We start from the raw sequence: 72,089 nt of genomic DNA on the forward strand, positions 1-72,089 counted from the left end.
TATATGTAATTCGACGGCAGTGAGTAACAGCCACCTGCATGATCTTTATTATATGTAAATCGACGGCAGTGAGCAAGAGCCACCTGCATGATCTTTATTATATGTAATTAGACGGCAGTGAGTAACAGCCACCTGCATGATCTTTATTATATGTAATTCGACGGCAGTGAGTAACAGCCACCTGCATGATCTTTATTATATGTTATTCGACGGCAGTGAGCAAGAGCCACCTGCATGATCTTTATTATATGTAATTCGACGGCAGTGAGTAACAGCCACCTGTATGATCTTTATTATATGTAATTCGACGGCAGTGAGCAAGAGCCACCTGCATGATCTTTATTATATGTAATTCGACGGCAGTGAGTAACAGCCACCTGCATGATCTTTATTATATGTAATTCGACAGCAGTGAGTAACAGCCACCTGCATGATCTTTATTATATGTTATTCGACGACAGTGAGCATGAGCCACCTGCATGATCTTTATTATATATAATTCGACGGCAGTGAGTAACAGCCACCTGCATGATCTTTATTATATGTAATTCGACGGCAGTGAGCATGAGCCACCTGCATGATCTTTATTATATGTTATTCGACGACAGTGAGCATGAGCCACCTGCATGATCTTTATTATATGTTATTCGACGGCAGTGAGCATGAGCCACCTGCATGATCTTTATTATATGTTATTCGACGACAGTGAGCATGAGCCACCTGCGTGATCTTTATTATATATAATTAGACGGCAGTGAGTAACAGCCACCTGCATGATCTTTATTATATGTAATTCGACGGCAGTGAGTAACAGCCACCTGCATGATCTTTATTATATGTAATTCGACGGCAGTGAGTAACAGCCACCTGCATGATCTTTATTATATGTAATTCGACGGCAGTGAGTAACAGCCACCTGCATGATCTTTATTATATGTAATTCGACGACAGCCAGCAAGAGCCACCGGCATGATCTTTATTATATGTAATTCGACGGCAGCGAGCACGAGCCACCTGTATGATCTTTATTATATGTTATTCGACGACAGTGAGCATGAGCCACCTGCATGATCTTTATTATATGTTATTCGACGGCAGTGAACATAAGCCACCTGCATGGTCTTTATTATATGTGATTCGACGGCAGTGAGCAAGAGCCACCTGCATGATCTTTATTATATGTTATTCGACGGCAGTGAGCAAGAGCCACCTGCATGATCTTTATTATATGTTATTCGACGGCAGTGAGCAAGAGCCACCTGCATGATCTTTATTATATGTAATTCGACAGCAGTGAGCATGAGCCACCTGCATGATCTTTATTATATGTAATTCGACGGCAGTGAGTAAGAGCCACCTGCATGATCTTTATTATATGTAATTCGACGGCAGTGAGCAAGAGCCACCGGCATGATCTTTATTATATGTAATTCGACGGCAGTGAGCATGAGCCACCAGCATGATCTTTATTATATGTAATTCGACGGCAGTGAGCAAGAGCCACCTGCATGATCTTTATTATATGTAATTCGACAGCAGTGAACCTGAGCCACCTGCATGATCTTTATTATATGTTATTCGACGGCAGTGAACATGAGCCACCTGCATGATCTTTATTATATATAATTCGACGGCAGTGAGGAAGAGCCACCTGCATGATCTTTATTATATGTAATTCGACGACAGTGAGCATGAGCCACATGATCTACATGTATACTATATGTAATTATAAGGGAGTGAGAATGAACTACATGCCACTATAGTATATGTTATAAGAAGTTACCACACACATATATTTTATATGTAATTGAAAGGCAGTAAGCATGAGTCGCTTGGTCTATATTATATGTTATAAGAAGAGAGTAACCATCAGCCACACGCTTGACCTATATATTATATGTAATAAGAAGACAGTAACCGTGAGCCACACGCAACACCTATATTTTATATGTTATAAGAAAGTAACCACGAGCCATACGCATGACCTTTATTTTATATGTAACTAAAAAGCAGTGAGCATGAGCCACATGCCCTATTTTATGTGTAATAAGAAGACAGTAACCGTGAGCCACACTCATGACCTATATATTATATGTAATAAGAAGACAGTAACCATGAGCCACACGCATGACCTATATATTATATGTAATAAGAAGACAGAAACCATGAGCCACACGCATGACCTATATATTATATGTAATAAGAAGACAGTAACCGTGAGCCACACGCATGACCTATATATTATATGTTATAAGAAGACAGTAACCACGAGCCACACGCATGACCTATATATTATATGTAATTAAAAAGCAGTGAGCACGAATCGAATGGCCTATATTATATGTAATTAGAAGGTAGTAACCGTGAGCCGCACGCATGACCTATATTTTACATGTATATGTAATTTGAAGTACATATTATCATGAGCCACATGACCTATAATATATGTACTTAAAAGGCATTAAAAATTAAAAAAGGAGAGAAAATAACAGCCGTATATATTTTATGCGCCAAATGATCTATTTCAAGCAATAAAACTGCCAAAAGGTTTACAATTAAAATTCTAATATATCACCACCGATATATAACATAAATCCAACCCTCGTAATTAGTGTGTCTTAACGGAAAAGCTCGCGGAGATATTGTTTTTGTTAAAGATATATTCATTTAATATAACGAATAGTAAGTTTCACCTACATACGTCAATAAGCATTTATGTTTGGAAATGTATCTAAGTTATATTTTCTCGGTTTTGTGCACTGGTGAACAGAAAAGAAAGCACACAAATTTGTCAGAAAATTGTGATAGCAAACTTATCTGGTATATTTTATGCCATCCCTTGATTGATACAAAACATCTACTTCATTTTGACTGTGGATGATAGTTGTCTCATTGACAATCATACCACATTTCTTTTTTTCTTTTTTAAACTATACAAGAAATGGAGGTATTCAACCATTAAATAGGTGTTGTTTCTTATATGGCCGATATGATTGGTTCTATAGTGTGGCAGAACAGTACTTAGTACAAATGTTATAGTATTTATTTATTAGTTGTAATTAGGTTTGAACTAACTGCGAGTTCTCTTAGATCGGTATGTTCTGTCTTTTATCTTTCAGTTTTTGTGTTTCCTGACGATCTGAACAAAGTGTCAGCCACGAACCAGCTTACAACGCCATTAGCTGAATCATAACAGGGATTAGGGTGTTATGAAACTAATTTCTTTCTACTCTATTGTGGTGTGAACATAGATAAATGACACTGTCGGCAAACATACTTTACAGATAACCGATAATGTAGGCAAACACATATAAAGACACCTGACACTCTGGGCAAGCCCCTTAAAACATACGATACTCTAGGCAAACACATATAGACACCTGACACTCTGGGCAAGCCCCTTAAAACATACGATACTCTAGGCAAACACATATAGACACCTGACACTCTTGGCAAGCCCCTTAAAACATACGATACTCTAGGCAAACACATATAGACACCTGACACTCTGGGCAAGCCCCTTAAAACATACGATACTCTAGGCAAACACATACACAGACAAATGACACTCTGGGCAAGCCCCTTAAAACATACGATACTCTAGGCAAACACATACACAGACAAATGACACTCTGGGCAAGCCCCTTAAAACATATGATACTCTAGGCAAACACATATAAAGACACCTGACACTCTGGGCAAGCCCCTTAAAACATACGATACTCTAGGCAAACACACATAAAGACACATGACACTCTGGGCAAGCCCCTTAAAACATACGATACTCTAGGCAAACACATATAGACACCTGACACTCTGGGCAAGCCCCTTAAAACATACGATACTCTAGGCAAACACACATAAAGACACATGACACTCTGGGCAAGCCCCTTAAAACATACGATACTCTAGGCAAACACACATAAAGACACATGACACTCTGGGCAAGCCCCTTAACACATAAAATACTCTAGGCAAACACATACAAAGACAAATGACACTCTGTGCAAGTACAAAAGATGACACTCTGCTCATACAAGCAACATGACAATGAGCATATACGTAACAAAGGCATATTACAAATACGTAACAAAGACAAATGACACTCTGGGCTAGCACCTTACACACACATTTGACACTCAGAAAACTTTACAAAGACAAACGACACAATGGCCAATCAACTAACACACACATTTGACACTCAGCAAACACGTTACAATAACAAACGACACTCTGGGCAAGCACCTTACTCACACATGTGACTCTCAGAAAACATGTTACAATAACAAACAACACTCTGGGCAAGCACCTTACACACATGTGACACTCAGAAAACACGTTACAATAACAAACGACACTAAGAGCAATAACCTTACAAAGACAAACGACACTATGGGCAAGAACCTTACACACACATGTGACACTCAGAAAACACGTTACAATAACAAACGACACTTTGGGCAAGCACCTTACACACACACATGTGACACTCAGAAAACACTTTACAATAACCAACGACACTATGGGCAATCACCTTTCAGAAACATGACAAATGAGCAAATACGTAACAAATTCATATTACAAGTACGTTACAAAGACAAATGAAACTCAAGGAAAATCAGCTACAAAGACAAATTATATAACTTATAAGCAAGCACCTTACAAAAACATAGGACACTCTGAACAAACACGCTATTAACACAAATGCCACTCTGAGCTAGCAATTTACAAATTATATGACACTATGAGCAAACACATGACAAAGACAAATGACTTTGAGCAAATAAGTTACAAAGACAAATGACAAACTATGCAAAAAGGCTACAAAAAAACAGATGAATATATGGGCAAGCGCCTTACAAAAACATATGACACTTTCAGTAAACACGTAACACAGACAAATGGAACTCTGGGCAAGCACCTTCCAAAAATATATGACACAACTCTAGCAAACACGCTACATAGACAAATGACACCATATAGGCAATCACCTTTCAAAATATATGACACTCTAAGCAAACACTTTACAAAAGCAAATGACAGTCTGAGTAAACACCTTCCAAAATATACAACACTATGAGCAAATATGTTACAAAAACGAAAGACACTCTGGGCAAGTTCCTAACAAAAACAAATGAAGCTCTGAGCAAACACATTACAAAGACGAATGACACTCTGGGCAAGTTCCTAACAAAAACAAATGAAACTTTGAGCAAAAACGTTACAAAGACAAATGACACTCTGGGAAGCATTCCTCAATAAAAGCACTGAACCTGTTGTAAGGAATATAAATACAGAGAATATTGCTGATAAAAAGATTAAACACAAGCGGATATAGGTATATATTTTATTGGGTATTGACAATCATGCAATATAACATAAGAATATAGATATCAAAACAGTATAACATGTATACTAATTATATAAACAACTTATACTCTATAGTGCTTCCTGATTCCGCTAAACTATTACAAAATGTATACTGTTAGAATAGACGTTTTGTTTAAGAATTACTGTAAGACATCAATATATGTGACCTGAGTTTACAGATATAAATTAACAATCCTACAGAAATGATACAGCATGAGTAAACACACAAAAATAATGTATCTCCTGCTTTACTAAATCTAAAATTTATGCTGACTATCTCAGTCTTACTTCAGTTATATAGGGTTATTGCATGAATATTGGGGAATATTGTCCCGAGTAGAATCTTATATTGCTAGAGCTTGTGAGTGCAATATATGTTCTACGAGGGACAATATTCCCCAATATTCATGCAATAACCCTTTTATTGTATACCGTAGCAATATAATATTTAAAAGTAAAAATTGGTTTAAACTAGATTCTGACGTTGATGACGTCATGAATTTTTGAAGATTTATTGCACTAGTGCAATATTGGAATTTATTGCATGCTAACTTTTGGTTACTTTTGTGGGAAATATTATATTGCTATACAATAATAGCATTTATTAAACTCTCTATATCATCAATGAACCATGAAACTAAGGTCAATATCTCAAAATTTCAGATGACCATATATATGTTGTGTATAAGATGTAAGTTTGTACAAATTATAATTTGTACAGGGTTTTTGTACAAGTTTTTTGACACCTACCTTCTTGTAACAGGTGGTACAGGTTTAACTTATAAAATGTACCAGTGTAATGTTTTAAATTCAAATAAATATACGTCAACCTAACATTTAGTGCTATTCTCCTTGCCTTCAAACTGGAAATGAGGATACCTGAATGGTTTAAATTCTAATTTTCTTGTTTTCCTTATACCATATTCATATCTATACAAAATCTTTGTGAGGTCTTATAATGTTTTTATATCAATGCTCAGTATTAAACTGTATCATGAAGTTATGAAAAATTGACAGAAATATGCGGAGCAAAAGACTGTGTGCTTGCATCATCCATTTTTGTTCAGCAGGTCATAAAAACTGATAACTTGTACAAAAATTCTGTACAAAATATAATTTGTACAACATTACAACTTGTACACAACATATACATCTTACAAATGAAAAATGGACTAGATTATGAAAAATTCAAATTAGTTAAAGAACCCTGATAATAATATAACTACTGTGGATTCATTATTATTCATTGGATACCAATTTTCGTGGATTTCGTGGGTACAGGTTAACCACGAAATTAAATGTTCAGTGAAAAACAATTTTTGTATAGGCGTTTATGCAGACCTTTGGCAAAACCACGAAATTAAATATCCACGAACATACAAGTTTTTCTTAATCCACGAAAATTTGTACCCACGAAAAAATAAATTAATCCACAGTATATAACAAGATCTTCTTACATAAATGAATCTTGTTTGTTCAGTCTACCTTTCAAAAAACAGTTGAATATGTATTTTTTTCTAAACAAACCAAGTAGTGAAGCTAGAAGATACAAAATAATAATAACCTAATAAAAAGATTGTTTTACTTAAATATGAATATAGTTATTAGATTAATCTAAATCCCAGGGGCGGATCCAGCCATTTTAAAAAGGGGGGTCCCTAACCCAGGACAAAGGGGGGGGGGGGTTCCAATTACATGTCCCCATTCAATTGCATTGATTGTCCAAAAAAAAGGGGGGGGTTCCAACCCCCGGAACACCCCCTCTGCATCCGCGCCTGAATCCTGTGAACCTACACCTGGTTAATTATTGAATGTCAGGCTCCATTGAGAAAGATACCTATAGATAATAATGAAACAAATTAACACAATAAACATATGGCCCTTACTTTCATTAAGGTATTTATTTATAATAATGAACCCTAAGAGGTCTTTCATAGACAGTTTTCTGTTCAACAAGAAATTAATTAAGGAATGACTGTAATATTTTTTCTGTCTATGAAGAAATAACATAAAAAATGTGGTGCACACTGAATAACGCGCGTAGTGGGTTATTTTACAGTCGGCACCACATTTTTTATATTATTTCGAATAGACAGAAAAAATATTACAGTCATTTCTTATAATTTAATTCTAAATTCCATTTAAAACCGTAGAAAACCATGAAAAACGTTGATGACGTGACCTGACTAAATTGTGTCTATGGGATGATAATAAAATAACGTCAGCTAATCAGAAGACGCGTTACATTCTAAATTAAATTATAAACAAATGATCTAGGATGAAAATAAACTTTACACAACTTTACTTAGTATCATTCTGTCATTCTATTCAAAATTAAGTCAATTGTTAGATTAGGAGATAACTGTATTGTATTTTAAGCTCCGACGGCATCAATTGGGGATTTGATGGTCACAAATTAAGTTTACTGGCGACGCGTTAGCGGAGACAGTAAACAGGTATTTGCGACCATCAAATCCCAAATTGATGCCGTCGGAGCTTAAAATACAATATTGTTATCTCCATTCTAATGAAACTGACAGAAAACAACGTTAAAACATGTATTTAAAATCTGTCATATGCTGTCTGCGCTTATGCGTACGTCCCATAGCATCAAATGTCAATTGATGCCATGTAAGAAAGTGACGTTATCCAATCAAAATGAACATTACAAATGTTGTTGCATTAGAATTAACTTTATTGGTGTACTGACAGATGGTCAGAATGCAAGCTATGTTTCTCCAATACTATGTTAATAAATAAAGCCAAATCCATGTCCTTGTAGTAGTGATATTGCTTTTTTTTTATTACATGTACTTGATATAAAATGATTGCCTTATTTCTGCCGACCTACATTAATTATATCAGCTGGAGAAAGCTAATCTCATTTAGAGTTATTTATTGTTAATAGTGTTTTATTTGTGTCACATTTCCTCCCAGGACAAAAATCAGGTGCTGACATTGTAATCAATAAGATAGTTTAATCTAATTGCCTGCAATATGTATGTTTTATACCAAATGTATTACTCTCTGACGTTTTCCAAAACAGATCGACTGTATTTTAAATAAAATGGAAAGCAAAAATGAATATAAACTGATTAATAGGTTTAATATAACATGCAAGACATAAAACAATTATTATTATTCAGTATTTTCACTTAAAAAAAATTACTTCCATATTAATGCTAAGATAAACTTTGTTATTGGAAAGAAAGAAAAATTGCCCCTAACTTGGTTATATTGATACAATAATATTAGGGATGTCAACAGGTATCTAATACTTGAGTATGGCTTGGTAGCTCAGTAGTACAGAGTATCAACAATATCAAACACTCAATTAATCGGTTTTTGTTATGGATGTAATCGTCTTCTTTTCATTTTTTAAATTTTTCTTCACCAAGTTGACATACATTGATAAAATAAAATAATTAAAATTGGGGTCTTTTTTAGCAATTTTCTGTGAGGTACTACTTATAAATTTAACTTATAATTTATTTTGTTTGATATATCATTCATATAAAATAGAACTTGAAAAATAGGTAAAAAAAATTATCTGAATACATAATAGGTATGCATATACTAAACAATATTGTTTCTTATTCAATTTTTTTTATTTATAGAAATGCTGTATTAAACAAGGCCTTTATTTCGAAGATTTCCCAGACTGTATTTATTCTAAATATATTCACACATCCAACTATCAAAGTTGATGAATGATCCTGACTAGATACTGTGTGACACTTCCTCTATCTGAAAAACAAAGTCAAATAGTTTAATTCACTACGTAATAATAAAACAAGAGGCTCCAATGAGCCTTCCTGACTGTTCAAAAGGCACTGTTACTTAAAAATTAACAAGGTGCTCCGCAGGGCGCAGCTTTATACGACCGCAGAGGTCGAACCCTGAACAGTTGGGGCAAGTATGGACAAAACATTCAAGCGTGTTACAGCTCTGAATTTGGATTGTGATCAAATTTTTGACATTACATGGTTTTTTTTTTACACAAAACAAATGTCAAGAATTTACAAATCAATTAAAGATTTCTTCTTCAAACTTTTTAAATCTAAAATTAAATAGTTGACACAGCATAGGTTTCTGACACAGAATGAATGTGGTCTAATGAACTTAAAAGTTTTTTTTTTGCCTTTGAGCAATTCACTATGCTGTTGAATATTAATCCTCTCAAAAAAATGTTTGAAGAAATTTTCTTTTTATTTATGAAATCTGAAATGAGAAAAATTTAACCCCCCCTTTTTTTTTTCACATCCCCGTTTCCCTTTTTCCAAAACTGATATCAATTCAAATTTCTAATGGAGTTTGCAACAATAACTACTCTTTTAAATACATCATAAAATATTGAAATGTAAAATAAAGTGCTTGTTATCACTGAATGGTAAAGATTGGTTGGTAGTAAAAGTGAATATACATTGTTTATTGTATAAAACAATAAAAAAAACTTCATAAGCAACATTTTATATTGGCAAATTTCCAATGAAGTTATTTACATAAAGTTATTGGCAAATAAAAATAGAAAATGACATCATAGTCATGTCTGGCAAATGTCCAACATACATTATCTAAAAAAATTTTAGTAAGATAAGGAAAAAAAGCTTCATCAGCAATATTTTATATTGGCAAATTTCCAATGAATTTATTTACATAAAGTTATTGGCAAATAAAAATAGAAAATGACATCATAGTCATGTCTTGCAAATTTCCAACTATATTATCAACTACTATTCTATACAAAGAAAGATAACTCCAATTGAAAATTAATTGCTATTGCACAATATTGTGCAATTAGATAATTTCTTGCTATTGTGCAATACTGTGCAATTGAAAATTTCTTGCTATTGCACAATACTTGATATGGAATCCTGATTTGGACCAACTTGAAAACTGGGCCCATAATCAAAAATCAAAGTACATATTTAGATAAAGCATATCAAATAAGCCCAAGAATTCAATTTTTGTTAAAATCAAACTTAGTTTAATTTTGGACCCTTTGGACCTTAATGTAGACCAATTTGAAAACTGGACCAAAAATTAAGAATCTACATACACAGTTAAATTTGGCATATCGAAGAACCCATTTATTCAATTTTTTATGAAATCAAACAAAGTTTAATTTTGGACCGCCATTTGGACCAACTTGAAAACTAGGCCAATAATTAAAAATCTAAGTACATTTTTAAATTCAGCATATCAAAGAACCCCAAGGATTCAATTTTTGTTAAAATCAAACTAAGTTTAATTTTGGACCCTTTGGACCTTAATGTAGACCAATTTGAAAACGGGACCAAAAATTAAGAATCTACATACATAGTTAGATTCGGCATATCAAAGAACCCCAATTATTCAATTTTTGATGAAATCACACAAAGTTCAATTTTGGACCCTTTGGGCCCCTTATTCCTAAACTGTTGGGACCAAAACTCCCAAAATCCAACCCAACCTTCCTTTTATGGTCATAAACCTTGTGTTTAAATTTCATAGATTTCTAATTACTTATACTAAAGTTATGGTGCAAAAACCAAAAATAATGCTTATTTGGGCCCCTTTTTGGCCCCTAATTCATAAACTGATATGACCTCAACTCCAAAAATCAATCCCAACCTTCCTTTTGTGGTCATAAAACTTGTGTTAAAATTTCATTGATTTCTATTAACTTATACTCAAGTTATTGTGCGAAAACCAAAAATAATGCTTATTTGGGCCCTTTTTTGGCCCTTAATTCCTAAACTGTTGGAACCAAAACTCCCTACATCAATCCCAACCTTCCTTTTGTGGTCATAAACCTTGTGTTAAAATTTCATTGATTTCTATTCACTTTTACTAAAGTTAGAGTGCGAAAACTAAAAGTATTCGGACGACGACGACGCAGGACGACGACGCCAACGTGATAGCAATATACGTATAAAAAGATTCCAACAAAATTAAAAAAAACATTTTGTGTAAACATTTTTGTTATGAAAAATATTTTGGAACATATTTATCACTAGTGGGTTCTTTATACTGACTGATGTACCCTTATTTTTGACATTTTTACCTATCATATCTGTTAGTATTGTTCACACATTGTTGTCAATATAATGGAATCTAATATGACTCTCATATGCAAGTGAGAGGTTTAGCTAGCTATAAAAGCAGGTTAAGTCAACCATTTTCTACATAAGAAAATTCCTGTACTAAGTCAGGAATATGACAGTTGTTATCCATTCGTTTGATGTGTTTGTGCTTTTGATTTTGCCATTTGATTACGGACTTAAACTTGCGGTTATGAATTTCAATTGGAGTTCAGTATTTTTGTGATTTTACTTTTTTTTCAAACGTTCAATTATTTTCTTGGTCTAGATAAGAAAATCTTATTTGAAAATTTAAACAAGAGTGCACACACTGAAATGTCTCGCCTTCTTTACTAATCATTGATATTATGTTGATAGTCCTAAGTATAAAGCTTTATTACAACTGTCACATAAACGTTACATTAACCAAGATAACTAAACAAAGACCAATGAACCCTGAAAATGAGGTCAAGGTCAGATGAACCATGCCAGGCTGACATGTACAGCTAACAATGCTTCCATAAAACAAATATAGTTGACCTAATACTTATAGTTTAAGAAAAATAGACCAAAACACAAAAACTTAACACTGAGCAATGAACCGTGAAAATGAGGTCAAGGTCAAATAAAACCTGCGCGACTAATATATAAATCATAAAATATTTCCATACACTAAACATAGTTGACCTAAGGCGTATAGTATCAGATAAAAAGACCAAAACTGAAAAACTTAACTTTGACCACTGAACCATGAAAATGAGGTCAAGGTCAGATGACATCTGTCCGCTAGACATGATCACCTTACAATCATTCCATACAACAAATATAGTAGACCTATTGCATAAAGTATGAGAAAAACAGACCAAAACACAAAAACTTAACTATAACCACTGGACCATGAAAACGAGGTCAAGGTCAGATGACACCTGCCAGTTGGACATGTACACCTTACAGTCCTTCCATACACCGAATATACTAGCCCTATTGCTTATAGTATCTGAGATATGGACTTGACCACCAAAACTTAACCTTGTTCACTGAGCCATGAAATGAGGTCGAGGTCAAGTGAAAACTGTCTGACGGGCATGAAGACCTTGCAAGGTATGCACATACCAAATATAGTTATCCTATTACTTATAATAAGAGAGAATTCAACATTACAAAAAATCTGAACTTTTTTTTCAAATGGTCACTGAACCATGAAAATGAGGTCAAGGACATTGGACATGTGACTGCAGAAACTTCGTAACATGAGGCATCTATATACAAAGTATGAAGCATCCAGGTCTTCCACCTTCTAAAATATAAAGCTTTTAAGAAGTGAGCTAACACCGCCGCCGCCGCCGCCGCTGCCGTAGTCGTCGCCACCGCCGCCGGATCACTATCCCTATGTCGAGCTTTCTGCAACAAAAGTTGCAGGCTCGACAAAAAGCATGATTCTTTGCTCTGATCTTCATTGGCTAGTACATCCAGTTTCCATGTTCAGGTCTGTGGTTCTCTCTCTCTGGGTACCTAAGCTCACTCATTAATCTGAGTGCTTGTAGGCAACAGAGGGTAAAGATTGCTATTTTTTATAGTGTGAATTTAAACTTTTTAAGCAATGGAAGTCAATACCAACTTGTTTTATGGACAAAAGAAAGATAACTCCAATCTTAAAATTACTTTTCATGATTTTGTTGTTGTTGATTAGATAGATTTACTAATCACAACTTTAGTATGGTCAGTCATGCCTATCATTTAGTAATTTGAATATCTGAGTATACATTATCCATAATTTCTGTTATGTACATGGTTAGCTTTTAAATAATGGTCACCTTCCTACCTTCTGTGTTCTCATTTGTACGGATGAGGTATGTGTACATATCAAGTCAGTGACATAAGGGTTTTAATTATGTTCATAGGATCTTTACTCTTAAACTGACCACCATAAAATATCCATGTGTGCTGAAACAAGTGTTATTAACCAACTATCGATCAATCTTTCCTATGACTTTGAACACATTAACATCAAGTGTTTTTTATACATACCAAGTTATTTCTCTCTGATTATATCAGGTTTAAAGTCAGGTTTGACAGCCTCATTAATTTCTGCTGCATACATATCCAGTCTTTGTGTCATCTGTTAAAAAAACATTTTAAAGTAACTTAATTGAAACTTTAAAATTTTGAGAATCACACCTTCCACGTTAAAAAGGAACTGAAATGACAAGATTATTTCGTTGTTAAGTTTCAGTATCTGTAAAATCTGAAGTTTTACCTCAATCAATCACTATAAATGGTTGTATCCAAATTGCACATACCCAGTATTTTGACAGTTTTATCACTCACGTTGAATTAGATTCAAACAAGAATGTGTCCAAAGTACACAGATGCCCCACTTGCATTATCATTTTCCATGTTCAAATGGACCGTAAAAAAGGGAAAAAATATAATTTGGCATTAAAAGAAGAAAGATCATACAATAGGGAACATGTGTACTAAGTTTCAAGTTGATTTGACTTTAACTTCATCAAAAACTACCTTGACCAAAACATTTCACCTGAAACTCGCACTTTCATTTTCTATATTCAATGGACCTTGGAATTGGGGACAAAAGTCTAATTTGGCTTTAAAATTAGAAAGATCATATCATAAGGAACATGTGTACTAAGTTTTAAATTGATTGGACTTCAGCTTCATCAAAAACTACCTTGACCAAAAACTTTAACCTGAAACTAGAACTTTAATTTTGTATGTTCAGTGGACCGTGAAATTTGGGTCAAAAGTCTAATTTGTAATTAAAATTATAAAGATCATATCATAAGGAACATGTGTACTAAGTTTCAAGTTGATTGGACCTCAGCTTCATCAAAAACTACCTTGACCAAAAACTTTAACCTGAAGCGGGACGAATGGACAGACAGGCGAACAGACAGACAGACAGAAGTTTGAACCTCTAGACGACCAAAGATTCCAAAATTAGTAGTACCTAAATTGCCTCCAGGCTTGAATCACATAGATCTGTTTTTTGCCACATTTTTAGAACAATTTGTCTTTTTTCCATGCTTAATATTCATTCTCTAAGCTACTCACCCTAAATCCCCATTTATCTTTGATCTGTCTAGATAAGTTAAGATCTACTTCAGCTACCAGTAATCCATCCTTTGTTCTAGACAAACCCTGAAAGGAAAAAAAACCCAGATATTTTGTTAAGGAGGACCTTGCAAGGAAACATTATAAATTATTTCCCTTCTACGAGGGGGCATGTTTAATTACTGCCTGCTGTATGAACACACACTTAATTACTCTATGTTGCCTAGGAACATACATACTTAATCACTGTTGTATGGTTAAATCCTGTTACATTGAAACTACTCCTCACCGTAAGAGAACACACTTAATTCTTTGATATCTGAAATAAACTTAGTCATAAGTGTTTCTCCCTTCTTGTTTCCTATACAGATTATGGTATCATTAGACAATAGGTTTACCTTTTCATTTGTCTTTTGTAGGCCCTTTATAGCTTGCTATTCTGACGTTACCCACAGCTCTAGTAGAAGGCTGTACTTTGACCTATAATTGTTTACTATTTATACGTTGTGAGTTAGATGGACAGTTGCAGCTGTCTCATTGGCCCTCATACCTCATCTTCTAATTTCTACCTAATATTGGTTAAATTGACATGACTGACGGTAAAAGGCCCTACTATTAGTTCAATTGAAATGATTGACAGAAATAGACCTTAATATTGGTTCAACTGACATGATTGACAGTAAAAGGCCTTTATAGTGGTTTCAGCCACTTTCTATTGTATCACAATGAGTATTTATTAGACAAGTTAATTTACTAATTAAGAAAATGATAATCTAATGAATACAAACTAATATAATTAACTATTAAAAAATGATATTACTACAAGTACTTACTAAGTGTATAATAATCTAATGAATATATAATTTTTAATATAACTAACTATTGAAAAATGATTACACACTAAAACCAATTCTAACAACAGTATTAGGTATTTGTAAAGACAACAGATTTAATGACAGACAGACATCAATAACGTCACTGGATAATTTATATAATACAAATATATTATGTATGTCATTATTTTAAAGAGATAAGTTTTATCTCATATCTATAGTACAACAGCATCAGGTCAATAATTATTTTCCAGCATGCCTTGCAGATGACATGTCATATTTTCCCTCTGGCCATCATATTACTCTTGTACTGTCAAAATACTGACCTTGATACACAAAGTACAAATTATTAAAATTCTTATAAACAGGTCAATTGTTGTACAGTATTTCCTGTAATAATACCACTACTTATTTTCTCTCTTTCTGTTCTGAAGAAGATTTTTGTACAGCTTGCTGTATCAATGATAATAATCCAACACCCTTCCTTAATGTATGTATCAATAGTCTGACTGTATGTTAAGCACAGACAAATGTCAAACTGTATAGGTTTCATTCTAACCAAGCAAGGAATATTCTAGTTACAATCTGCAAACCATTGTTTTTTTACTTCTATTTTTAGAAGGGATGACCTTGACTTTTAAAACTAAAATCTTCTATAGACTTATTCCCCACAACTGTATCTCCTTTTGTATAAGTTTTATTATAATCAAGCAAAGGAAAAATGTGGCAATCATCCGAAAACCATTGTTCATTTTCACCCCCATCTTTAGTAATGATGACATTTGTTTGCTTGAATCATGGAGTAATCAAGTAAACTTTGACATTTTTATTCTAGATGTATATAAGCTTTATATGAGTCAAGCACACAAACTCTACTTACCATACAGAAAAAAGTAACACTGAATGAAAACATTAAGCAAGGAAACCACATAATAAATTTTAACATGCTATAAACTAACAGTAGACTTTATTTCATTTTACATGTTTATAGGTAATCTTACTGGGGTTCTACTGCCATCTGGTGCAGCCACATAACTGGAACCTGAGAAAGACAAAAGTCAACAGAATTAATCTTTTGGGCTAAAACATAAACTAAATATAACTTATTTGATACAAATATGTCATGGGTATTTACCAAACTTTGCCTCTTTTAGAGCGCTAACAATACAACTTTTTGTATAATTAATGTTTCCCAGGTGAATAACTCTTTTAAAAAAAAAATTGTACAAATAACAAATGTTTCCAAGGAGCATAACTCTTTTTAAAAAAAAAATGATCAGCACTGATTTTCAAACTTGTCTATTAAGACATTGCTGATATACACTTTTGATATAAGTTTCATAAAAATCTGTCAATAATTGTGCATGTGAGAGAACTAACAAGATTGGACAGTTGCAATATTGTGTTGTGTGAGGGACACTAACAGTTGATCACTATTTTATTAATATGACCTGCAGATAAGACAACATACTGTTACTGAATTAAAATAATCAAGATATTTCTACTACATCAAGATGTTTATTCATTTATTCACATATATATAGTATGACAAGATATTGCTTTTTTCAGTTTGAAAGTACTATGTATAAAAGTACCAAAGAAGCTTTATTTATAAGGCGACCAAATAAGAAATTGTAAAATAAGAAAATCTAATAAACTTACCATAGAAATGGCCAAAATCTTTATGAGCTGAAAAAAGAAATCTAAGTTTTTAAAATGTGTCCAAAATGTCTAACAGATAATATTTGTAAAACTCATGTAGTAGCGACTGTAATGTTGACCATGGTGGCTTGCATTACATTTCAAAGCATGTTAAGACTGTTAACTTCATCAGAAGTCTTCCATAGCTGAGAACACTACCAATTCTATTAGTAGATTCTGTTCAGATGTTGAGCAACTAAAGATTATCAAACAAGCATGTATAGTAAACAGCAAATAAAGTATGACCCAAAACTCTTGATTGAAAAATTTATATTTTTAGTTCATGTCTGCTTTAGATTAATGGAAATTTGCCCCTCTCCTTTCAAAAATCCTGGATCTGCCCGACTACCCCATGCATCACAAAGCTTTATTTCACTCACTGTAATACCAGTACTGGTTAGGTGATTTTACTGGGAATAAGTTTTTAAGCCAATTTTCTTTCCATAGAAATTTCAAAAGGTTCAAATTATAATGGCATATTGTTATTCTAAACTGTTTCCAAAAATTGATCGTCCCGAAGATCATAAAAAACATTTTATTAAAATAAAGTATGTCAATAAAGGTTTTGATTTTGTAAATATTGCCGGTATTGTTAACGACCATTCTGTTAAAGACCAAATTCCTGGATATTTTGACAATACAGAACTCCCTCTCATTTGTTATATTTACAAGAAATCTACCCGGAAATATGTGTTTAATTATAGCCAATTGTGTAAAGATGTAAATATCATTGAAAATACACCTATGTCGTGTAATTTCAGAAATTCCGAATACACCTATGGCCCCATTTTCCATGTCATAACTGGAGACCTTAACATCGTTCACGACCGAGAGTTAAAATCATTCCTCAGTAAAGGACCTAAATATCTTCCCCCGTCAATTATTAATTGGAATGAGTGTCGTAATATCATCCATGACTCACTCCGTACCTACTGTTTGAAATGGGTAAAACGGGAAAAAGCTGACAAAAAATCTTTGGACTCTTTTTGTAATTCAGTAATGAAGATAGTTGATATTCGAATACAACATTTTAAAGAACATTTTACTCTTAACAACAACCATAAAAACCCTATTTCACGTATCAAACATAAACTGAAAGAACTAGCCAAGGTATTTGTTTTTGTCCTGGCTGATAAAGCTGCTAATAATATCGTTATTGTTTGACGTAAATTTTATATAGAGGTTCTGCAAAAGGAAATCAGGAACTCACCAACATTCCAACTGACTTCATTTTCAGAAAACGACATCTGTAACAAACACAAACTTTAAGCTACTTCTTTACAAGCAGAACCAAATACAATGAAAGTCCCAACTATGTACTGGCTTCCAAAGCTACACAAAAAAACTTACAAATATAGATTTATTTCATCTTCAAGCCATTGTTCCACTACTAAATTGTCTGTTTTACTTACTAGTACACTTGGTACAATAAAAAACCTGATTATAAATTGTTCAAATAAGGCCTTTGAAAATAGTGGAATTAATTACTTTTAGAGTGTCAAAAACTTGTTGGAAGTACTTGATAAATTGCATGCATATATTGGTGATTTTGAATCTGTTCAAAGTTTTGATTTTTCTACCCTATATACCACTTTGCCTCATATTCTTATTAAGAAAAAATTCACATCCCTAATTAACTGGGCATTTAAAAAGTCAGAATGTGAGTACATATGTTCAAACTCTTTTAGGTAATTTTTTAGTACATTTTGTAGTAATAAACAAAAGAACTATGTCAATTGGACATGCTTTGATACTATATATGCGCTTGAATTTTTACTTGAAATTTTTGTTCTGTATATCGTCAAGTTATTGGAATTCCAATGGGGACTAACTGTGCACCACTTATTGCGGACCTGTTTTTGTATTGTTATGAGTTACAATTTATGACTAAAATTAGCAAAGACCCATAGAAACAACATTTGATACAAAAATTTAACAATACTTTTAGATATTTGGATGATATATTGGCTCTCAATAATGACGACTTCAGTATGTATACTAAAGAAATTTATCCTGTTGAACTTACTTTAAATAAAGCTAATACTAACAATGACCACTGCCCTTTCCTCGATCTTGATATCTATATCATTAACGGGAAGCTTAATACAAAAATTTATGATCAAAGAGATGATTTTTCATTTCCTATCGTTAATTATCCATTTTTAGATGGTGACGTATCCTTGTCACCATCTTATGGTGTTTAAATATCTCAACTTGTACGATTCGCTCATGTATGTAACAACGTATTAGATTTTAGCGAGAGAAATTTATGTATTACTGAAAAATTATTACACCAGGGTTTTCGATATCACAAACTGGTCAAAATATTTACTAAATTTTATCACCGGTATAAGGAAATAATTCGTAAATATAACTCAACATGCAGACATCTTATACGTTCAGGTATTTCACATCCAATTTTTTATGGTAATATTCTTTAAAAAGCACAAAAATGTCGGTATTCACCTCAAAAGCTTACAAAACCTTTAAACAGATTTATAAAGAAGGGATATTAGTTACGATACTGTTGTCAGGGCATTAAAGATTGCACATTTTGGCTTTAATATTGATTCACTTCTAGGGTCTTTGCATCGGAACTAAACACATTTATTTTTAAAAAACAGTTGTTGGCATGACACGGATTATGTTTTTCTCATATATTTTATGATAGTATGATACTAAACCCCTAACGGGAGCGATTGTGCCTGATATTCATATGATGAAGACATAATCTTTCAATCAGTTTAATTGAGGTCTGGAGCTGGCATGTCAGTTAACTGCTAGTAGTCTGTTGTTATTTATGTATTATTGTCATTTTATTTATTTTCTTTTGTTACATCTTTTGACATCTGACTCGGACTTCTCTTGAACTGAATTTTAATGTGCGTATTGTTATGCGTTTACTTTTCTACATTGGCTAGAGGTATAGGGGGAGGGTTGAGATCTCATAAACATGTTTAACCCCGCCGCAATTTTGCGCCTGTCCCAAGTTAGGAGCCTCTGGCCTTTGTTAGTCTTGTATGATTTTTAATTTTAGTTTCTTGTGTATAATTCAGAGTTTAGTACAACGTCCATTATCACTGTACTAGTATACATATTTTTTAGGGGCCAACTGAAGGACACCTACGGGTGAGGGAATTCTCGCTACATTGAAGACACATTGGTGGCCTTAAGCTGTTGTCTGCTCTATGGTCGGGTTGTTGTCGCTTTGACACATTCCCCATTTCCTTTCTCAATTTTAACTTTATAACCACAGCTGTGACCACTAAATTCTTCAGATCATATCTAAAAGTAAAGCTATTTTTTCACAATGTCCATATTACTTGACAAGGGCATGGACAGGATCTAAAGAATGTTTAACTGAATACATTATGCTAGGTAAGATAGAGATGAGGCCATTAATATAACTAATAAAATATAGATGTTAAACCAATGACAATAATTATAGATTATCGTTGATCATCTCAAAAGTGTGAAAAGCGACAGAGTTGAGATGACCAATAATAATCTGTTTATCGCTATTTTACTTAGTTTCTAGTGGTAATTTTTCATATCACTGCTGTGCTGAGAAAGGAAATAGGTTTCGAATGAATTAAGTGAAGTTATACCTATAGTAAAACAAAAAAAAATAACTGACCTTTTTTTCCATCTGCTGAGGTAAATTCATTGGGAAATTCTTCCTGAAATAAAATATCTCATATTTATTTTAAGTTTCTATACTGCTAATTTATTCCCTTACTTTATGTCTTGACAAAATTCAATTGATCAAGACATTTAACACAATACCATCTCAGTGAACTAGCAATACACTATTGTGTATGGGCCTGCTCAAGACAAAATTTAGATGCTGGATTTTCTCACTGCATCTATGACTCATAGGTGGTATTGGGCTATTTTCTATTCTTTGGTTATGTAGTTGTTCTTTGAAACATGTGACTTCCTCACTAGGGAGTCTGTACAGGGACTAAAAAGGAAAGACAGAACGGTCAAACAAGATGATCTTAATATATAGTCATCACTCAGAGTGGGTGAAGAAAATCAAATGCTTAAATTATCAAATCAGACAAAACTTACTGTTCCAACTCTGTTAATAGCCACTGTAAAATAATGATTAGCAATGGCAGCATTTCTAGCTTCTATTGGCCACATAGGTTCACTGAAAATATAAATAGTGGCAGAGTTAGCAATAGTGTCATTCCTAGCTTTTTTTGGCCCCCCTTATCATAGAAGATCCAAATTGCTCTATAACCAAAAGGGGCCAAAGTTATGAGTAAATCCTAACTTTCTAGATCAGTGATGGCGGCAAAATAAATTATAAAATCTGTTTCAAATTATGGAAAAACTGGACCAAACCTGACATTACAACACAAATAGTGCATAATTAAGGTGTCATGCCTCAATAATGTATAATGTGAGGTGCCAATAAGCAGTATTTTTTTATAATTACTAATATCAGAACTATTTCTATGTAGAAATTTATATTATTTTAGCTTAAACAAATCAAATAATTCCTTCGTGCATTAACTTATCCCTTTGAGCATACTTATGTGAATAAATGGGGAATGTGTCCATGCTGCTTGCATATTATATAAAGTTGTAAAAGGACATAACTGAGGAACAGTAAAATGGTTTCCTTATCCACTGAGTACATGAGTACATACCTCAAGTCTCCAACCCTGGCCAAAGGATTTAATACAATCTCTATATATACACTGAGTAAATGAGTACATACCTCAAAGCTCTAACTGTGGCTGAAGGATTACATACAATCTCTATACACTGAGTACATGAAAACATGCATCAATCTCTATCCACTGAGTACATGAGTTCATACCTCAAAGCTCCAACTGTGACTGATGGATTAAATACAATCTCTGTTCACTGAGTACATGAGAACATACCTCAAAGCTCCATTTGTGACTTAAGGATTAAATACAATCTGTATCCACTGAGTACATACCTCAAAGCTCCAACTGTGGCTGATGGATTAAATACAATCTCTGCTCCATTTATTCCATACATCATCCAATTTAAGGGATGATGTCTTCCATAACAAATATTTATACCAATTTTACCTATAAACAATCAAAATCATACATAATTTTACCTATTATAAATACAAATCAAACATAATAGTACATAATTTTACACGTCAACATTTACTAATCATAATTTTTCTTATGAACAATTACAAATTGTACATGATTTTTTTCCCCATAAATTTCCTGTAACAAAACTTTGAACTTTTTGAAAAACTAAGGTTTTTCTTATTCCAGGAATAGATTACCTTAGCCATATTTGGCATGTCAACTTTTTTGGTATTTTGGGTCCTCAATGCTCTTCAACTTTGTACTTGTTTTGCTTTACAACTATTTTGATCTGAACGTCACTGATGAGTCTTATGTAGACGAAACACGTGTCTGGCTTATTAAATTATAACCCTGGTACCTTTGACGGTAACTTTTAGCCAATGAAACAAATTGTTACATATAATTGCATTAGAATGCCCTTCTGTTTACATATACCCTTACATCATTTTGATGGGAGATAACTTTTGTACAAACCAAGAAGCTCAAAAGTTAATTTATAGTCATATTCAATGCATGGTGTAAATTTTTAGTTATACATACTTCTTTGCATTTACATGAAAATGTATTGAATCATTCAATGTCACTTGATAATATATTATTGTTTATCATATATGTAAGGTAAAACAATGTTAATAACTGCAGTATTTAGAGTCAAACAGCATTCTTACAGTATCTAGAGTATGTTTAACTTACCAAACTGTGTATCAAATACTTTATGTCCAGTATTGCCCTCCATATAGTAGGTTGACTGAAAAACAAATATTAACACAAACATTTATATACACCGTAGATAAACTCATCACAGATACCAGGACCAAATTTAGCGTATACACCAGATGTGAGTTTTGTCTACAAAAGACTCATCAGTGACGCTTGAATCCAAAAAAGGTTAAAAAAAAAAATTAAGTAAGAAGTTGAAGAGCATTGAGGACCAAAATTTCTTAAAGTTTTGCCAAATACAGCTATGGTAATCTATGCCTGAGGCAGAACAGCCTTAGTTTTTCCATAAATTCATAATGTAAATGTCAGCTTTAGAGCTCCTCTAGTATTTTTATTCATTTTATCGAGAGATCAAAAACATGAATGAATGTCAAGGTCATCCATTAGGTATTGACCTCATTCTTCACTTAAAGTCCTAGCAAATTTATAATTGATGAGAAGATACATACTTATCCTATCTCATAACATTAATTGAACAAGAAATAGTAAACAAATGCCTCACTCCCAATATCATTTTCTGTGTTCAGTGGACCGTGAAATTGGGGTAAAATCTCTAATTTGGCATTAACGATTGGAAGATCATATCATATTAGGAGCATGTGTACTAAGTTTTAAGTTGATTGGACTTCAACTTCATCAAACACTTTTTTAACCTGAAGAGGGACAGACAGCAAATGAACAGACCAACAAATGAGCAGACAAACGAATGAGGGGACAAACAAACAGATGCACAGACCAGAAAACATAATGTCCATAAATTTGACATTTTTAGAAATCCTAAGATTTAGCACCGCTTTTATTGCATCATCTCTCATATATATATCAAACAGAATAATAGATACGGGTATATATCCTTCTTTACTGAAGAACAAATGGTGACACCATTAATCAAGGACAACAAAATGTAAAATTTGGTGTCCCCCAAGGTTTAAACTTTGTCCTCTATTGTTTGTGTTATTTATAAACAACATTCCCTTATGCATTGAAAATTGTGAAACCTTTAATTGGATTGTTTTCTGATCTCATTAAAGTCTTCTACTCTTGGTATATGATTCTTCCTTGACTTCCCTAAGTGTATTTCTTATTGTAATATGACGTCCTTATTACCGATTTGTAAACAAAGCCGTGTTCTAATGAGCACAAAATATGTTTGACACATGCGGTTTATATGAACGTTATTTCCATCTTTATCCTTTATCCTTTAAAATATATACGAAAATTCACAAAACTTTTTTTCGCACTTACTGCTAAATATTTATGATCAGAGCGAAAGTGACGTTATTGTCATCTGTCATTGTCTGTGGTGACTTCAACTCACGAATGATTTTTCTGATTTCCATTCAGTACGAAGCAAGACTGTGATCGATAAAACAGTCAATCAACATGGGAAATCATTCTTAGAGTTTTGAATGAATCACAAATGTGTGTTTTAAACGGTAGACACGAATCGAATAAGGACAATTCCACTTGTATATCAGGTAGAGGGAAATCCGTGGTGGATTATATGTGTGTTCCTTATGACATTCTCAATCTGTGTTCCTCATTCCAGTTTATTACTACGCGATCTGTAATCGAGCAAAACAGTCTTTTTCAATTTAAGGTGAAATGGAGTAAAATCCCAGACCATTCTATTCTATTGGCAGAATTTAAAATATTAACTAACATATGCGAACATAGTAGTTCAAACGCTTCAGGCTTAAATCGATTCCTAATGACTTTTTTTTATCTGATCTACGGAAAGCAGCTCTTCAAACTTTAATTCAACATATTTAGACCGCAAGGGAGACTCAAAGTCACATGGATAATATCTATTCAGATCTTTGTACTTTGATAGTCAACAAAATGAACTGCAAAATTCAGTATGTGATGCAAGTAGAAAGACAAGAAAACGACATAAAAATTTTAAACCTTTCTGGAATGAGAAACTCTGACAACTATTGAAAGCAATGGGTCTTAAGGAAAAACAATTTTCTCAGTTTTAAAGGAAAATCATCTTCCAGGAGATTTCGGGAGGAATTTCAAAATGCGCAAAAATTGTCTGATAGAAAATTAAGACAATGTGAATGTCACTACCGACAATCTTTTTGTTTGGAAATCGATAATATGGTAACATCAAATCCTAATGATTTCTGGGACAAAACGAAAAAGCTAGGATCCCGAAAAGTACAAAACATTCCCATGGAAGTACACTGTCCAAACAGTGAAATACTAACAGATGATGATTCAGTGCTAAACAGATGGAAAACAAATTTTCATAATACATTTGTACTTACAACATGGACAATAGTACGGCGGAGTTTAATGACAATTTTCATAGCCAGGTATAATCACATAAGTCTTTTTTAGAAGACTGTACGATTGATCCGTTATACGATGAAAACCCGGAACTGAATACAAATATAACTATCGATGAAATCAGGCGTTTAATATATGGGGCAAAAAATGGCAAGGTGTGAGGAATCGATAGCATTAGCATACCATATAAAGTCTTGGAATATGAATCTGTGATTAGTGTTTCATTCTCTGTTTCAACTTATATTTGAAGCTAGTATAATTCCATCAATCTGGCGACAGATAATAATTTGACCTATTCTTAAAGACAAAACGTCTGACAAACGAAGTCCTCTTAACTATAGTGGAATAAGTCTGCTCTCTTGTATCTCAAAACTATATTGTGCGTTTATAAACAACCAAGTATCTGCTTATTTAGAAACAAAGGACATGTTAGCTAACGCTCAGAGTAAAATATCGACAAATATAATGCCAACCCATGTTAAAATGAGCATAGATCATGACATGAAGGAATTATTTCTTAATTAAAGTTTAATTGGATTGTTTTCTGACCTCATTAAAGTCTCCTACTCTAGGTATATGGTTTTTCCTTGACTTCCCTAAGTACTGCCCTGTGTTAGAGATTACCACTGAAATTAAAAACAAGAACTTTATACAAAGTGTAAATAATTCACAAACATGCATCTTTTAATTGTTTTACACTAGTAATTTTTGGGGCCCTTTATAGCTTGCTGCTCGGCGTGAGCCAAGGCTCTGTGTTGAAGTCTGTACCTTGACCTATAATGGTTTACTTTTATAAATTGTTTCTTGGATGGAGAGTTGTCTCATTGGCACTCATACCACATCTTCCTATATCTATGAAAAGTCTGATTTTGTTAGGAAGTATTTTATTCTCCTATCCAATCAAAAGGTTAATGAAAATTGTTAATTAAACAAAATGATTACTTCCAGAGTTATCTTCACATTCGTACTTACCATAAACAACAAGACAGCAGGTGTCAGACCACCAATTAAAAATCCCTATCTGTTCAACCAAATTTTGCAATTTTCACAGCTTTCTAAATATTTTACCTTAAGTTTAACTTCATAAAAACCAGGTATATCCTTAATTGTACATGTATCAGCTTTCTACATGCCAATTTTCACCATACCTTTAAAGCCTTCTAACAAAATAACTGACCATCAAACAGAGGTACTCCAAAACAAAAACCTGGTTTTCTGGAAATCTAAAATTAGTATACTATGGAGCGCATTAATCCTCAATTTTTAATACAAACTCATAGACAAGTAAATTTTGGCTCAAAATGATCTAGATATATTTCTCTTTCACCAAAAGTTTCATTTCTGCAAATTTGTTGGTTAGTTTAAGTAAACAAGGACATCAAAAGCACTATTTTGTGTCAGAGTAGGGCTACTTTTACATACGTTCTAAATTGGAGGGAGTTATTGGTGGTCTGACACCTAAAGAGCCAAAAAAGTTGATCAGAAATCTTTTGTTTTGTTTATTCTTAATCCTTAGTCAATTTGAAGTTAAAAACATCCTTTCTGAGCATAATGCGACTCATATAACAAATTTCACAGCTCAATTTAAACTGACTGTAATGTAAGCCTTTGATAGAAAATACTTGAAAATCTCATTTTGGACTAGAGAAACATAAACTTTCAATATCAAGATCAACTTTTGTTGATTTTTCCTTGTTTGTTCTACTGCTTGAAAGACTTTCCACAATTTTTACAATGAGTTTAATAAAAAATCCAAGATATTGTAGAGTCAAGGAATATTGACCCCCCTTTTTTACACCTGGTGTCAGTAATGGGACTATTAACTAATCAAAAGTGCAGTCATGGTCATTTAACTGTTTTATTTACTATCAGACAATAAAATTTAAAGTATAAAACTTTCATTTGGGATAATAAATGAGATTTTTGTGAGTTTATGGGACTTTATGCAGTGTTTATATCAGGCTATGTTAACTGCCATATACATGGTATGCTGCAATGATATAAGGGGTAAAAATCAAATAATTTCATCAAATCTTCATGACAACAATTTTTTTGGGGTAGCAATCAACCTATGTTTAAATGTTTAACACCACAGAAACAACTTACTGTGCATTTATAACAATTTATAACATTTTTTATATGAAAGCATATTGTCAGGGTGGGAAAAGCTAAAAATAGCACACATTCAGGTTTAAGGCTCTAAATTTACAATTTGTGACTTTTTGCTCCAAAAAAGATTAAAATGTGGCTGACTATTATTTCAAATGATCAGTTAAGACCAAAAAATCAATTGTTTTCTGAATTTTGGGTTTCACCGCATTTCTCTTAAAGGTGTCAGACCACCAATTAAAAATCCCTATCTGTTCAACCAAATTTTGCAATTTTCACAGCTTTCTAAATATTTTACCTGAAGTTTAACTTCATAGAAACCAGGTATATCCTTAATTGTACATGTATCAGCTTTCTACATGCCAATTTTCACCATACCTTTAAAGCCTTCTAACAAAATAACTGACCATCAAACAGAGGTACTCCAAAACAAAAAACCTGGTTTTCTGGAAATCTAAAATTAGTATACTATGGAGCGCATTAATCCTCAATTTTTAATACAAACTCATAGACAAGTAAATTTTGGCTCAAAATGATCTAGATATATTTCTCTTTCACCAAAAGTTTCATTTCTGCAAATTTGTTGGTTAGTTTAAGTAAACAAGGACATCAAAAGCACTATTTTGTGTCAGAGTAGGGCTACTTTTACATACGTTCTAAATTGGAGGGAGTAATTGGTGGTCTGACACCAGCACCACCTGGCGAGCAGTTTCTACTAATCATCCAAAAGCAACTGAAATCAACCCTTTTTTTTATGTAGTTTGTGTTTTCTTTATAGTGTTCTATACATGGATGTTAGCAAAAATTAACCAATCAATTAAAATCATGAGTTTAGATTTGATATTTTCAGTCTCTATTTTTCAAAAAATATTTTTTCTGGAATCTTCAGAAAAAAAGTTTCAAAAAGACTATATATCAAGGATGTTTCCTTGTCATGTTTTGGAATTTTTGTCAGATTTTCGAAATCCTCTGGTTTTATCCATTTGAATGCCTTAAAAAAAATTGCCCATGAATCCCAATTTTTCTTTTTATAAAACTTTTGCATGTATAATTATAAGCTGTTTGTAAAAGTCTTATAAAATCTTATTTATTTTCTAAAAGTTTTTGGGAACTTTAACTGGTCTTTGATAAAGCTATGAAAAATGAACATTTTCCTGTCAAAATTCCAATGGCTAATGTCTCAAAAACAAGCACATTGACCCCTATATATTTTTTGTTTTTTTGATTCCTCAATTAATCCCCTATCAATATATACTAGTTTTATGGAAAGTTATTTATTTTGAAACTGAGTAGCAAACATCCTTAACTGAAACATTTTGCATTACTTACAGTGAAATACCATACCACTGCTCTAGGCTTAACTAATTAATAGCTCTAAAGACCATGTAACTCACTTTGATCTATTTGCATATTCAACAAAGGACACTCTCCAACACTGTAGACAAGAATAGAATTTATGACATAAATCTCTGTTTTGATGGTCTTGCAGTGTTGATCATTTAAGTTTAGTTTCTCTCTACACTTTTTAATTTTTTCTCAAAAAACACATTATTTTAAAGAGGGTCATTTAAGGGCATTCACTCCTATGAGAGAGACAGTCTACCAGTCTTTTTTGGCGAAATTTAAGTTGTTAGAAGACTTTGCCTTGCTGATCAATTTTGGGATAAAAAATATAATGGTAAAAACAGTCATCAAAGGGCAATAACTCTAATATGGAGTTGTCATACAATTTCCTTCATGTTGTCTTAATAGTAGATCTAATCTTTGCTGATCATTTTTGCTATTTAAGTTTCTATCTCCAATTATCTATTTCTAATATAATGTTTAAGTTATAAGGCAAAAATGCAAAACAATGATTAACATGATTCAACTATACTGTAATAAATGTATGGGTCATGAATTTTAAAGTTAAGAAGTGATTTGGTGAAAGGTTAAAAGTTAGTATGTCTGATGCTGTCAAACTAAATTCAAGACTGGCTTAAAATGAAACTTTTCCATATTTTGAGTTTTCTATAATTCTGATATAATTTATCCCAAGAGTAGTTCATCACACTGACCATGCTGAAGATGGAAAGCAAAAGAAGAAAACAATTTTCTAATAAAAATGTGACAAGCCATAGTTTTTTATTACCTGCTGTGTTTGCTAGAATATCTCCATGATCAGCGTCACGTTCAAGTATAGGGGACACTATAACCATGTTGTATTTCTTTGCCAGCTGAAAAAGTTTTATAAATCTGTATTTTATACATATGTGCCAATGAGACAACTCTCCATCCAAGTCACAATATGTAAAAATTAAACCATTGTAGGTCGATGTACGGAGCACAGAGCCTTGGCTCACACTGATCAGCAATGTAAAATGGCCCTGAAAATGAGTAGTTTAAAACCATTCAAGCGGGAAAACCAACGGTCAAATCTATTTACAAACAAGATATGAGAAACGTGTATGAACCACATCAACAAACAACAACTACTGAACATCAGATTCCTGACTTAGGACAGGTGAAAACAAATGCAGCGGGTTTAAACAATTAAATAGGTACCAGCCCACTCTTTAGCCTTGTCTGAAGCAGTATTGTACTAAAACCCCTTAAAACTGTACATGTGTGTAATCCTGCTCGATTGTTTTCTGACTTTATGTCAAAAATAAACAAATTACAAAAAACCTTAAAAGATTTATTGTGAAATAACTGGTTTCTGCCACCTTGTAACATCTTGGTTTGGGAAGGGAGATAGTTCATACCTTTTGTAACATTTTTGTTAGGGAACTCTTGTTACGTTTTTGTTAGGGAAGGGAGATATTTCATACCTATCGTTACATTTTTTTTGAGGAAGGGAGATAATTCATACCTCTTCTTACATTTTAAATGATTTTTGTAAGGGAACTCTTGTTACGTTTTTGTTGGGGAAGGGAGATAATTCATACCTCTTGTTACATTTTTGTTAGGTGAGGGAAATAATTCATACCTCTTGTTACATTTTTGTTGGGGAACTCTTGTTACGTTTTTGTTGGGGAAGGGAAATAATTCATACCTCTTGTTACATTTTTGTTAGGGAAGGGAGATAATTCATATCTCTTGTTACATTTTTGTTAGGGAACTGTTGTTACGTTTTTGTTAGGGAAGGGAGATATTTCATACCTATCGTTACATTTTTTTTGAGGAAGGGAGATAATTCATACCTCTTGTTACATTTTTGTTAGGGAAGGGAGATAGTTCATACCTCTTGTTACATTTTGATTAGGGAAGGGAGATAATTCATACCTCTTGTTACATTTTTGTTATGGAAGAGATAATTCATACCTCTTTTTACATTTTTGTCAGGGAAGGGAGATAATTCATACCTCTTGTTACATTTTTGTTACGTGAGGGAGATAATTCATACCTCTTGTTACATTTTTGTTTTGGGAACTCTTGTTACGTTTTTGTTGGGGAAGGGAAATAATTCATATCCCTTGTTACATTTTTGTCAGGGAACTCTTGTTACGTTTTTGTTAGGGAAGGGAGATATTTCATACCTATCGTTACATTTTTTTTGAGGAAGGGAGATAATTCATACCTCTTGTTACATTTTTGTTAGAGAAGGGAGATAGTTCATACCTCTTGTTACATTTTTGTTAGGGAAGGGAGATAATTCATACCTCGTTACATTTTTGTTATGGAAGGGAGATAATTCATACCTCTTTTTACATTTTTGTCAGGGAAGGGAGATATTTCATACCTATCGTTACATTTTTTTTGAGAAAGAGAGATAATTCATACCTCTTGTTACATTTTTGTTGGTGAAGGGAGATAATTCATACCTCTTGTTACATTCTTGTTGAGGAAGGGAGATAGTCATTCCTCTTGTTACATTTTTGTTACGAAAGGGAGATAATTCATATGGAAGGGAGATAATTCATACCTTGTGCAGTAATTTAAATAGGGAAGGAAGATAATTCATACCTCTTGTAGTAATTCAGTTAGGGAAGGGAGATAATTTATACCTCTTGTTATTTTTTTGTTGAGGGGGGGGGGAGATAGTTCATACCATCTGTTACATTTTTGTTACAGAAGGGAGATAATTCATACCTCTTGTAGTAATTAAGTTAGGGAAGGAGATAATTCATACCTCTTGTAGTAATTTAGTTAGGGAAGGGAGATAATTCATACCTCTTGTAGTAATTTAGTTAAGGAAGGGAGATAATTCGTACCTCTTGTAGTAATTAAGTTAGGCAAGGGAGATAATTCATACCTCTTGCAGTAATTAAGTTAAGGAAGGGAGATAATTCTTTAGGGGCCAGCTGAAGGACGCCTCCGGGTGTGGGAATTTCTCGCTACATTGAAGACCTGTTGGTGACCCTCTGCTGTTGTTTTTTATTTGGTCGGGTTGTTGTCTCTTTGACACATTCCCCATTTCCATTCTCAATTTTATCTCTTGTAGTAATTTAGTTAGGGAAGGGAGATAATTCATACCTCTTGTAGTAATTTAGTTAAGGAAGGGAGATAATTCGTACCTCTAGTAGCAATTAAGTTAGGGAAGGGAGATAATTCATACCTCTTATAGTAATTAAGTTAGGGAAGGGAGATAATGCATACCTCTTGTAACATTTTTGTTGAGGAAGGGCGATAATTCATATCTTTTGTAGTAATTAAGTTAGGAAAGGAAGATAATTCATACCTCTAGTAACATTTTTGTTGAGGAAGGGTGATTATTTATACCTTTTGCAGTAATTCAGTTAGGGAAGGGAGATAATTCATACCTTTTGCAGTAATAATGTTAGGGAAGGGAGGTAATTCATACCTTTTGTAGTTATTAAGTTAGGGAAGGGGTAAATTCATACCTTTTGTAGTAAATGAGTTAGGGAAGGAGAGAAAATTCATACCTCTTGTAGTAATTTTGTTGTAGCTCCATCGTCTGCTGATTCAGCAAATTCACACCATGGGTGTTTCTCACGTGTACAGAAGGCAAATGGCATAGCTTTAATATAAATGTATGAGTTTAATGATAACAGAATGCAATAAAAAAACCAAGAAGCTATGTTGAGAAATTTATTAAAATATATATGCCAATAATATTTTTTATAAAGAAAAAAACTAAATATTTCAAACAAACCTTCAAGGGCATTACTTAAAGTATACTAAAAGTTTTATAAAAAAAAATGTACCAGTGAAAGCACTTTGAGACCATTTTCAATAAATTTAATATTTCAAAGGTCATAACTCTTTTAAATATAGGAGATTGTCCACCATTATAAAACTTGTCCCAGATATTGCTGATAGTAATCTACAGTATAAGTTTTTTTTTAAATTTGGAAAGATTTGTACCTGTGAGAGCTCTAACAAGGACATTTTACATAAATTTAATATTTCCAAGGGTCATAACTCTTTAAAAAAAAAGTAGATTGTCCACCATTATAAAACTTCTCCGAGATATTGATGATATTAACCTACAGGATATAAGTTTTTTGGAAATCTGGCAAGAATTGTACTTGTCATGCTTGTAAGAGCACTAGCAAGATTCTCAATACATTTCCACTTACTCCATGCTTCTTGTAAACAGATGACATTGACACCACATAAACTAGCCACTTCTATAATCTCTGATATTCTGTTGTGTAGAGACTCAATCTGAAACAAAACCAGGACAATATTAACAACTTATAAACCAGCCACTTCTGTAATCTCTGATATTCTGTTGGGTAGAGATTCAATCTGAAACAAAACCAGGACAATATTAACAACTTATAAACTAGCCACTTCTATAAACTCTGATATTCTGTTGTGTAGAGATTCAATCTGAAACAAAACCAGGACAATATTAACAACTTATAAACTAGCCACTTCTATAATCTCTGATATCCTGTTGTGTAGAGATTCAATTTGAAACAAAACCAGGACAATATTAACAACTTATAAACTAGCCACTTCTATAAACTCTGATATTCTGTTGTGTAGAGATTCAATCTAAAACAAAACCAGGACAATATTAACAACTTATAAACTAGCCACTTCTATAATCTCTGATATTCTGTTGTGTAGAGATTCAATCTGAAACAGAAACCAAGAAGAATATTAACAACTTATAAATTTGCTGTTACACGCTATATGTATCTGATATTCTGTTATGTTAAGATTCAATCTGAAACAGATGTCTGATAATGTCAAAAACAAATAAGTAGGCCACACATACTGTTTCAGTACTCACATCACTCACTTTATTTCCGCTGTTTTTTTCAAAAGCTTGCAAATTGGTATCCTTGCTCAATGTACACACTTGAAATTAATAATCTAATATACAACTGCAAAGTCCATGTTTAGTACATAGATATCATGAGTAAAAAGTATAAAAGGAGTTGCACAATGGCATATGTCATGTAGAAATCTTAACTGTTTTGATACAGACTCTGTCATGCCTGAAGAAGGTGGTTCATGGATTCAACATGTTTAATCTTACCTGTTTTGATAGAGACTATATGGTAGGCAGTACATAGATTACAGTGATATTGTTGTCTTTTTTCAAAACTACCTCTACCGTTTTTTATTGGGAAAAATGCATATCTTTTATTGAAATTGGGAAATTTGTATATTTTATTCTATACACATCTCTGATTTTTTGCTGGCTTTGCTGTCTTTTTTGCACTGTATTTTTGATGAATATTTTGGTTGTCAGACGTTTTCAATTTGAAAGGTACTTTTCGGGGAGCAGAAAGAAACAGAAGCAATGATGGTACTTAATGCATTGAAAACTACATGTGTTACAAACACCATGATGATTTTGATCAGAAAACCAGATCTCAAAAGTGCTTTCTAATATCAAAATAATAACATGAATACGATATTTACAAACATTACTAGCTATCAATGGCATCACTGTTTTGGGAAAATGTAAAACTTTTTGGGAGGAATTTTAAGCCATGTTTTTTAGTAATTGGGAATTTTCTCTAGGGAAAAAGGCTAAATTGCGGCTGTAATTTGAGGCAAACAATATCACTGGATTAAATCTAATTTATCTTACCTGTTTTGATAGAGACTATATCAATATGGCAGGTAGTTCATAGATCAAATCTTACCTGTTTTGATAGAGAATCTGTGGAAGGCAGTTCATAGATTAAATCTTACCTGCTATGATACAGACTATGTGGTCATGATGGAAGGCAGTTCATAGATTCCATCTTACATGTTTTGATAGAGACTATATGGTAGGCAGTTCATAGATTAAATATCACCTGTTTTGGTACAGACTTTATACTAGACAGTTCATAGATCAAATCTTACCTGTTTTGGTACAGGCTCTGTAGTAGGTATAATAATCTGATTTTGTATAGCACCAATTCTGACAACTCTTGGTGGACGGAGAGATTCTTTTTCTGCAGTAAAACAACTGCCTTTTAATTCAAACTGTCTTTTATCTGCTAAATCTCTGGCCTCCTTTGGAAACTCTAGTTGTCTGTGTAAAACATTAACAAATTTAATTTGGTTTTGATACTGTAAGGGTTTTCAACATGTTCAAGATAGAAGACAAAACTTGAACTTTACCCCTATGCCATAATAAAGCAATGGGACCATTCATGTTATTTGCAGATGCAAATCCAAGATTTGAAAAAGGTGGGCCCAGGTGCCCTCAAAGTAGCTTACTATTCTAGTGGAAAAGATAAAATGTTTTGAATTAACCATTAATGTAACTACATTGAACTACAAAAGGGGGGTCTTGGCACTTAGGATAAGGGGGGCCTTGACACCTAGGACTCTTCCTTAAATTGTTCTCTTTTGAAACTATTTTAATTTGACACATATTAGGTTTCTAGGTTTCTGATACAGAATAACTGTAGTTGAAGAACTTAGAATTGGTAATATGATTTGAATTTATATACTTTTTGCTTTTGTGCAATGCCCCCCCCCCAACCCCCTTTTTTGGTAAATAGTCCAAAACCTGACATTTCTTTATACATAATTAAAAGTAGTGTAAGGGAAGTAAATCCAAAAACATACCTAACATTGTATGTTAAATGTTTTGAATTACCTCCCTTACACTGCTTTTAAATTGTCTTAATTTTTCATTGACCAAAAAAACCTAGTTTTTCCTTTTTTGGCCCCTAATTCCTAAACAGTTTGAGCCACAACCCCCCTTCCCCACCTAATTCCAAAAGTATTGGGACCATAACCCCCCCCCCCCAATCCCTACCTTCCTTTAGTGGTATAGAACCTTCTGGCAAAAATTTATAGAAATCCATTCACTAAAACAAAAGTTATTGTCCGGAAACTAAAATTTTTTTGAGTCTTTGGACTACATGATAGCATTACACATCGGTATAAAAACAGCTAATCAATCTATATAATCAAAGAGCTGAATAGCTCTGAGGGGAAAGACGGCCCTTGTTTCTATTTAATTATTTTTTTTGGAAGGGGGGTATCTTTTGATAGTCTTCATATAAAGAATGAAAAAAAGAACAGCTAGAACATGTAGAAAGGTTGACGATATTGAAATCAATTGTTGTTTAATGTAATTTCGTTTCCTTAGTTTAGGATTCAATTTGGACCAATGGAAGAGATCTGCATCTTCTAAATCTAAACATATGATTAAAATTGATATTTAATTATCTAAATTTCAACTGAATTCTGTCATTTCACAACTACAATATTTTTTGAAATCTTAATTGTGTACCACTGAACTGCAGGCTAGGGCCATTTTCCATTTTTTGTAACAGTACTCTTAGATTTTTAAGTTTTTTCTTAAGAAAGTTTGGACTGAAAAATCTATTCAGTTTTAACTTTCCATTGATAAAGTTCCCAGTTACAACTCTCATCACAGGGAAACAGGTACTAATAAAAAACAATATGATTGATGTAAACTGTGTGAAGCTTGTTTCCAAATCCTAAATTTGAAATATTTGTAAATTTCATGAATAAATTGGTTTAAACTACAAAATGCAACATTCTTTTTTACCATTACAATGATTATGTTGGTGCACAAAAATTTAGTTTTAATGGAAGACTACTAATCCAATGAAATGTCACATTTTAAGTGTTTAGATACATTAACTTTTATTTTAGTGGATAATTACTCAACAATTGAGGTGCTCCTGAATTGGAGGAAGATTCTCAAAACAGAATTTTTACAGAAAAAAATGAATAAAATCGTTTCTCTCCCCTATCTCATGTATCCCCACGATCTTTGTTTACTTTGAAAGTTGTTCACCTACAAATTAAAGTATTGCATGTTGATGTTTGAATCATCTACAGCAAACATTATTATGTTTAAATTTAACAAATACCAATGTGTAATTAGTGCACGATCTCTGAGAATGATTTAAATAACCAGTGAAGGATATCCCTGCTTCTGCGTAGTGTGGCATTCCAAGAATGACGTCACTATAAAATACAATGTAGGTTGGGTATATTTAGAATATCTCGTCATACTGATTTTTCCGGATTGTAAAAGAAACATACACAGTGTAAAGGAGAGCTCAAGATACGATAATTTCGTGAGAAACAGAAGGGAAATGTGTAAATAAGTGTTTAAAGTCAAACTATTCATTTCTGGGTCTCCTTCTCTTCAGTCTTAGTAAGATTTGTTGGGGGGTTTTCCACACTATAAAAACAAAATGAATGATGTGAGGGAATGTCACTATGGTCAACCCCATAGGGGATTGACGGCTTGAAGCTGTCTTCCCCAAAAAAACGAATAACACTTAAGAACCACATCAACAAACAACAACTAATGAACATCAGATTTCTGACTTGCATTGACTTAGGACAGGTGTAAATAATTGCAGTGGGTTTAAACGTTTTAATGGTACCAAACCTTCATCCTTACAGTCAGGGGTACTACTTGTACAAATTATTTTTAATTACATGAAGAAGTAATATTAATATACTTTAAGTAAATTTGTAGGATCCTTATACAAGTGAATTTTATTTACTTGTACATGTATAGGTAAAAAAAAATATTGGCTGAGTTATGTCCCTTAGACATTCATGAGATGAAACATTGAACTCTAATAAAAAAATTTGAGCAAACCTGGGAAAAATCATTAAAGGCATGATTTTACATTTCAAAACTTGAGGACTTTTGTGGGATTGTAAGAAAAATTTACTTATACAAGTAAATTTTCAAAAAATTAAGGGGAGATTATTCAAACATTATTTATTTACTTGTATATATATGTGTATATTTTTTTCACTCATTGTTACTTCTTCCAGTAAATAAAAATAACTTGTACAAGTAGTACCCCTGACTGCCTTATCTGAAACAATAGTGTAATATCACAACATAAAAAGGCACACTTTAAAATATCAATTGAAATGATTTAACTCAATCAAAAGACATATTAACACAAGTAAACATACACTGAAGGAATAAATTTGATCTACAATGTATGATGCAATGTAAATACAAAATCAATTAAATAATGGATGCATAATTAAAATAAGGCACTGGCTATAGTTACATGGAAATGTACAATAATAAAAAAGTTATTGTTACTGTAAAACATAGGAGAGTAATTGCCGAAATGCAGGATTGGGTAAGGAACCAATTAATTACGAATGTAACAAATTACAATATTATTTGTGTCTATCGTTACATTGCATTATTGTTACATACATGTAGTCATCAATGCACTGCAAAGTAGGAGTGAGACTAGAAATTTGTATTAAAATAAAACTTGAAAAGTTTTCTTTGATATTCATGATATTGTCAATATCATGAATATTGCATACTATTCTTTAAATTTGTATTTACTTTGGCATATTCTACAAATCCAGTATGTTGTTGTTGGAACATGTTTTAGTCTGATGCATTTTTGGTGAAACCACTCCAAGCAGTCATTACAAACCAGTGATGTGGCATTGTGCATGCATGTGTTGCATACTGTTCAATTCCTTTCTGTACTTTTTTGAAGATAAAAATCTGAGTCTTGATATTGTTTTAGTTTTGATTCAAACGCATCCCAAGTTTTAAATATTTCACCAAAAACAAATTTGGTAATAGGAATCACTTTATCCATTTTTCGAAGTATAATGACAGTTTTTTCACATCCAATATTTTATGGAAATATTCTTTATAAAGCAAAAAATGTCAGTATTTACCATGTTTACCTCAGAAGCTAACAAAACTTTTAAATAGACTTATATTAAGAAGGGATATAGTAACGATACTGTTGCCAGGTCATTAAAGATTGCATACTTTGGCATTAATATTGATTCACTTATAGGGTCTTTGCATCGGAACTAAACACATTTATTTAAAAAACAGTTGTTGGCGTGACACAGGTTATGTTCTTCTCATATTATAAATAATGGTATGATACTAAACCCCTCACGGGAAGGATTGTGTCTGATATTCATATGATGAAGACATAATCTTTCAATCAATTTAATTGAAGTCTGGAGCTGGCATGTCAGTTAACTGCTAGTTTTCTGATGTTATTTATGTATTATTGTCATTTTGTTTATTTTCTTTGGGTACATCTTATGACATCAGACTCGGACTTCTCTTGAACAAAATTTTAATGTGCGTTTACTTTTCTGCATTGGCTAGAGGTAAATGAGGTATAGGGGGAGGGTTGAGATCTCATAAACATGTTGAACCCTGCCGTAATTTAGCGCCTGTCCAAAGTCAGAAGCCTCTGGCTTTTGGTAGTCTTGTATTATTTTTAATTTTAGTTTCTTGTGTACTATTTGGAGTTCAGTATGGCGTTCATTATCACTGAACTAGTACATATATTTGTTTAGGGGCCAGCTGAAGGATGCCTCCGGGTTGTGGGAATTTCTATCTGCATTGAAGACCTGTTGGTGACCTTCTGTTGTTGTCTGCTCTATAATCGGGTTGTTGTCTCTTTGACACATTCCCCATTTCCATTCTCAATTTTATAGTATAAAGGTTAGGTGTGCAGTTTTAAAATACATAGAAGTGAACGCTTTTTCTCAGTCCAGGTTCTTGACAACAAACCATTAAGCTATATTTTTTGTCTTTGGCACTAGTTACTAAACTGTAGCAGTACAATTAATGTATCTTTAACATGTTTAAGAAAATCAAATTAATTAATACTTAAAACTATAAATAACATAATTATTATTATCATAATTACAAATATTATCTAGTACATTGTACATGTAGTATTAAGCAACAAAACTATAGAAGGTTCAAGTTTAATAAACCTAGCGTACATGGCATTCTTTAATGTAACAATAACGCAATGTAACCATGGACACAAATATTATTGTTACATTTGTAAATAATCAGTTCCTTAACCAATCCTGTATTCTGGCAATTAGTCTCCAATGTAACAATAATTATCTTATTATTGTCATGATTGTTACATTTCCATGTAACCATAGCCAGTGCCTTACAGTAACAGTATGAACAGTATTATACCACTGTGAAATGATAATTAAATCCGAATTTTGGGATGTTGGGATTCAATTTTTTTTTAAATTCCGGACCTCAGGATTTCAACATCCCAGAATTTGAAAAAAAGAAATCCTGGATCCAGAAAGGGTCAATCCCGAAAGGGTTAGTTCTGAAATCCCAAGCTGAAAACACCCTATCCCGACATCCTAAAAAACGGTCCTGCCCCCTTTCTTTCATTGCATATATACATGTATATATATGAGGGGGGAGGGGGATAGTTTTAGAGAATTTTTTTTCTAAAATTTAAGAGACGATCACTGACGAACACCAGAATCCATGACAAATCGCCCCACTTTTTCACCAACTCACCCCACTTCCTAAGATATCGCCCCACTCTTGTTTACCAACTCGTCCCACTTATGAAAAGGGTAAAATCCCATTGAAAATAGGTTGGATAACATGCCCCACTTATGAACAGGAATAAAATCCCGCTGAAATCAGATAACGTCTGCCAACTCGACCCAATCATGACAAATAGATGATAAACCACAATGAATTTAGTAATGGCAACTCGCCCCACTTATGGAAAAAAAGATGCTATCCTGTTGTATATTTTCCTGTCAATTTATTTCTAAATAAAATCAATACCTATGGAAACCTTAGATAAGTACCAGTATTTCTGTGACGTGAATGTCAACCCACCCTACTGGTGAAGTGAAAAATAGAAAAAATTCTGATGAACTGAGTTATCATGCCAACTCGCCCCACTTAAAAATTGAAAAATCTGAAAATCCTAATATTTAGTCATGCCAACTCTCTTCACTTAAGAAAAAGGAAGTAATACCGTTAAATTTATGTCTGCCAACATACCCCACTGATAAATTAAAGTATGAATAGAACTAATGACCAACTAGCCCCACTTATGAATTAAATAATTAAACTGTAATGAGTGTAGGCCTTCCAATGAAAACGTAAGACATGCATCTTCTTTTCTTTCTTTTCTTTTCTTTTGGTTGATCAATAAAATAAAAAGAAGGTAGCATCAACATTTATGTGACGTTTTTTCCTGGTAAACATGGTAAATATTTTCAATGTTTTATAAGATAAACTTGTCATGAATTAATTATAATTTCATTAAGTGAAACATCATTTAATTTCAATAATAATAATTAAATAAATTTTACTTTTTTGTGTATTTTGTGTAGATTAGTTTTCATTTAAGTGGGGCGAGTTGGCAGACATGAAAATTATATATATATTTATCTAAATATTACAGTTTTTTCATTAATTTGGGCGAGTTGGCAGGAGAAAATTACAGGATTAAACCCTTTAAAGCCTTTTCACAAGTGGGGCGAGTTGGTAAACCAGTTTGGGCACAGGCACTTGTTTCTGTCAATATGGGGTTTTCTATCCATACCCGTACGAAAAGTCAAAACCCCATATTGACAGAAACAAGTGCCTGTAGTTTGGGGCGACTTTTTAAAAGTGGGGCAGGTTGGTGAAAAAGTGAGACGATTAGGTGTAGGGCGATTTGCCAGTGGGGCGATTTGTCCTGCTTCCTAACACCAAATGATGGTGAAAGTATATAAGAAATCTGGGCTCATTGTTTCAACAATGCAGGAGAAAAAAGAAATGGAATGAAGATTCGTTTCTCTCCCTCTTCCCATTAGGAACTTATGTTTAGTGTTACATTTACGGTAACGTTGTATTGCATTAAATCTAAACATGCACAACATCAGATTTTACCTAAGTTCCTTTCCGTACAGAATTCTCCACACATCTGCCAACTCTTGAGGTGGGACATTCTTTTGTAAAGATTTCTCCAAGCTTTCTAACTCAGCAGCCATAGTTCTGAATACACGTTGACAGAGAAGATGAATAGTCCAAAGAGATTCCGAGAAGCTGCGATATGTTTACATTTTCAAAAAGGGGTGTATATATCATCTATCAACACTCAAATCACCAGTAATTGCAAATAAAAACACATGTCTTAAATACAAATATGATACATCAACAATGAAACAATTGAAAGAAAACGAGAGAGATATAATAGTATTTAAAAAAAATATTAGACTGGCTAAATTTCAATGAGAAATATTTGCCATACCTGCTGAATAATGAATTCGACCAATCCGGGAAAATACAAAAATATAAACAGTTGTAACCACAGATGAGCTAATGGTAAATTAAGATGAGGAGATAAATACGAATTTCGGAAAGGACTTTTTTTTTAATCCCACTTATTTGAACATTGACATACACGAAAAGGGGGCAGGTCAAGCAAATGTCTCCTAGAGAATGTAACCCCTTTTCTATAGAATTTTTCTTGTGTAACACTACATATTATTTTTAGTAAATGTTCTTTAAACTTTAATATTTTTTACAATTTTTCTTAATATGTGCCATAGTGTTCTTATCCACACAATACTATAAGTGGGACTTTTACATCTGAGAATACTAATACTATAAAACATGTGTTACTATTATCAGCAAAAAATGATCAGTGGCGAATCCAGAACTTTTTGTAAAAAGGGGGGAAAGGAGTGGAGGGCCCACAGACTGACCTAAGGGAGGGCCTGCACCAGTCAAGCTTCAGTCATTCCGTACAATTATTATGGATTTATTACACAGGCACTCGTCTCAGAAAAAAAACCTATATACCTTTATATAAAGGTATCTATCATGTCTATATAGGAACAAAAAATTCTGAGACATTTGAGATGAGTGCCTGTGATTTATTAGATGGAATTAATTTTTTTTAAAGAAAAGATGAAAAATATTCTCTAACAGTTTCAAATAAAAGAATACGAATTGGGTCTACTTCACTTGTAAAATCACTGCTGCATACATGTGAACCTCCCGACGGGAGTACAATAATCCCGTTTTCAGGGGTCTCCTCCCGTCCTCCCGTTTAGGAGGAAAAAATCCCGTGCATGAAATATTTCATGAATGAAAATTTTCAACCACCATATACGGCATATTTGATAATTTCTTACTACCGTACTGGTGTATAAATTGACACCTGTGTTAAATTTTACCTGTAAATCAAAGAAGATGTGTAATTATATGGCTTCACTTAACAGCTTGGGTGTCAAACATACTGCTAATCAACGATGTTTACCCCTAGCTAACTGCCGTTGTGTAATAAAGACTTCTGCTATATTAATCTGTGACTTGTATATTTCCCATTTTACCTGGCATGCACTCATTACATGCATAAAGTTGCAATAAACCTTCCTCTTTTCATTGTCTTCAACATCATATATATATTGTATATATGAGACAATATCTGAAAAAGTCTAGTTTTTGGCAATAAGAAAAAACCCAAAAAAATTCTTTAGACCCGGTATTTTAATAGCACAAATCGAAGAACACACATTGGGGATCTAGGAACTGTTGTCTGTAATTCAAATACTTGTTTAATAAGGAAACAATGGCAATTTAAAAATGGTACAAAAAAAATACAGTTCTTTCCTGTTACCAAAGTGAATCAATTTTAAAAAGTTTCTAATGGGAATAAGGAATAAGTTTAAGACACTATTTGTGGTTTACTAGTATATCCTGCAATAGTTTATCAAATGCCAATTATTGATTTTAGCATTTGTAATACAAAAGGTTTAGAAATATACTTAAATATAGTCAGATATGTCGGTAACATGAAAGAATCCTGGGTAACAGGACAACGGTAACAGGACAGAGTTGGTAACAGAAAGGATTTTTCTGCTTTATTTTAAAGTTTAAGAAAAATAAATCATTTTAGATTGGTCACAATTGGAAGATAACAGCAAACAATGTCATTTATCCTTTGAAACTGTATTTGCAAGATGAAAAATCTGCCCAGGTAATGAAAAATTCTAAAATAAATTCCTTTCTGTTACTATCTACTATACTAGAATTGCACAATGTTCTCTGCTGTTATCAAAAGCAAAAAACCTATTTTTTTATTCAATATACTGTATATTATTTTGAAATTTATTTGATATGGGGGTGATAACTTATATTAAATGAAATGGTTGGCATATAGTAGATTAACTGTTCGATTCTTCAGTGAAATTGTCTTGAACATCCTTCCTGTTACTGATGATGGTTATGCTGTTACTTTTGATCAGGTAACATGACAGAACGTAACAGAAAGGAATTACGCGATAGTTTTTGTCCTTTTTATCACATTAAATGTAAGTGTATTTCCTGTGACATATAACTTTTAAAAAGATGATATAAAAACACACTTAATGTTGTGGTGCACACTTAAAAATATTCTCAGAAAGTGTAAAAAAAGGCTATAACAGGATAGAACACCAATAAGTATTTTTCTATAAATTCTTACCTTGGATGGGCTTGAATTTTCAAACCTGGCTGCCTTTCCAACTATTTCTTTGTACTAATACATTCAGGAAATGATGCTCTTCACAATACATAATGGGAAAATAACTTTTGGTCTTGTAAACGTTTCCACAGGTAAAAAAAACCCAGTGGTAACAGGAGGGAAATCACCCCTGGGGACAAATTTTTTTTCTCTTAAAATTTGCAAAATTTTATTACATGCTATAGTTATAATATAAAAAGACAAATTAGGGGCAAGTTTATTAAATAATATATCATATATGTGAGAATCGGACGCCTGTTTAATCAATTTGGATATTATTTGAATGATTTAGTTTTCAAAAAAACACAGGGCACAACATGATTTTAGGGGGGGTTGAACATTTAAATTACAATATTTTATTGGAAGAAATATAAGAATGAGTGTTTAATTGGCAGGCCATGGTGCATTATATAATTTAGTTTATACTAAAACTTAAAATTTTCAAAAAAGATGGTTGAATAAAAAAATAATTGCTGGTGAAGTGCGGGACATGGAAATTAGACTTTTTCAGATATTGTCTCATATGCTATTTATATATTTAAAAAGTCACAGAAACTTTAAATTAAGCATAAACCCCATCATGCCCATTTAAAAAGAAGATAAATATAGAAAATCTTAGAAAAAAATATGTATTGTTCAACATGTTCAGTGGATAACTTTTTGAAATTATACATGATACTACCACAAGTCATATGGCCCAGGCTTGTGAAATTGCTTTAGGGCTTGTAAAATTGCTTTAGGGCTTGTAAAATTTAAAATTCTCTACAAGCCAACAAAATCCAGCTAAAATTTTCAAAAAAATGAGCTTTGGTTTGAATAAGGCTGTGACTATAAAATAAAAATTCAATGAAAATAGGCAACATGTTCATGTACATATGTACATGATGTATATATATGCCATCCTTTGAAACCATATATACAAAATCATGAATCTGTATAATGTATCTGTAATAGAATTTCTGCCAGTCAAGGCATATCTCTATTCACATAGAGGAAAATGTTAATACACAACAGTAGCGGATCTAGGGGGAGAGGAGTGATTTGTGGGATGGAACCCCCTTTGTTTTAAACGATCAATGCATTTGAATGGGGACATACATGACATAAAGTTCATGTAGTTGTCATTTTATCAGAAAATAATTCATGGAGCAGTATTTTTGTTCCGTAACAGTAGTGGATCCAGGGGGAGAGGAGTGATTTGTTGGATGGAACCCCCTTTTTTTTTTAAACGATCAATGCATTTGAATGGGGACATACATGACATAAAGTTCATGTAGTTGTCATTTTATCAGAAAATAATTCATGGAGCAGTATTTTTGTTCCGTAACATTATTTCACATTTCAATTGGTTAAAAAGTTAGTTCTTGTACAAATTTTCCAATGCTGGAACATATTTCCTTATACATATAACATGTACAAGTATAATATATATTATCGCTATTTTGTGGATTTTTCTTTGATCTTTTCTTGTGATAATTTTTCATATCATGCTACTCGCTTGAGATGGAAAATTATTGCTAGAAACTAACATGACTAAGGAGGCATGTGGCCTTGCTAATGAAATTGACATGAAATTGACAACGTCGTCATTTTAAAGTAAAATAGTGATAAACAGATTATCATTGGTCATGGACTCATTTCAACTTGTCATTGCTTTTCTTGCTTTTTAGGATCAACTATAATCTATAATTCAGGATGAATATATATATAATTCCAAAGGGACATATTTCCTGTGCCTATGAAATAAGTTCAGGTGGAACAAATGTCAAGCCTGATCAAATCTTTTGTTATAATATCACCTGTACATATATGATGAATTTATTTAAGGAATGACTGTAATATTTCTTCTGTCTATGAAGAAATAACATAAAAAATGTGTTGCACACTGAATAGCTTGTGTAGCAGGTTATTTTAAAGTATGCACCACATTTTTTATGTTATTTTAAATAGACAGAAAAAATATTACATCATTTCTTATAATTTAATTCTAAACTCCATTTTAAACATGTTAAACTGTAGTAAACCATGAAAAAACGTTGATGACAAAACTATGTCTCTGAGCTGATAAACAAAACAGTGTCAGCCAATCAGAAGACGAATTACATCCAAAATTAAATTATTCAGATATAACATACATTGTAATGTTTGAAGTGTCTATATGGTCATAGGTAGAACCATTTACAACATATCATAATCTATTTTTATCATCTTGTTTTAATTTTTAGGGAGATGTAATAAAGTCTGTTGGAGAGGAGTTGTGGAAAGAAGTAGAGAATGCTTACACAGATTCTGGTAAAAGTAAGTCATACATTTAATGTATTAACAAACCAGAATCAATCATTGTGTCTACACAAACATGGCATAACATAGTCATACATTTAATGTTTTAACAAATCAGAATCAATCATTGTATCTACACAAACATGGCATAACATAGTCATAACTTTATTGAGATGCAAAGTATTACTTCAGGAACTATATACATGACATATGTTAAGTCAGTAATGTATGGTCTGTTCAGTGATGGGTAGGCTTTGTTTGCATTATATGAGCCCTCTGTAGTTTCATGTAATCAGGATGTCACTCTTCAGTAAATATATATATGCGATGTCAGTAAGGAGATAACTTTATTGTATTTAATTTTAAGCTCCAACGGCACCAATTGGTGATTTGATGGTCCCAAATTCAGTTTAAAACAGGTCGCCATTTATTTTAATGGGTATTTACGACCATCAAATCACCAATTGATGCCCCGGAGCTTAAAATATAATATTGTTATCTTCATTCTAATGAAACGGGTCGAAAACAACATTAAAACATACATTTTAAATCTGCCATACCTCGTCTGCGCTTGCATGTGAATTCGTTTGCATCAATTGTGAATTAATGCCAAAAACTTAGTGGCATTATCCAATCAAAAGGAACGTAACAAATGATGTTGCAATAGAATAATATTTGGTATGCATTTGTCTACTTAGGATATATGTCAATCCAAGGATTAAGTGGTCAGCTGTATTTTTTACAGTTACTATTTGTAACATAATCATTTAATACTGATCTATTTAATTTTTTTTGACAGTAACAGATGAAATCCTTTCTGCGTAAGTTTTATTTTCATTATTAAACAAGTTTCACATTCTTTAATTGACTACACTTCTTACATTTAATTTCAAATTACTATAATTAAAAAAATCAACATATTTTTAACATTAAGACTTGTAAGTAGTCTTGAAATGTCAGAACACAGGAAATATAATAACTCATGCACAACATGGACATGATGGACTGAATTGGCTAGGGGTGTAATTATTCACACACCATTTGATACATGTAAGTCTATATGTCTATTTGCTGTCTATTCCTTACTTTTTCAGAGCAAACCACACATTTCATCATGACTTTGTAACATGTGTAAGAAAGTAAGTAAGTAAGTAAGTGAATTTTATTTATAGTCGGGCATGATATGTACAAATCAACAAGGTAAACATGAGCTAATGTAGTGTAATGTAGTTTACCTCTCTAAACCTCAGAAAATGTCTATACCTGACATACATTGACATAGATGAGTGTTTGATTTTGTTAGGTTTTATGGACTTCCTCCTATTTAATGTACAATGTACCTTGGATTTCTGTCAATGCTTTTTAACACATGTATATCAAAAACAAATCAGTGTTATAGATGTTAAAGATTGACTACCTAAGTCAGAGACTGACGACAAACATTAGAGACAAACACTAAAGATTTGACACAAGCAATATGACAAGCTGTACTAACATTCTAACTATTTCAGATAACTATGATAATTTTATCATCTACAGATTAAGTTTTGTATACCAATCTTCTCTGCTACCAGCTCTGGATTTAGTGGATCATAGAAATGTCAGTCACATGACCTCACCTAGTGGTAGGTCAATATACCAGGTAATCTCAGTAGTAATGTAATAGAAATAACAGTCACATGACCTCACATAGTGGTAGATCTGTATACCAGGTAAGCTCAGTAGTAATTCAATAGAAATGTTAGTCACATGACCTCACCTATTGGTAGGTCTGTATACCAGTTAAGCTCAGTAGTAATGTGATAGAAATGTCAGTCACATGATTTCACCTAGTCGTATACAGGTAAGCTCAGAAATAATGTAATAGAAATGTCAGTCACATGACCTCACCTAGTAGTAGGTCTGTATACCAGGTAACCTCAGTAGTAATGTAATAGAAATGTCAGTCACATGACCTCACCTAGTGGTAGGTCTGTATACCAGGTAAGCTTAGTAGTAATGTAATAGAAAAGTCAGTGACATCACTTCACCTATTGATAGGTCTGTATACCAGGTAAGCTCAGTAGTAATGTAATAGAAATGTCAGTCACATGACCTCACCTAGTAGTAGGTATGTATACCAGGTAACCTTAGTAGTAATGTAATAGAAATGTCAGTCACATGACCTCACCTAGTGCTATGTCTGTTTACCAGGTAAGCTCTGTAGTAATGTAATAGAAAAGTCAGTGACATGACCTCACATAGTGGTAGGTCTGTATACCAGGTAAGCTCAGTAGTAATGTAATAGAAATTTCAGTCAAATGACCACCTAGTGGTAGGTCTTTATATTAAGTTAGCTCATTTGTTATGTAATACAAAAATCCGTCACATAACCTCACCTAGTAGTAAGTTTGTATACCAGGTAAACTTAGTAGTAATGTAATAGAAAAGTCAGTCACATAACCTCCCCTAGTGGTAGGTCTGTATACCAGCTAAGCTCAGTAATAATGTAATAGAAATGTCAGTCACATGACTTCACCTAGTAGTAGGTATGTATACCAGGTAACCTCAGTAGTAATGTAATAGAGATGTCAGTCACATGACATCACCTCTTGGTAGGTCTGTATACCTGGTAAGCTTAGTAGTAATGTAATAGAAAAGTAAGTGACATGACCTCACCTAGTGGTAGGTCTGTATACCAGGTAAGCTCAGTAGTAATGTAATAGAAATGTCAGTCACATGAACTCAACTAGTGGTAGGTCTGTATACCAGGTAAGCTCAGTAGTAATGTAATAGAAATGTCAGTCACATGACCTCACCTAGTAGTAGGTATGTATACCAGGTAACCTCAGTAGTAATGTAATAGAGATGTCAGTCACATGGCCTCAGCTAGTGGTAGGTCTGTATACCAGGTAAGCTTAGTAGTAACGCAATAGAAAAGTAAGTGACATGACCTCACCTAGTGGTAGGTCTGTATACCAGGTAAGCTCAGTAGTAATGTAATAGAAATGTCAGTCACATGAACTCAACTAGTGGTAGGTCTGTATACCAGGTAAGCTCAGTAGTAATGTAATAGAAATGTCAGTCACATGAACTCACCTAGTAGTAGGTCTGTATACCAGGTAAGCTCAGTAGTAATGTTATAGAAATGTCAATGACATCACCTCACCTAGTGGTAGGTCTGTTCACCAGGTAAGCTCGGTAGTAATGTAATAGAAAAGTCAGTGACATGACCTCACCTAGTGGTAGGTCTGTATACCAGGTAAGCTCAGTAGTAAGGTTATAGAAATGTCAGTCACATGACCACCTAGTGGTATGTCTGTATATCAAGTTAGCTCAGTTATAATGTTATAGAAATGCCAGTCACATGACCTCACCTAGTAGTAAGTCTGTTTACCAGGTAAGTTAAGTAGTAATGTAATAGAAATGTCAGTCACATGACCTCACCTAGTAGTAGGTCTGTATACAAGGTAAGCTTAGTAGAAATGTAATAGAAAAGTCAGTGAAATGACCTCACCTAGTGCTAGGTCTGTATACCAGGTAAGCTCAGTAGTAATGTAATAGAAATGTCAGGCACATGACCAGCTTATCTAGTGGTAGGTCTGTATACTAGGTAAGCTCAGTACTTATGTCATAGAAAATTCAGTGACATGACCTCTCCTAGTGGTAGGTCTGTATACAAGGTAAGCTTAGTAAAAATGTAATAGAAAAGTCAGTGAAATAACCTCACCTAGTAGTAAGTCTGTATACCAGGTAAGCTCAGTAGTAATGTAATAGAAATGTCAGGCACACGACCAGCTTATCTAGTGGTAGGTCTGTATACTAGGTAAGCTCAGTACTTATGTCATAGAAAATTCAGTGACATGACCTCTCCTAGTGGTAGGTCTGTATACCAAATTAGCTCAGTAGTTATTTAATAGAAAAGTTAGTCACATAACCTCACCTAGTAGTAAGTCTGTATACCAGGTAAGTTTCGTAGTAATGTAATAGAAAAGTCAGTCACATAACCTCCCCTACTGGTAGGTCTGTATACCAGCTAATCTTAGTTATAGTGGAATAGAAATGTCAGTCACATGACCTCACCAAGTGGTAGGTCTGTATACCAGGTAAATGCAGTAGTAATGCAATAGAAATGTCAGTCACATGACCTCACCTAGTAGTAAGTACGTATACCAGGTAAGCTTAGTAGTAATGTAATAAAAAAGTCAGTCACATGACCTTACCTTGTTGTAGGTCTGTATACCAGCTAAGCTTAGTTGTAATGTAATAGAAATGTCAGTCACATAACCTCACCTAATGGTAGGTCTGTATACCAGGTGAACTCAGTTGTAATGTAATAGAACAGCCAGTCACTTGATCTCTCCTAGTGGTAGGTCTGTATACCAGGTAACCTCAGTAGTAATGTAATAGAAATTTCAGTCGCATGAGCTCAAATCAACCCGGACTTCAGATGTGAATATCAATATAGGTTTTTGATAAGTATGCTTGTCAACGGATCAACATTGTCATGTGAAGTGTTGTGATTGTTTTTAAAGACTGATTGGATTTGCTTATTAGTCTATTAGCTTGCAGTTTTATTCCAACATATACTTGTACTCATTTGAATCAGTGATTTTCTTCCCTAATGTTTGATCCAGGAGCAGAAGCAAGCTTTTCAAATCAATCAGTATGTTCTGTTTCTGTGTGAGCTTCACTTCATCTACTTTGATATGTATTGGTGAAATATTTTATTAGTTTTCTTATCCCAGGCATAGATTACCTTAGATGTATTTGGCACAACTTTTAGGAATTTTGGATCCTCAATGCTCTTCAACTTTGTATTTGTTTGGCTTTATAAATATTTTGATATGAGCGTCACTGATGAGTCTTATGTAGACGAAACGCGCGTCTGGCGTACTAAATTATAATCCTGGTACCTTTGATAAATATTTTAACTATTGATTTTATCAGTAACTTCTTAACGGCTCCTTTGTGTTCAGCATGAATTAATTTCAGCTTTGGGTCCATATCCTTGTCAAGACACCACTTAATAATGTGGAGTCTCTGTCAAAGATGTTATGATCATGATGATTACAAAATACATTTCACTGTACTTTTAGTTCAAAAATTATACAACATATTTCCAACATGTTGCAGTGAAATTGTACTGATGATGTTAAAATGGTAGAATCATGTTTAGTGTGTTTAAATATATTGTAGGTTATTGGAAGTTCTGGAACACCTTATACCTGTTTTACTACCAGCTTCTATTGTTCCTGTCCAGCGTTCAGATACTCAGGTAGTTTATTAACTTTAAACCTGGTTCACTACCAGCCTTTAGTGTTCCTGTCCAGCGTTCAGATACTCAGGTAGTTTATTAACTTTAAACCTGGTTCACTACCAGTTCTATTCCAGTGTCACAAGTGTAGGTTACTGGTAGTTCATTAATTCTTCATCTTGTTCACTACAAGCCTTTAGGGTTTCATTCCAGTGTAACAAGTGTAGGTTACTGGTAATTAATTAATTCTTCATCTTGTTTACTACAAGCCTTTAGGGTTTCATTCCAGTGTAACAAGTGTAGGTAACTGGTAGTTCATTAACTCTTCATCTTGTTCACTACAAGCCTTTATTGTTCCATTCCAGTGTAACAAGTGTAGGTTACAGTCAGTTCATTAACTCTTCGTCTTGTTCCCTACAAACCTTTATGGTTCCATTCCAGGATCACAAGTGTAGGTTACAGTCAGTTCATTAACTCTTCGTCTTGTTCACTACTAGCCTTTATTGTTCCATTCCAGTGTCATAAGTGTAGGTTACAGTCAGTTCATTAACTCTTCGTCTTGTTCACTACTAGCCTTTATTGTTCCATTCCAGTGAAATAAGTGTAGGTTACAGTCAGTTCATTAACTCTTCGTCTTGTTCACTACTAGCCTTTATGGTTCCATTCCAGGATCACAAGTGTAGGTTACAGTCAGTTCATTAACTCTTCGTCTTGTTCACTACTAGCCTTTATTGTTCCATTCCAGTGAAATAAGTGTAGGTTACAGTCAGTTCATTAACTCTTCGTCTTGTTCACTACTAGCCTTTATGGTTCCATTCCAGGATCACAAGTGTAGGTTACAGTCAGTTCATTAACTCTTCGTCTTGTTCACTACTAGCCTTTATTGTTCCATTCCAGTGTCATAAGTGTAGGTTACAGTCAGTTCATTAACTCTTCGTCTTGTTCACTACAAACCTTTATGGTTCCATTCCAGTGTAACAAGTGTAGGTTACAGTCAGTTCATTAACTCTTCGTCTTGTTCACTACTAGCCTTTATTGTTTCATTTCAGGATCACAAGTGTAGGTTACAGTCAGTTCATTAACTCTTCATCTTGATCACTACAAGCCTTTATTGTTCCATTCCAGGGTCACAAGTGTAGGTTACAGTCAGTTCATTAACTCTTCGTCTTGTTTACTACTAGCCTTTATTGTTCCATTCCAGTGTAACAAGTGTAGGTTACAGTCAGTTCATTAACTCTTCATCTTGTTCACTACAAACCTTTATGGTTCCATTCCAGTGTCACAAGTGTAGGTTACTGGTAGTTCATTAATTCTTCATCTTGTTCACTACAAGCCTTTAGGGTTTCATTCCAGTGTAACAAGTGTAGGTAACTGGTAGTTCATTAACTCTTCATCTTGTTCACTACAAGCCTTTATGGTTCCATTCCAGCGTTCAGAAGGAAATGTTATAGTTAGTTCATTAAGTCTTCATGTGGTCACTATAAGCTTTTATTGTTCCATTCCAGCGTTCAGAAGGAAATGTTATAGTTAGTTCATTAACTCTTCATCTTGTTCACTACTAGCCTTTATTGATCCATTCCAGTGTCACAAGTGTAGGTTACTAGTAGTTCATTAACTTTTCGTCTTGTTCACTACTAGCCTTTATTGTTCCATTCCAGGATCACAAGTGTAGTTTAGAGGCAGTTCATTAACTCTTCATCTTGTTCACTACTAGCCTTTATTGTCTATTCTAGTGTAACAAGTGTAGGTAACTGGTAGTTCATTAACTCTTCATCTTGTTCACTACTATCCTTTATTGTCTATTCCAGTGTAACAAGTGTAGGTAACTGGTAGTTCATTAACTCTTCATCTTGTTCACTACAAGCCTTTATTGTCTATTCCAGTGTAACAAGTGTAGGTTACTGGTAGTTCATTAACTCTTCATCTTGTTCACTACTAGCCTTTATGGTTCCATTCCAGGATCACAAGTGTAGGTTACAGTCAGTTCATTAACTCTTCGTCTTGTTCACTACTAGCCTTTATTGTTCCATTCCAGTGTCACAAGCGTAGGTTACAGTCAGTTCATTAACTCTTCATCTTGTTCACTACAAGCCTTTATGGTTCCATTCCAGCGTTCAGAAGGTAAGGTTATATTTAGTTCATTAAGTCTTCATCTGGTTCAATACAAACAAGACTTTATTGTTCCATTCCAGTGTCACAAGTGGAGGTTACTGGTAGTTCATTAACTCTTCGTCTTGTTCACTACAAGCCTTTATTGTTTCATTCCAGGATCACAAGTGTAGGTTACAGTCAGTTCATTAACTCTTCGTCTTGTTCACTACTAGCCTTTATTGTCTATTCCAGGATCACAAGTGTAGGTTACAGTCAGTTCATTAACTCTTCGTCTTGTTCACTACTAGCCTTTATTGTTCCATTCCAGTGTAACAAGTGTAGGTTACAGTCAGTTCATTAACTCTTCGTCTTGTTCACTACTAGCCTTTATTGTTTCATTCCAGGATCACAAGTGTAGGTTACAGTCAGTTCATTAACTCTTCGTCTTGTTCACTACTAGCCTTTATTGTTCCATTCCAGGGTCACAAGTGTAGGTTACAGTCAGTTCATTAACTCTTCATCTTGTTCACTACCAGCCTTTATTGTTCCATTCCAGTGTAACAAGCGTAGGTTACAGTCAGTTCATTAACTCTTCATCTTGTTCACTACTAGCCTTTATTGTCTATTCGAGTGTAACAAGTGTAGGTAACTGGTAGTTCATTAACTCTTCATCTTGTTCACTACTAGCCTTTATTGTCTATTCCAGTGTAACAAGTGTAGGTTACAGTCAGTTCATTAACTCTTCATCTTGTTCATTACTAGCCTTTATTGTCTATTCCAGTGTAACACGTGTAGGTAACTGGTAGTTCATTAACTCTTCATCTTGTTCACTACAAGCCTTTATTGTCTATTCCAGTGTAACAAGTGTAGGTTACTGGTAGTACATTAACTCTTCATCTTGTTCACTACAAGCCTTTATGGTTCCATTCCAGGATCACAAGTGTAGGTTACAGTCAGTTCATTAACTCTTCGTCTTGTTCACTACTAGCCTTTATTGTTCCATTCCAGTGTCACAAGCGTAGGTTACAGTCAGTTCATTAACTCTTCATCTTGTTCACTACAAGCCTTTATGGTTCCATTCCAGCGTTCAGAAGGGAAGGTTATATTTAGTTCATTAAGTTTTCATCTGGTTCACTACAAACAATACTTTATTGTTCCATTCCAGTGTCACAAGTGTAGGTTACTAGTAGTTCATTAACTCTTCGTCTTGTTCACTACAAGCCTTTATTGTTCCATTCCAGGATCACAAGTGTAGGTTACAGTCAGTTCATTAACTCTTCGTCCTGTTCACTACAAGCCTTTATTGTTTCATTCCAGGATCACAAGTGTAGGTTACAGTCAGTTCATTAACTCTTCGTCTTGTTCACTACTAGCCTTTATTGTTCCATTCCAGTGTAACAAGTGTAGGTTACAGTCAGTTCATTAATTCTTCGTCTTGTTCACTACTAGCCTTTATTGTTTCATTTCAGGATCACAAGTGTAGGTTACAGTCAGTTCATTAACTCTTCGTCTTGTTCACTACTAGCCTTTATTGTTCCATTCCAGTGTAACAAGTGTAGGTTACAGTCAGTTCATTAACTCTTCGTCTTGTTCACTACTAGCCTTTATTGTTTCATTCCAGGATCACAAGTGTAGGTTACAGTCAGTTCATTAACTCTTCGTCTTGTTCACTACCAGCCTTTATTGTTCCATTCCAGTGTCACAAGTGTAGGTTACAGGTATTAATTTTACACCTGGTTCACTACCAGCCTTTATAATTTTATTCTAGGGTTCAGAATGCAGGATTACATGCAGTTCATTTATTCCTAACATGGTTCATGACCATCCTTTATTGCTCCATTCCAGGATTCTTGAGCCTTCAGATTGATTTCATTTTCATTTCAATTGTTATACTGGCAAATTCGTAATTCTTTCTGTATGAGATTTTAAATAGCTCTGTAAAATGTCAAATTAAGTGACCCACTCATGGCTTCACTTGACAGCTTTGGTGTCAATCACACTGTTAATTAATACAGTGTTCTTTGATATGCTTTCTTATATAGATGCTGATATTATACGTTTCATTGTCATTTTTTGTTGTCTAAGTTATTTCAATAAGAACAAAAACACGATGGATTGATGTAGAAATAAGAATCTGTAAACCTCGGTTGTAGTGGGTATTAAATGTTCCAAATCGGCAATCCTTGTTGGGCTCAGACCATGCAGTGTTAATTTTAGACATTAACACACGTTGCTATGGGTCGGCGAAGCTTATGAAAGGTAAGTAAAAATAAAACACTTCCGCGTGTTCAAAATGAAATGAATGGATGATATAAGAAATTTGCATAGAGTATAATGAAAGCCTTTATTGTTCCATTCCAAGTTTCAGAAGAGGAGGTTATTGACAGTTCTATTACATGAAACCTGTGCACTAAAAGTTAAAATTATTCTATCCATCCTACAAATATTTAGGTAGGTGGGGTTCGCGTTGTTTATTCTTTAGTTTTCTATTTTGTGTCATGTGTACTATTGTTTGTCTGTTCAATGTCTTTTTCATTTTTAGCCATGGCGTTGTCAGTTTATTTTAGATTTATGAATTTGACTGTTCCTTTGGTATCTTTCGCCCCTCTTTTATAGGCATTTCTGGAACTCCTCGCACATATTTCCCCTATATTGATACTATTCAACATTCTCATACTTACATAGCTTATTGCCAGTTCTGGAACAACTTGTACATGTTCCTATTTTACTGCCAGATTGTGTTGTAATCAATTAGTTTGTTGACAGTACTTTTAAAAATCAGGGGAATCACTGCCCAATTATTTTCTAAGGATCTTAACAGGATTATTTGAGCCCAGATTGATTTGATATTGTAAAGTGACCATTTGAATAAAATAAAAGTTCACAAATAAATCATTCTTTATCTCTTATTTTAGTTCTGATGAAAGATGATCATTTAATGGTAAGTTTAACTTGATATGATTATATGTTTATATGTCATGTATGTTTATATGTCATGTATGTTTATATGTCATGTATGTTTATATGTCATGTATGTTTATATGTCCAGTAGAAGAGATGTGGAAAATATCCCAAGAATATTCAAACTAATATGTTGAAATCGAACTAATGATTCTTTTGCATAAAACAAAAAACAAAAAAAGAAGAAGACAAGATTTTCAATAACATGAATAACAGGCTATGTATAATCAAACTAATTGACAACAACTGTCATATTCCCGACTTACGGATATTTTCTTAATATGTAGAACATAGTGGATTACCTTAGTGTTTCAAATGATTTTAATATTTTATTTTATGAACACATTTTATAGGAAAACGACTAGATCAATGATCTCTCAGAAACGAGTAAGACTAAAAATCTGCAACATCTAAGATAATATTATTAAACTTTTTTTTGGTAAGGTTACCACCTCATCAATTGACCACTTTATATCAAAACGGGAGATACAGTCATGTTAGATTTAGTTTGTTTGTTTATTATTAATAGATATAGGTGTGAGTGCCAATAAGACAACTCTCCATCCAAATAACAATTTATAAAAGTAAACCATTAATTATAGGTCAATGTACGGCCTTCAACACGGAGCCTTGGCTCACACCGAACAACAAGCTATAAAGGTCCCCAAAATTACTTATGTAAAACCATTCAAACGGAAAAAACCAACGGTCTAATCTATATAAAAAAACGAGTAACGAGAAACACGTATACATTACATAAACAAACGACAACTACTGTACATCAGATTATTTATAGTTATCTATATTAAGTTAAATGTAATATATATTTTTTTTACAGTGTAAGCATGTATTAGCTATAAAACTATCTGAGGCAATGAAACTGACAAAGGAATTGGCAATCACTGATGATGAAATGGCAACATTACTTAAAACAATCGAATGAATAAAAGGAATAAAATAAATAGTTATTGAATATGAAACATTAGATACAAATAAGTAAAATAACACAGATATACAATTCCAAGGAAAAAATAAAACGAAAAGTCCCTTATCAAATGGCAAAATCAAAACCTCAAAAACATCAAACTAATTGACAACAACTGTCATATTCCCGACTTACGGATATTTTCTTAATATGTAGAACATAGTGGATTAAACCTGGTTTTATAGCTAGCTAAACCCCTCACTTGAATGACAGTCGCATCAAATTCCATTATTATAATGACAACGATGTGTGAACAAAACAAACAGACATAAAAGATAAATATATAAAACTAGAGGCTCTAAAGAACCTGTGTTGCTCACCTATGTTCTTTCAATAAATAATTCAAAATTTGGTGACTATGTTGAACGCATCTATCCAATCGAGCTAGAGATAAAGGATACTACAGATACGGTTAAGTTGGCCTCATATCTTGACTTACATCTAGAAATTGACAATGAGGGTCGGTTGAAAACAAAACTAAACGACAAAAGAGATGATTTCAGCTTTCCAATTGTGAACTTCCATTTCTAAGTAGCAACATTCCAGCAGCACCTGCATACGGGGTATATATCTCCCAATTGATACGATATTCCCGTGCTTGCATTTCCTATCATGATTTTCTTGATAGAGGGTTGCTGCTCACACAATCTTATTAAAATAAATTCTCACCACTTGCTCCTCGATTTTTTATATGTCGCCGGCGACATATAAAAAATCGAGGAGCAAGTGATGAGAACTTATTTTAATAAGATTGCTGCTCACAAGGAAGCTATTATGCCAAGAGTTCCAAAAGGTGAAGTTGAAATCATCCCTTCGTAAATTTTACGGACGCCATCACGAGTTGGTTGAGGGTATCACCAGCCCAGTAGTCAACACTTCGGTGTTGACATGAATATCAATAATGTGGTCATTTTTTTGAATTTCCTGTTAACAAAAGTTTAAATTTTTCGAAAAACTACGGATTTTCTTATTCCAGGCATAGATTTCCTTAGCCGTATTTGGCACAACTTTTTGGAATTTTGGATCCTCAATGCTCTTCAACTTTGTAATTGTTTGGCTTTATAAATATTTTGATATGAGCGTCATTGATGAGTCTTATGTAGACGAAACGCGCGTCTGGCGTACTAAATTATAATCCTGGTACCTTTGATAACTATTTACACCACTGGGTCGATGCCAATGCTGGTGGACGTTCGTCCCCGAGGGTATCACCAGCCCAGTAGTCAACACTTTGGTGTTGACATGAATATCAATAATGTGGTCATTTTTTTGATAAATTTCCTGTTAACAAAAGTTTAAATTTTTCGAAAAACTTAGGATTTTCTTATTCCAGGCATAGATTTCCTTAGCCGTATTTGGCACAACTTTTTGGAATTTTGGATCCTCAATGCTCATCAACTTTGTAATTGTTTGGCTTTATAAACATTTTGATATGAGCGTCATTGATGAGTCTTATGTAGACGAAACGCGCGTCTGGCGTACTAAATTATAATCCTGGTACCTTTGATAACTATTGACTGTTATGGAATAACCGTTTCACAAATGAAATCTGATATGTTCCTTAAGTCGAAACTACAATCCCTTTCCCTTTTATGATTGTGACCTACCGAACTAGACTATTTACCGGATTTGTTATCACATAAGCAACACGACGGGTGCCACATGTGGAGCAGGATCTGTTTACCCTTCCGGCGCACCTGAGATGACCCTAGTTTTTTGGTGGGGTTTGGTTGTTTATTCTTTGGTTTTCTATGTTGTGTCATGTGTGCTGTGTATCCTTTTCGTTTTTAGCTATGGCGTTGGCAGTTTGTTTTGGATTTATGAGTTTGACTGTCCCTTTGGTATCTTTGGTCCCTCTTTTAAACAAAGGATGCAGATGGATTCATGACAAAATTGTATTTTGGTGATGGCGATGTGTTTGTATTTCTTACTTTACTGAACATTCTTGCTGCTTACAATTATCCATAATGAACTTGGCCCAGTAGTTTCAGTGGAAAATGTTAGTAAAAATTTACAAATTTTATGAAAATTGTTAAAAATTGACTATAAAGGACCATAACTCCTTAGGGGGTCAATTGACCATTTTGGTCATGAATTATTTTTAGGTCTTACTTTGCTGTACATTATTGCTGTTTACAGTTTATTTCTATCTATAATAATATTCAAGATAATAACAGAAAACGGCAAAATTTCCTAATAATTACCAATTCAGGGACAGCAACCCGACAACTGGTTGTCCGATCCATTTGAAAATTTCAGGGCAGATAGATCTTGACCTGATAAACAATTAAACCCCGTCAGATTTGTTCTAAATGCTTTGGTTTTTGAGTTATAAGCCAGAAACTGCATTTTGTCCCTATGTATTATTTTTAGCCGTGGCGGCCATCTTGGTTGGATTGCCGAGTCACCGGACACATTTTTTAAACTAGATACCCCAAAGATGATTGTGGTCATGTTTGGATTAATTTGGCCCAGTAGTTTCAGAGGAGAAGATTTTTGTAAAAGATTACTAAGATTTACTAAAAATGGTTAAAAATTGACTATAAAGGGCAATAACTCCTAAAGGGGTCAACTGACCATATTTGTAAATATTACTTTACTGAACAAAACGGCAAAATTTCCTTAAAATTACCAATCCAGGGGCATCAACCCAACAACGGGTTGTCCGATTCATCTGAAAATTTCTCCAGGGGAGATAGATCTTGGCCTGATAAACAATTTTACCCAATGTCAGATTTGCCCTAAATGCTTTGGTTTTTTAGTTATAAGCCAAAAACTGCATTTTACCTATGTTCTATTTTTAGCAATGGCGGCCATCTTGGTTGGTTAGCTGGGTCACCGGACACATTTTTTGAACTAGATACCCCAGTTTCAGGGAAGATTTTTGTAAAAGTTAACGACGACGGACGCAAAGTGATGAGAAAAGCTCACTTGGCCCTTCGGGCCAGGTGAACTAAAAAGGGGTACAGAAGTCAACATTGTACTATTATCTTAATCACTATAAAAACAAACAAATATGTAACAAAGAAGCACAAAAAGGCACATAGACAAATCACATTAGCAAAAATAAAAGACAAGAATACAAAAATTATCATAGAAAAGTAACACAATGACGTGATGTATAACATGTATCAGTACAGAGCCACGTCATATGTATCAAATAAAAACAAGAAGTCGTTCACACAAAGCCTATTGGCAAAAATAAAAGACAAGAATACAAAAGTTATTTATATAGAACAATGACGGGATTTTTAAGCACAGAGTCACGTCAAATTGATATAACCAAAAAACAGACTAAACAGTAAAAGTAAAAGATAATATTAATAAAGACAAATAAAAGCATACTATAACACGTTATTTTAAAAGATGATAAACAACGTCAGTACCAAGAATCTATACTTCAAGACCATCGTGTATCATTTTTGAAGGTGATACTGAATATTCATCAAAAAGGTATTCGTACCTTCCAATTAAAAAAAAAGGATGAGACGTTCTTGACATACCCCTTGTTCATCAAATTTCTGCTGCAACACTGGTGATGTTTCACAAAGTCAGAAAAGGAGCTTCAAGCTCTTGAATACCGAATAAGTTGTAAAATGTTTATCTCATATTATGCAAATGAAGTTTGTAAATTGCTATACTAAGGTGGGGGAAATTGATAATTTCAAAATTCAAATCGTTTCGATTGTCATAGATTCTGGTACTGAGATGACTGTATAAGTCTAAAAATGAGGCAGAGGAAGCCGTGTCTTTTGTTTCCTTTAATTTCTACTTCTGGGGGATATATTAAGGGACCCAATCAGAAAAGTTCGGATTGTTATTAAATGGAAAGAACATTATCAATATATCTCATGTATCTGAATGTGAAATTTAATAACTCGCTTCTTTGATCTTCTTGTTTTTGACAAGTGTCCAAAGGAACTCCGATGCATATAAAAATAAGAAGAGGTCAGATAGGAGAGGTGCACAATTCGTTTCTACAGGGATGCCGACAATTTGTTGAAAAAGACTACCTCCACATCTAACAAATATGTTGTCAATAATAAACTCCAGCATACTGATCACTTGTTCCTCTGTGTAGCATGTTTTACCCTTTTGTTCACTATTAACAAATAATGCCGTATGGCATTTTGTAGTAATAAATTTATAGCGTATGCTACCATTTTTGTGATGAAAAGCATTGTGGATTATTTCTTTTAGACGATTTTTCAATTTCACTTGGGGAATAGTGGTATACAGGGTTGAAAAATCAAAAATCAAAACTGATTTCAGAAAAAAGATCGACATTTAAAATTATCCAGAAGTTCTTTAGAGGTTTTTAGAACCCACATGTGGTTAATACCATTGCGCGGGTAAACAGTTCACAATTATTCTGAAGACCCTCATTGACTGCGGACAGAATTTTTGTCAACCTATTGGACAATTCTTTAGTCGAACATGCAGATGAGCCGGCAATGTACCGTTGTTTGTACGGAATTTTGTGAAGCTTAGGTATCCAATACAAACAAGGTAAGTCCTCCGAATTGTTGTTCATTGTAATGTTCATTGAAGCCACGTAGGACTTCACCAAAAAATATATTTGCAACAGCTCATAGAAAGCTTCTTCTCTAATGAGAATGTAAATAGGCTAGATTTACTTACTGGGGGTGTGATGAGATTATTGAAGCTGTGAATTTTCTCCTTGTTAGTATTTATTATAAAAAAGAAGATGTGGTATGATTGCCAATGAGACAACTCTTCACAAGAGACTAAAATGACACAGAAATTAACAATTAAAGTCACCGTATGGCCTTCAACAATGAGCAAAGCCCATACCGCATAGTCGGCTATAAAAGGCCCCGAAATGACAATGTAAAAAAATTCAATGGAGAAAACTAACGGCCTTATTTATGTACAAAAAAAGAACGAAAAACACATATGTAACATATAAACAAACGACAACCACTGAATAACAGGCTCCTGTTTTGGCAACAAAGTGTGTCGACATGCTATAGACATACTAATGGGCATTAATTACGCCCCTTTAATAACAGCTTTTTTATACTATTATGAATCACAGTTTATGAACAAACTCAGAAAAAACCCGTTTTAATATTGCATTTAATTGATAAATTCAACACTTACGGTTATCTTGCTGATATTTCTTCGTTAATAAAGAATTTTCTTAATATACTGCCGAAAGTTACCCAAAGGAACTAACTTTAAATAAATCAAATGTAAACGGTAATAACTGTCCTTTCCTAGATTTAGATATTTCGGTTTTACACGGAAACTCCACACCAAAATTTACGACAAATGGGACGATTTTGGGTTCCCTGTTGTTAATTTTCTCTTTTTGCATGGTGATGTTCCTTTTGGCACCATCCTACTGTGTTTCTCAACTCGTTCGCTATGCCCGTGTCTGTTGTGACGTTTTTGATTTTAACGAAAGTAATCTATCAAGCCAGGGATTTCGTTACTACAAATTACTTAAAAGAGGGACGAAAGATACCAAAGGGACAGTCAAACTCGAAAATAAACTGACAACACCTTGGCTAAAAATGAAAAAAACCAGACAAACAATAGTACACATGACACAACATAGAAAACTAAAGAATAAACAACACAAACCTTACCAAAAACTAGGGGTGATCTCAGGTGCTCCGGAAGGGTACGTAAGCAGATCCTGCTCCACATGTGGCACCCGTCGTGTTAATTGCTTATGTGATAACAAATCCGGTAAATAGTCTTATTCGGTAGGTCACATTCATGAAAGGGAAGGGGATTGAAGTTACGACGTAAGGAACATATCCGATATCATTTGTGAAACGGTAATCCCATAGCGGTCAACCAACTCGTGATGGCGTCCGTAAAATTTACGAAGGGATTTTAACTTCACCTTTTGGAACTCTTGGTTTAATAACTTATTGTGAGCAGCAACCCTCTACCAAGAAAATCATGATAGGAAATGCAAGCACGGGAATATCGTATCAATTGGGAGATATATACCCCGTATGCAGGTGCTGCTGGAATGTTGCTACTTAGAAATGGAAAGTTCACAATTGGAAAGTTGAAATCATCTCTTTTGTCTTAAAGTTTTATTTTCAACCGACCTTCATTGTCAATTTCTAGATGTAAGTCAAGATGTAAGGCCGACTTAACTGTATCTGTAGTTTCCTTTATCTCGAGTTCGATGGGATAGTTGCGTTCCACATAGTCACCAAATTTTGAATTATTTAGTGAAAGAACATCATCTATATAGCAGAAAGTACAGTTAAAGGATATCGCTAACGTTATCTTTCTTCCTAAGAAGTTCCTGCATGGAGTCAGCCTCATAATAATAAAGAAACAAGTCGGCAAGTAGAGGGGCACAATTTGTTCCCATTGGAATGCCGACAGTCTGTTGTAAAACATGTCCTTCGAACGTAACAAATATTTTGTCAATCAAGAAATCAAGCATCTTGATAATATCAGTTTCAGAGAATTTTTTGTTTGAATAAGAGTGATCCTTTACAAAGTAGGATTTATCCCTCCCTAAGACAAGATACTTGTAACTACGTTGGACATTATTTTTTATGAAGCATAGCAATACCAACTCTTTCAATTTGTCCTTTAGTTTGGAATGGGGAATACTTGTGTTAAGAGTAGAAAAGTCAAATGGTTTAATACTGTTACAAGATGAAAGAGATTGTATGTATACTTAAAGATCTTTGGATTTTTTAAGTATCCACATCTGATTCACGCCCTTACTAAATTCTTTCATATATATATATATAAATGTTTTTGAAGTTTGGTTGTACCTGTAGAAAACTTATTTCAAATGGAATAGCACATCCTTATTTTTACGATGTTGTTAACCGTGCCTGGAAATTTAGAAACGATCCTGGTATACTTATAGATCCTTTAAATAACCATGATAAACTTATTCTAAAAGGCTCAAAATTCAAAACTATAATTATATCATTGAGTATTGTCGTTATTGGTATTAATATTGAATTTGTTATCAGTAATTAAAATCAAACTAAATATTATTGTTATATACATATACACATTCAATGATCTAATCTGTCGATACCTGTATCTTGCATTGCGCAAGGTCATGTTTTTCTCTGACTGTTTATGACGTCTTAATTTACACTAAATCAAAGAATTTTGGATGTGTACTGATTGATAATTTAGTCTTAGATGCATGATTTTTTTAAATTAGTTATTAGTAGAATTGAACTAGCTGTCAGTAAGTTGTACTTAAGTGTCTTTTTGATGTTGGGATATACAAGTACCCGGCAATGTCCACTATGTGTTTTGTTAGATGTATTTCTATTTGTATCCATCTGATGAATTGAGTCTTTTTTTTCAACTGATTTGTATAGTTCGTTCTTATATTATACTGTTGAATCACTGTCCAAGGTTAGGGGGAGGGTTTGGATTCCGCTAATATGTTTAACCCCGACACTTTCTGAATGTATGTACCTGTTATTCAGTGGTTGTTGTTTGTTGATGTGTTACATCTTTGTTTTTCGTTCTTTTTTTGTACATAAATTAGGCTGTTAGTTTTCTCGTTCGAACTGTTTTACATTTGTCATTTCGGGGCCTTTTATAGCTGACTATGCGGTATGGGCTTTGCTCATTGTTAAAGGCCTTACGGTCACCTATCTATACTATTAAACAAAAACAATGTTTGCATATTTGATAGCGACAAGCTTGTTTAGTTTTGGGGCTCAAGCCCCAAAATTATATTCACAATTAAGATATTCGTGTAAAGCAACATCTAATAAAGTAAAATGTAAAATTCGATGCAAGAATATTTCTATTTAAATGTTTATATCACCAACTAAATTCGTTCAATGTTTAACATGACATCATATACTCAAAAAATGGTTATAATGCCAATCTAACAGTTCTCATTGGACCACGTAATCATTGATAATTCACAAAGTTAGATTTCCGAGTTCAAGTCAGTATCTCAGATATGATAGCAAATTATATTATTTGTTCTATATTGTAAGGTGAACATTTCTGCCTGGCAGGTATTACATAAACACCTGTCATTTATCAATAATTTAACATAACTTGAGGTCCTCTGATGTTCAGTACTTCAAGTCTTTGATTATCTTTATTCGTATAGCAATATTTGGAACCATGCCTTACAATTTAATGTCAAAGAAAAATACTTTCAAAACAAGAACAGATCAATACTATATGTTTATTATGTTCTAATCTGTTACTCTAAAATTAGTATGATAGAGAGCAATCAGTACACTCCCTCTGACTACCCAGACTACTAAAAGTGGTACACATTGTTTATCGTACGTCATTTAGAATAGTTATATACAAGAAAATAATGACAGTTTTAGCTACCTACGAATAGTTCTGTGGTACAGCTTCTCAGAACAATTCAGAATACTTCTATGACAGATCATTCTGAGAATTTCGAAGAAAGATTGGACCGATCAAAATTCAATTGCTCAAAGTATTACATTGACTTAATTACATGGTTTTGCTGCTAATTTTTAATACATGTATTTACCCAGATTGTTCAATTATTTAGGATGTGGTTGTCCCCAAAGCTATTGTTTGATTTATACGTTTTTTAAGTTATTTTTTTTACAACGTGATGACCGTGAAGGCATTCCGATGTATTGTTGCGATAGAGATTTCCATTACGTAACTTTCGTGTTTGACTGGTAACCGATTTATAATCTATAAATACGCGGACATCATCGAGTGCAAAATAAAAACCATTCCTGATCGCTTGTAATAACTTCATTTCTTCAATAAATACTCTTAAAATAATTTTTTTAGAACATATATTGATAATATGAAAATGTTTTGTTCGATATATATTTTATATAAGTAAAAAAACAGTATAATATATATGCACACTTATCGATAACTCTGCATGAGAGATTGAACGCTTTGCGAGAAAATGTGAATGCCTTTTCAAATCCAACCTATTAGAAGAATCGAATTTTTGTAAACAACGTGTTAAACAATGCCGTCATAGACGCTTTTTTTGAAAAGTGCTAAAATGATGATCAGTACCTGGGTCCGTTCCAAAGGTATATTTTGTATAGTAAATATCCGTAACGTAAGTATTTTTGGCTGTCATTTATTGTTAATACTAACTGTTTATGTAGAAGACGGTACAGATGTGAAATAAATTGTACATATACTTCCACGGCATTACATATCCACACATTACAGTAGAGAGATAAAAGCAAATAGGAGAGCAAGGTAATTATGACGATGTTTGATATTTATTTTTTCTTACGTTTTGAAATAAACTGATGAAGTAGAAGTTTAGTTGTATTCCATGCTGAATTCTAGTCATTTTCGAATACACTTTTTGTACTTATCATTCACATAGGGAATTGAATAGGGAAAGTATTTACGTTACGATTGGGTAACGTAAATATGTTACTAACTATAACTGAATTATAGAGTGAATACAATAACAAAAAGGTTATCTTTGTGATTTTAAAGTTGGTTTATAGATATATGATGCTAGTTTCAGTGGTTAAAATTCATAAAAATGAATGTTTTTTTTACCGTAGCTGCATTAAAAAGATGGATAGTAATGCTAGAATTGTCGTGGATTTTTACCATTAATTTAGGCAAAAAGGGGGGGGGGGGGTGGGCGGTGGTCTATGGATTTTTTTTTGGAAAACAAGTTTGTTTCCAGTTATTGTAGAAAAAATTAATTTGTTTTTAACTTTAAAAAAAATGTTTGTTTCACCCTCAGCTGCCACTATATGTAATGATAGATTGTTATTTGTCCAGAAAAAAGGTATAGTCCCCCCCCTTCCTACCAGAAATTAAATGATTGCTGCCTAAGCAATCAAATCAATGAATCTTGCTTAAAATACCTTAACATTTATATTATGCTATATCAAGATAACAAAATGAACAAAAACCAATACATACAAGTTTACCAATTACTACAACCAACCTACCTTTGGGGCTAATTGTAACGTAATTATCAAAATTTTATTATTGCTTAAAGGTAAATTTTTTATCACATTATTATAACATACATTCTGTTTACCTTACTAGACATTCTTATTATTCTTCGTTCAAAAAAAAAATGTTCGCTAATATAGGTCATATTTTGATATCATTAAATTAATGTAAAAGAACATTAGAGTTCAATTGGATGCAACATGTACTCCTTTTTCAGGTAAACATGGCTTAGTCACGAAGTCAAATTCAAAAAGAGTACAGAGAGAGAAAGAAATTGAAAGAGGGAAAGAATTACTTAAAAAAAGAATCAGCCAGGGTGATTAAATACTATGTTCCAGCAGCTGAATTGCCAACTAAGGAAAGAAAAAACAGAAACGTAAGAGCAAATGTCCACAACCAAACATATAGACGCAAACGAAATGCCGCAGCGTTGGTTTTGAATGAATATGTTACAGAAAGCAGTGATGACGAAAGCATAAGTAGCCCATTGGTTGTAAAGTTGCCACTTGTTGGAAGGAGGAAAGGAGGAAAAAAGAAAAATACAAGAGCTTTAGCTAGAGCCCATGGTGCAATGAAGCGTTTGAAAGTAGAAAAGGAAAAGCTTCTGAAAAAATTAAAAGCAAAGTCCAAACAACTGAAAAGGCTCAGCACTAAGATTTAATTCCGGAACTATAAGGCCATCTGAACCTTGTACACCTAACAGCAAAACTGAAATAGAACTGAGAGAATTAAATTTGACACCCAGAAGAAGAGAGAGGGTAGAGCGAAAGTTAATGTTGAAGAATGTGGTGTTTCAGAAGCAAGAGCTTCAACTTTGTCCATGTATGAGAGACAGTCCATAGCTAGACTAGTGTCTGGAAATTTGTCAAAGAAATACAGACTTAAGCTTGCTATAAGTAAAGGAACTAGTATATGTAGAAAGACTTTGTAAAAAGTGTCCACAAAGCGGGTAAGACCAGACGGACGTATTTGAGCAGTCAAACAGCTTGCTCTAGATGTCGAAGATTTCATGAGCAGAGAATATAATAGTCGCATGCAACCAGGGAAAAGGGGATGCAATTAAGAGTTCGAAGGGAGGAAAGAAGCAAACAATTATTCTAACAAATTATCTTGCTGATCTACATAAGAAATTTCTGCAGAAAACCCTCAAGTGAAAATTTCGTTGGCAACCTTTTGTCGTTTACGTCCATGCCATATCCTAACAGCAAAGTTCATATCCCGAGCATCCTGCCTATATATAAAACATCAGAATATGGCCCTCAAGTGTCAAACACTTAAGAAATACAACATTTTCGTAAGAGAAAATCCTGATCACTTTATAGGTCGAAGTCTTGAAATAGAGCGTTCTATGAACCAGTTAATAGAAAATCGAGTACGGAAACAAGTCGCTGTTGAAGATAAAATGAAAATGAAGATTATTGAAAATACAATAGAGAAGAATGAATTTATAGAGATGATGAAAGTTGAAATGAATCAGTTTGCAAGTCACGTTGACAAAGTACGGTGTCAATATAGAGAAATCAAAACACTTAAAGATAGCCTTAAAGAGAAAGAAATTTTAGTCCAAATGGACTTTGCAGAGAACTATTCGTGTAAGTCTCTTGCAGAGGTACAGAATACCTATTGGAACCAGACCCAAGTCACCATACACCCAGTAGTTGTATATTTCCGTGGCCAATCAAAATTAGAACACAAAAGCATCGCAATAATTTCTGATGAACTTTCTCATTCTACCAGTACAGTGTGCACATTTCTTGATTCTTTTATTCCAGTCTTGAAGGAAATCTGTCCAAATGTTGAGTTTGTCCACTATTTGATGGATAGTTCATCAAGCCAATACCGCAATAAAATCATTTTTGACCTCATAGCAAATCATTCATCAGTTTATGGAATTCAGGCCCGTTGGAATTATTTTGAGGCTGGGCATGGCAAGGGGCCTTGCGACGGTCTTGATGGAACAATCAAAAGAATGGCTGACAAAGCAGTGAAGAGAGGAACAGTTGTTTTTCAAGATCCAAAACATTTTTTTTAATTGGTCTATAACTTCAAACATGAAAGAAGTGAAGTTTTTGTTTGTCAAAAAAGAAAATTGCAAGAAGAAGCTCGACCAACTGAATAAACTAAAGCTGAAGCCAATTAAAGGAACAATGAAGTTTTATGCTGTAGCCTATGCCTTACAGACGGCCGAACTTTGCATCAGAGAAACATCATGCTACTGTGACACATGCTTGAAAGAGAAGTTCTGTGAATCCCGGAATAGACAGACATATGAAGGTAACACAAATCATAACAGTCACATAGAAAAAACAGTCACACAAAATGAATTCCAAGAAAGTAATGAGATCCAAAATACAGATTATCATGAAATAATAATAGTAGAAGTGTCAGTGGATGACTTTATTGCATGTGTCAGTGCCACAGTGTTACATCGGGAGAAATTTAGATATGGACGACGAAGATGTACAGGTTACTTTTCCTGAAAGAGCGAAAGCTATGTTTAGGTGGCCAACTTTACCTGACACGATATGGTGCAAAAAATCAGACGTCTTCTATAAACTTGACCATCTAGAGCCTTCCGGCAAGGGCAAACACTTTTGGAAAATAAGCCCAGAGGACAGAACTAGAATTAAGAACAACTTTGAAGCTCATGAAATGAACACAAATAAATAAAACATATTTGTTGAATTGTTTAACATGTTTGATGCATAATCTTTGCATTTTGATATTTACGTTACCAATTAAAATTTTGAAATTTTTGTCTCTTATTTGATGGTAGACATATGTCTGAGTTAATATATTCGTTGTCCATTCATTAAAAACACTTTCAATATTTAAAGTAAGAATTTCGGATTTAAATTTTATAAGTTAGATTATTGATATTTACGTTACCTTTACAGAGGTCTATGAAAAGTTTAAAATATCTACCATTCCAACACTTCTTTGGGAAAACCTTTTTCATATGTCATTGCAATTATTCAAAAAAAGATATCAGCCATAAAATATTTACTTACAATGCATTGAACAGAAAAAAAAAAAAAAAATCAAAGAAAGTGATTTTATAGAGTTAAAGAAACAGCTAAAGTTTAAAAACGGACCAAGTTTTGATTTGGCTGATTCGGTCATATGAATTTCGGACCATGGTGATCAGAAGTTTATTTGAAAGTCAAAACTGTTGTTCTATTTTGACAACTCAATATTTTGAAGTATATTGATGAGAATTGGTCCTATTTAATATGTATAAAACAGTCAGTTGCAGATCACGTAAATATTTTGTCAAAAATTGGACATTAGAGGCGCCAAAACTAAGAGCTGGTAATTTTTTTTATTCATGTTTGTGAGTAGAAAAGAATAGAAGTTTTGATTAACAGGTTTATTTAGGTATAATGTATGAAAGGTTTTAATGTAATTTTGTAACCTTTATTATAATTGATTTAAGCATATGCCTAATTAGCCACCGTAACTTGAGAATGAGTGTAGTGATAAAGTCTCTGTTGAAAAAGCAACACACTTCTACTATTTTATTTTTTACAACATTCAACAGTTTAACCAAAATTCTTCGGTGCTAAACTTTTCGCAAGTAAAAGTCAGATCAAACATCATTAGCTTTATAAGTTTTAAGTTCGCCTTGCAACTGTTGTATTTTAATATAGTTTAAAATATCAACATCATAGTTCCTAGCATAAAGATGAACAGCTGTGTCCTCATTTGGCAATGGACGATCTAAAGAATTTAAAAAGCAACATTTTCACTGGAAAATTCTCCCTTTTCGAGTACATTTATGCACTGAAGCAATGCACTTTCACTTTGCCTAGGAATTTTATTCAATTGTACCTTATGTGGAAATCAATCATTAAACCATGGCAGTTTAAAACAGTGGCTACCAGAATCTCCAATAATTTTATTTGGAACAGAGGGTAATTGATAAAAGTCACCTGACAGATTTACTTGTATCCCTCCTAAGTGTTTAGTATTATCTCTATTTTTTTCGGCATAGTACTAGTACCATAGTACCTCAACTTTGTTGAATGTTTTAGCACTAACCATTGAAACTTTATCAATAATGATGAGATCTGTCGTTTTTATATTCTGTTTAACAGACATAAAAACGTTCATCTGATTGAACCTGGTGTACACTTTCCTTATAGAGTTGCCTCCCATCCTCTATCCCGGCCCATTTGTGTAATGTTTCAACCCCTAATCTTCGTATAGGGTGGATGCTATTACCGTCAAACAAACAATAGTGACATTTCTATGTGTTTTCCCGCTGGTCCTTTACAATGTATTTGATAAGAAATGATTAACTTGTTCCTGTCTGACCACTGATTATGAGATTGTACTAATTTGATAAATCAAAAGCTATCTTCTGATCCTCGTCCAATATTTTAGATTTCTTTTGCAATGTGAACGTATATATTTAATGTCATTGTTTACTAATGCGAAATTCTCTTACATTTTCGTTCAGTACAGTGTTTCTTAAAAAGATATAATTTCCCACGATTACAGGTGGAGCTGAAGACCCCACATATGTTGTTGTTTTGTAACTTCCCTTGATCGAAGTCGAATGGAGAAAAAACAGCAACACCGCCACTGAAAAAAAATAATTAAAAGTGTTTAAACAGTAATATATGCTCCAGACCATATCATA

The 72,089-nt window shown here is 33.4% G+C and overlaps 2 protein-coding genes across 5 annotated transcripts; one reads left to right on the plus strand and one right to left on the minus strand.

Annotated features, from left to right (window-relative positions):
• Positions 1-5,330: 5,330 nt before the first annotated feature.
• Positions 5,331-41,485, minus strand: LOC139527497 (beta-ureidopropionase-like). The gene is made up of 15 exons (XM_071322989.1): positions 41,333-41,485; positions 34,510-34,681; positions 32,775-32,862; positions 32,118-32,212; positions 29,384-29,468; positions 25,693-25,769; positions 22,822-22,876; positions 21,999-22,113; positions 21,113-21,194; positions 20,676-20,718; positions 17,000-17,026; positions 16,339-16,379; positions 14,505-14,591; positions 13,461-13,551; positions 5,331-9,117 (listed from the first exon to the last, which is right to left on the minus strand). The coding sequence occupies exons 1-14, from the start codon at positions 41,431-41,433 to the stop codon at positions 13,465-13,467; spliced, it is 1,155 nt and encodes a 384-aa protein (XP_071179090.1). The 5' UTR covers positions 41,434-41,485; the 3' UTR covers positions 5,331-9,117; positions 13,461-13,464.
• On the plus strand, positions 41,248-57,482 carry LOC139527499 (zinc finger SWIM domain-containing protein 7-like). 4 transcript variants are annotated; one of them, XM_071322993.1, is made up of 7 exons: positions 41,248-41,283; positions 46,178-46,250; positions 47,032-47,053; positions 47,772-47,874; positions 51,411-51,559; positions 56,475-56,500; positions 57,359-57,482. In XM_071322993.1, exons 1-6 carry the CDS (start codon positions 41,263-41,265, stop codon positions 56,488-56,490), a joined length of 384 nt encoding a protein of 127 aa, XP_071179094.1. In that variant the 5' UTR covers positions 41,248-41,262; the 3' UTR covers positions 56,491-56,500; positions 57,359-57,482. The 4 variants fall into 4 exon arrangements, with proteins under 4 accessions (XP_071179094.1, XP_071179091.1, XP_071179093.1 ...); XM_071322990.1 differs by having other exon boundaries at positions 51,411-51,489; XM_071322992.1 differs by lacking the exon at positions 41,248-41,283 and adding an exon at positions 41,658-41,767 and having other exon boundaries at positions 51,411-51,489.
• Positions 57,483-72,089: the final 14,607 nt, after the last annotated feature.

The sequence above is a fragment of the Mytilus edulis genome, chromosome 6 (genome assembly GCF_963676685.1).
Source record: "Mytilus edulis chromosome 6, xbMytEdul2.2, whole genome shotgun sequence".
In the NCBI taxonomy this organism is placed as follows: Eukaryota; Metazoa; Mollusca; class Bivalvia; order Mytilida; family Mytilidae; genus Mytilus; species Mytilus edulis.

Coding starts and splice junctions, on each gene's coding strand:
- LOC139527497 (XM_071322989.1), bottom strand. CDS start 41,433: ATGGCTGCTGAGTTAGAAAGCTTGGAGAAATCTTTACAAAAGAATGTC. Junction 32,213..32,774: donor CTGTTTACAAGAAGCATGGA/GTAAGTGGAAAT, acceptor TTTATATTAAAG/CTATGCCATTTGCCTTCTGT. Junction 17,027..20,675: donor CTCAGCAGATGGAAAAAAAG/GTCAGTTATTTT, acceptor TTCTTTTTTCAG/CTCATAAAGATTTTGGCCAT.
- LOC139527499 (XM_071322990.1), top strand. CDS start 41,263: ATGTTTAGTGTTACATTTACG. Junction 41,284..46,177: donor TGTTTAGTGTTACATTTACG/GTAACGTTGTAT, acceptor TTTAATTTTTAG/GGAGATGTAATAAAGTCTGT. Junction 56,501..57,358: donor TGAAAGATGATCATTTAATG/GTAAGTTTAACT, acceptor TTTTTTTTACAG/TGTAAGCATGTATTAGCTAT.